Source organism: Euleptes europaea, chromosome 7, assembly GCF_029931775.1.
Source record: "Euleptes europaea isolate rEulEur1 chromosome 7, rEulEur1.hap1, whole genome shotgun sequence".
NCBI lineage: Eukaryota > Metazoa > Chordata > Lepidosauria > Squamata > Sphaerodactylidae > Euleptes > Euleptes europaea.
In genome coordinates, this window is record NC_079318.1 from 88,704,056 (window position 1) to 88,761,840 (window position 57,785).

Sequence of the window (57,785 nt, forward strand, 5' to 3'; positions counted from 1 at the left end):
CGACTTCCAACGCCTGACGCCAGTTTGTGTGTAGTCCAGTGTATTCTGAGCCCAGTGTTTAGGCTTTAAAAGGGGATGCGAGGGGGATAATAAAAAATAAAATCAGTAAGCTTGGAATGCAGACATCAAGCTGACTCGGCATGTTCCTTCATAGGTACAAGTAACAATGGTTATAGCTATGACACAAGGGGTGGGGGGGTGTTTCTTTTTCTCGTTTCATTTTTGTTAACGGCTGGGCCCTAGGGCTCCCTGCGAGGCTATTCAGATTTTTTCTTCACCACTCCGGGAACCTTCTCTTGGATCCTGCAGAAGGGGGGGGGGGAAGCAGAGAGAAAGGAAGACTGCTCAATAGGGTAACAAGTTAGTCCCAAACACTGATGGCTCCTTTTCGTTGAGAGGGAGCGGAAGAGAGCACAACGGTGTGCGATGCACTGACAACTGCATTCGGTGCCCATGTGTTTCCCAGGAACAATTCAAGGCGCTAGTTTTGACCATACAAGCCCTAAATGGTTGTGTGTCCCACTACATCTGAGTGTTTCTACTTCCGTGCAAACCTTCCCACTCTTAAGGCCTTGCGTGGACTCTCGTCCAAGGCAGATGCAATAATAGTATCCACCAGAAGCAGGGCCTTCTCAGTAGCTGCCCCAAACACAGTGCAATCTGCCTCCCCCTTGGACGCTTATCACCTCCCCCTGCTTTTTACTGAAAGGATGTGAAGAATTCTAAAAAAATCCCTCCAGACATCTGGACTGGAGTTTAATCTTACATCTCCTCTCTTCCATAATGTTTATGACTGATGACAAAGTTTTACGATATGGTGTTTTATTGCTTTAATTATTTTGTGAACCACCTAGACAGCCTTTTTGCTAAAAAGCAGCAAGCAGTAGATGCTGAACTCCCTTCCTGCAGTCTGTTTGGCTCAAGTAGCCACGTCACAACTTTCAACGCACTCAAATTCAAAGCAGAAATCCAAAAGTGCAGGTCTCAAAAACAGACAGGAGTCCAACCTTGACCGTGCCTTTTGTTGTGTGCGTGACAATTTTGATTCAATGCTAAATCACTCTATAAATGCTAAGGGCACATTTATAGTGTTCGGTTAAGCAGCAAAGGATCTGACCTGCTGCAGGGCTTGGGGATTAATGGAGTGGAGGGAGGAAACAGGAAGAGCTGGTGACCACCCCGGGGGCCCTCAGAAGCCAGGGGAGGCTATATAAAGCCAGATGTGGCTACAAAAAAAATTGCCCACCCCTGCCCTGCCTTCTTTCTTGAAAGCGCAGAGGTGGACAAAATTTTCGGCCGGGGAGTGGGGGTGGTTTACGTCTCAATCTCTGCCCGTTTTTGAAGGCTCTGAGTTGGATTCTGGCTCTTTCAGTTTTCAGCCAGCATCCAACCAAGTGTCCTCACAAGTGGGCAGAGGCTGAGGGATGCCCCCCTTGCTCATTTGTTAGTGGCTATGAACAGCCAAGTGATTTCCACCTACCATCCCACCGTTTCCCAACTTGTACATCCCGACCCGGAAGTATGTCACCACCTTTTTGCAGCACATTTGGACTTGCGGGTTGCCATTCCAAGAGCCAGTGCTTCTTATCAATGGTTAAGCCAGGAGTGCCAAACATGCAGCCTGGGGTGGGGGAGGATCCAGCCCCTTGAGAGCCCTTATCTGGCCCATGAGCCAACTGCTACCCTCCTCTCCTGATATGGGCTGGCGATCCCTCTGCGGGTTCCCCAGCCAAGTCAGCCACCCCTCTAGTCCTGAGGTGTCAATGATCAAAGACAGTTAAATAAAAAAAAAAATACTATAAGAGTAGTAATTAGATGGTATTATCAACAAACAATGTTATTCGTTGAACTGTCTTCTAACTTATTTTTTAAAGGGCACCTTTTAATATTTCCATTCCTTTTGTATTGTGCCTTTTTATGCCAATAAAGGAATGATTGATTGATTGACTATAAGAGTGTTATTGTTTTAAGCATGTCTGTATTTTAAATAAAAAACAACGTAAAATTTTTTTTTTATGAATTGGCTTTGTCTTCTATAGTTTGTATCTCAGGTGCCTGGCATTAAAACTTTGTAAACATGGCCTGGCCCAACCAAGTGACGTTTATGTCATATCCGGCCCTCGTAACAAATGGGTTCGACACCCCTAGAATCATAGAGTTGAAAGGGACCACCAGGGTCATCTAGTCCAACCCCCTGCACAATGCAGGAAATTCACAACTACCTCCCCCACACACCCCCAGTGACCAGAAGATGGCCAAGATGCCCTCCCTCTCATCATCTGCCTAAGGTCATAGAATCAGCATTGCTGACAGATGGCCATCTAACCTCTTCTTAAAAACCTCCATGGAAGGAGAGCTCACCACCTCCCGAGGAAGCCTGTTCCACTGAGGGACCGCTCTAACTGTTAGAAAATTCTTCCTAATGTCTAGACAGAAATTTTAACCCGTTGGTTCTGATCCGACCTTCTGGGGCAACAGAAAACCACTCGGATTCATCCTCTATATGACAGCCCTTCAAGTACTTGAAGATGGTTATCATGTCCCCTCTCAGTCTTCTCCTCTTCAGGCTAAAAATGCCCAGCTCCTTCAACCTTTCCTCACAGGACTTGGTCTCCAGACCCTCACCATCTTCCTTGCCCTCCTCTGGACACGTTCCAGCTTGTCTACATTTTTCTGAAATTGCAGTGCCCAAAACTGAACACAATACTCTAGGTGAGGTCTAACCAGAGCAAAGTGATACCATCACTTTGCATGATCTGGGATTAAACAGTTTGAGGGGCTAGATGGAAAGCTTCTGGGGGCCGGATGTAGGCCCCCCCCACCAGTAATTTGCCCACCTCTGCAGCAGAGCGGTGAGACTGGAGGCCAAGGCGATAAAACAGGGCTACAGGGCAAAGCACACCCCTGGGAGCGCTCTGAAAAATTGTTAGAAGGGTCCCAGTGAAGTCAGAAGCCCAGGGTTTAAAAGAAGAAGTTAGAAAGATTCTCACGGGGATCTAAGGCCCGGCCACACAACATGAACTCTGTGCAGAGATGGAGCACTCCAATTAATGCCTCCCCCCCACACACGCACAGCCGCTGTCTCCTTATAGCAACCTGCTTACTCACAGCGGCTCATCCCACACACATTGGGAAATTTGTACCCATCCCTATGGCAAGCCTCTCCCTCAGAGCATTAGGCGGATCTAACTGAAGGTTACCGAAGTAACCCTGGAGGTCCCTTCCGACTCTACGATTCAATGACGTTACAGAAGGCACAAAAAGGGCAGCGGTCAAAATACGGTAAACCTTGAATGTGGGCTGTCAGGAGACCGCAGAAGGACACCCGTGCCCTAGCAGGAAGTTCACACTCGGGGCTTACGGAGACTTACTTTGTAACCACCGACTTGATGTGGTCCCGGCCGATTCCGACGTAGTGGTCGATCTGGGTCTGAGGGCAAACGAACAAACAGCCAATGAGGGAGCAAAAAAAAGGGACCCAAGAAAGAAGATTTGAGTCATCTGGGGTTAAACAGTTTGAGGGGCTAGATGGAAAGCTTCCGTGAGCACCCAGCTTGCTGGGGGTAAAGGTAAGATGACTGGGGAAGGTACTGGCAAACCACCCCATAAAAACAAAGTCTGCCTAGGAAACGTCAGGATGTGACGGCACCCCATGGGTCAGGAATGGCCCGGTGCTGGCACGAGGGACTTTTACCCATTTTTTTAAAGGAAGGAGCATGACGTTATCGTAGCAAAAGGGGTGTGCACAAGCTGTCAAGCTCATACCTGGGTACCATCTCCCCTTCCTCCAGGGCACAGGAAGCTGCCTCTTCCACTGAACCAGACCACTGGGCCCCACCCAGGTCAGTATCTGTCTACTCAGGACAGGGCAGTGCAGAGGCTCTCCAGGATTCCCAGTAGAGGGGTCTTTCACATCACCTTTAAACTGGAGATGCCGGGGGATTGAACCTGGGACCTTCTGCATGCCGAGCAGAGGCTCTGCCTCTGAGCTCAGCCTCTGAGGAGATGCTCTGCCTCTGGTTCCCAAGCACAGACCGTCATCTAGATATTCCACCATTTCGAAAAACACCAATATCCAGCTAATAGTCAAATGACCACATTCACGTTAAATTCCACTACATATTTCCATCTAGCAGATGATGTTTGAAGGGGTATCTAGATGACTGTCTGTGCTTAGGACCATTTTTGTGAAGCCAGAATTATGCTCATTTGAATGGCCACCAGGAGCTTGTGGGGCTTGCTGGGAAGAGGACTTAGGAGTCCCCTGTGCAAGAACCGGGTCATTCCTGACCCATGGGGTGATGTCACATCCCGACCAATACTAGGCAGACTTTGTTTACGGGGTGGTTTGCCAGTGCCTTCCCCAGTTGTTTACGCTTTACCTCTAGCAAGCTGGGTACTCATTTTACCGACCTTGGATAGATGGAAGGCTGAGTCAACCTTGAGCCGGCTACCTGAAACCGACTCCCGTCAGGATCGAACTCAGGTCGTGAGCAGAGCTTGGACTGCAGTACTGCAGCTGGCCACTCTGACTTACCAATGCATTAACAGCAAGTGTAATCTTTGGAGCGATTGGGAAGAAGTACTCCTTGGACGTTTGCATTTTGATTTTTGTGTGTGTGTGTACAATATGGACCTATTTGGTATGTTTTTGTGTAATTATGTGTGACAACACTCTACACTGTTATTTATGATAGCAAAATCAAATAAGTATCATTCACCTTGTATTTCTCGTAAACAACCGGTAGGCTGAAAACCAGCAACTCCGCTGGGGGAAAAAAAAAAAGACAGGTCAAGACACTTCACAAGGGTAACCGGGACAGGCACGCTGGGTGGGGTCGATTGGACCAAATGCAAAGCACAAGGACACGTTTGTAACCCGGAGGCGTTCCTGCAGATTGCAGCATCTCCACGGCCCTGGGAGGCTTCTTAGCAACCCCTTAAAATAAGTGAGTGTGAGGGAGAATTTGGGACATGGAATTGCACATAATAAATGCCGGAGCGAATAAGATCTGCTCACCTACCTTTTTTGGCTTCTCTTTTCCAAAAAGAACAATGGCTGAATACTTCTTCAACTTGGCCCATCCCTCCCAGTGCAGAGCCTTTAGGTTAGCCAGATTAAACACATTCCCATCAGCTATAGTTTCTGGCAGATATCGGGGTATTCCCCAGAACAAAATATTTTGCAACTGACAGCTGAGAGAACCAGAATCAGTAGAGCACATTCTTCTATATCGCCCCCTGTATTATAAACAATGTCTAGAACTAATTAACCCTCACATTATGCTCTTAAAAAATCCAACATATGATGGCATCACACTTTTATTAGCGGACACGACAGCTGTTGCTTCCGAACAGGTGGCAGATTTTCTGACAATTGTTATTAAAAATAAAAAACAAGGGGGTAAGGAAATAAATAAATAAAACCAACTCAGTCAAATTTATAGATACTGGGTACCAATAAATAAAAGGGCGCTGGTGTTAGTTGGTGTTGGCTGTGGTTCTTATCTGTTGTCCTGAAGAATGTATTATTACAGTGTTTAAACAAGAGTTTTAATTTGATAGTCATGTTTTTGTTATATCGTTGTATGTGAGACCCTTCTGAGCGAGATGGAGTACATGTGTGCGAGCTTGTTATCATTATTATCATGCCAATGAAGGTGACTGAAACTGAAATAAGTGACTGCCTGACGCCCTTCGAGGCCCGTACTGGATTGCCGTCGCCAAAACAGCCCACCGCAGGTTGGCGCGGGGCTACCTGGCCAAAGAAACGGCGGCCATCTCTTACCGAGGATGAGGAGGGTGATCCCGTTAAAAAGGGCCCCGACATACGTCATCAGCCACATGACGACCGCCAGCTGCAAGCAAAGAAGAAGAGTTGGTTTTTATACCCCACTTTTCTCTACCATAAAGAGTCTCAGTGAAGCTTATAATCGCCTTCCCTTCCCCTCCCTGCAACAGACACCTTGTGAGGTAGGTGGGGCAGAGAGAGCTGTGACTAGCCCAAGGTCACCCAGCAGGCTTCATGTGTAGGAGTGGGGAATCAAACCTGGTTCTCCGGATCAGAGTCCACCGCTCCAAACCACCACACCACGTTAGCTCTCAATGAGAGGAGTCGGACTGTTGGCGGGAATCCCAGGCAGTGCAAGGGGCTGCTTGGTGCCGACATGAAAGCAAGACTGCAGGTCACTCCAGGACTGGAAAGTGCTGTAAACCTCTCGACTTGGTGCCGAGAAAGCTGCAGTGATGCAGAGCTGGATGGCAGCTTCTGGGAATGGCAATCCTCACCTTTCACTCCAGGGGATTAACGGCCACCTTTTATCCCTCACCCACCTTCATCCTTCTCCTGTCTGCTCAGGGCCTTCCATTTCCCCCTTTTCCTTTTGGCCATCCCTTCCTTGCTGCCTTGAACATATGAAGCTGCCTTATACTGAATCAGACCCTTGGTGCATCAAAGTCCGTATTGTCTACTCTGACTGGCAGCAGCTCACCAGGGTCTCAAGTCTTTCACATCACCTACTTGCCTGGTCCCTTTAACTGGAGATGCAGGGGTTTGAACCTGGGACCTTCTGCAGGCCAAAAAACATGCACATGAAGCTGCCTTATACTGAATCAGACCCTTGGTCCATCAAAGTCAGTAGTGTCTACTCTGACTGGCAGCAGCTCACCAGGGTCTCAGGCAGGGGTCTTTCACATCACCTACTTGCCTGGTCCCTTTAACTGGAGATACCGGGGATTGAACCTGGGGCCTCCTGCAAATCAAGCAGATGCTCTACCACTGAGCCACGGCCCCTCCCCCTGGCTCTCCAGGGTCTCAGGCAGAGGTCTTTCCCATCACCGACTTGCCTAGTCCCTTTAACTGGAGATGCTGGGGATTGAACCTGGGCCCTTCTGCATGCCATGAGCAGCTTCCTGGTAAGGCTCGGTCAATTCATTAAAAACATTTCCCATCCTACCTTATCAGTAAAACATACAAGGTGATGTTACTAATGCTATCCAGTTTGTACAAGTCAAGTTAGATTTCAGTCAAGCAGCACAGAGTCCAACAAGATTTCTATGGTATAAGCTTTTAGAGAGTCAAAGTTTTCTTTATTGATACCAAGTTGTGTGTGTGTGTGTGAGAGAACAGAACCAACAGCAAACACAACAAAATATCAGCAACAGAAGACCTGCCTGAATCACATAGTCAAAGCCCGGGTAAACAGAACGGATTTCCCCTGGCACCTAAAAAAGGTAAAGCATGTGGGCAGCTAGTTGAATCTGGAGGGGGAACAAGGCAGTTATTACCAGGGTGCCACCACACAAAAGGCCTTTTCTCCGGTTAACCACCTGCCTAACCTCTGAATGCAAACGAAGAAGGGTCTCAGCGGATGATCTTAACTAGCAGGCTGGTTCAGCGCATGCACTTCCTGTCGAGCAATAAGACAACAGCTTCCACCCTCTGAACAGTGGGGAAACTCTGGAAGGCAAGGGGCCTGCTGTTTTCACTGAGGTGTTCCCTTGCCATGATGCCATTTAGGGCCCTGCTGCGTCGCTTGCTTAGATTAATAAGAGTGCCCCGGCCCAACACTGACCTTCAGCGAATCCACCAAGTCCTCCACCAGGAAGAGGCGCATGACGAGTTTCAGGGCATGGTTGATGTGCACCATGGCGGCGCTCATGTAGTTGTGGAAAGTCTCTGAGGAGAGTGCGACGTCCACATCTAGGTAGGTTCTGGGAAGGGGGGGAACAGTACTGTTTAAAAACTGAGCCATCAGACTGCATGAAGCCAACAGGGCTGTACACATGAAGCTGCCTTATACTGAATCAGACCCTTGGTCCATCCAAGTCAGAATTGTCTACTCAGACTGGCAGCGGCTCTCCAGGGTCTCAGGTAGAGGTCTTTCACATCACCTACTCGCCTAGTCCCTTTAACTGGAGATGCCGGAGACTGAACCTGGGGACCTTCTACATGCCAAGAAGATGCTCTACCACTGAGCCACGGCCCCCCCCTTCTGTGGGCTGGACCACAGTGATGGTCTTTAGTCCTTGATCCACAGACTGCTGTTGACTGGCTTCCAGAAAAGCCAAGGTGAGAAGGATGCTGACAGAATGGGGGTCAAGCAGAAGAGCACTGAAGCGTATTTTAAAAAAACCAGTACTCATCACATGTTTCTTTTGCCCCTCTTCCACAGAGATCAAGGTGGCATATACACGGTCATCTTCCTACTGCGCCCTCAAAACAACCCTGAGAGGTAGGCTCATCTGAGTTAAAGTGATGGCCCTACAGTCACCCAGTGAGCTTCAGGACAATATGGGTAGAGTTTTGCACCCAGGCTTCCCAATAACGAACATGGAGGCTCCATTTAGCTATCATGACTAACGGCTGTTGACACATCCGGCCTCTTAAATCTGTTTAAGAGCCGTCTTAGGTCAAAGATTTGACTGAATTGAACATACAACACAACACAACACAAGCCTTTATTGGCATATAAAAAGGAATATTCAACTCAAATGTATTTATTTGAATTGAATATAAGACATGAATGAGTTTAGGATAGATTTCTATAAATGTTCGACTACTAAGGCTTAGATGAGATGCGTTTATATGACCAAACCTGAATAGAATTAAGGACTGAATCTAATATATGAGATTTATGTTGAGGATGTGAATATACAGACTTATTGCATTGAGCATGGATCTGTGTTGAAATGTTACTTTCCCTCTTCCCCCATTTCCCCCACTTTCCCTTCCCAATTTCTTTTCTGTACCCTCATTATAATTTTTTTTTAAGAGCCGTCTTAGCTAGTGGCCTTCATTCCATCTTGTGGCATTTGGTTCTATGGGTTAACACCATGTTGGGGAATTCACGAGGGCTTTCAGATGAGAAAGCCCAGTTTACAGAAAGGGGAACCAGGGACGAGAGATGCCTCAGCGGCCCGTGAGGCAGGAATGCCGCTCACAGTTCCGGCACAGTTCCCACTGCCGACCGGAGCCCACTCACTTGAATGGATGCCCCTCTTCGGACTTCTGTACGGCCTGGATGACGGACTTGTAGACCCGGAAGCTGATGGTGACGGAGAGGAGCGCCAGGATGAGGTACGAGACGACGCTGATGACGCTGAAGGCGGCCAAGGAGAGCAGCAGGATCAGGGTGGTGCTGAAGACCAGGCCCGTCTTCTTCACGTCCCGCCAGAAGACCAGATCGCGCACTGCCAGAGAGGAAGAACAAATGGGAGGGCCTGTGAGCAGTCGCAGGAAAGTGTATGAAATGCGACACGGTGGAAGATCTGCACGGCTGATAGGATGCCTACCAAACACCGATGAGCGTTCTGCAGACGTCCAAAGCCAAACTGAGCTTTTTCCCTCCCGGCAGAGGAAACCTTTCTGGGTGACTCATTTCCCTCGCAACACAGAAGACCATGCCTTTGCTCCGGAATAAACACAAAATCACTAATGCCAGTGATAGAAAAAGAGCAAGAGTCCAGTAGTACCTTAAAGACTAACAAAATTTCTGGCAGGGTATGAGCTTCCGTGAGCCACAGCTCACTTCTTCAGATATCTGAAGAGGTGAGCTGTGGCTCACGAAAGCTCATACCCTGCCAGAAATTTTATTAAGTCTTTAAGGTGCTACTGGACTCTTGCTCTTTTTTATTGCTAGTGACACGGCTACCCATCGTGATCTAATGCCAGTGAGTCAGCTTTTGTGACAGGCAAAGGGAGGATGAAGAAACCCCGTGCCCTATTCTTTGGAATTTTCTCCTGTGCTTGAAAAGGGATGGTTCCTTGGCGCCAAGACAAGGAGACTATCCTATACATTACACAAAATAAAATGGGAGGTGTCTACATCGTACCACTTCAGACTACCTGGGTGGGGACATCATATTTTACTACCCCCGCCCCCAATAATATAGAAAACATAATATTTTTACTACCACCACAATAAAATACACCCATGAAGATGCCTATTGCTCAGACCACTGGTCAAACAAGGTCAGTATTATCTACCCAGACTGGCAGCAGCTCTCCAGGGTCTCAGGCAGAGTTCACATCCTCTGCTGCCTGTTCCTCAGGCGGAGATGCTGGAGTCTGATCATGGGATCCTCAGCATGTCAAGCAGATGCTCTACAACTGAGCGGCAGCCCCTCCCCTTGAATGTAGAATCACAGAATCACAGAGTTGGAAGGGGCCACCAAGGTCATCTAGTCCAACCCCCTGCACAATGCAGGAAATTCCAAACTATCTCCCCCCCCACACACACACAGTGACCCACTTCTCCATGCCCAGAAGATGGCCAAGATGCCCTCCCTCTCATGATCTGCCTCAGGTAATAGAATCAGCATTGCTGACAGATGGCCATCTAGCCTCTGCTTAAAAACCTCCACGGAAGGAGAGCTCACCACCTCCCGAGGAAGCCTGTTCCACTGAGGAACCGCTCTCACTGTTAGAAAATTCTCCCTAATGTCTACACGGAAACTCTTCTGATTTAATTTCAACCCGTTGGTTCTGGTCCGACCTTCTGGGGAAACAGAAAACAACTCGGCTCCATCCTCTATATGACAGCCCTTCAAGTACTTGAAATCGGGCCTGCTACACCTGTCACCCGCTGCCATGCAAGCGGGGCAACCATTTCTATACAGATTCCAACGAGGCTCAAGAAATCACAGAGAGGCTTTTATTAGCTCCTCCCCACACTGCCACTGCCCCTCTCCTGATAGCCTATTACCCACCTGCCACGCCAAAAGAACGCAAGCAACCTGCACCGGGCTGTGAGGTTTGTGTGCGATACCTAGCCGTCTCGAGAAAGAGGGCGCTGTCGTCCCAAGCCAAGGACAAACGGAGCATTGTTTACTCACCGTGAATGCTCCTTCTCTTCTGAGGCGAAGGCGTCTTGGATTAGCGGGTTATTTCCTTGCATCATCCGGGTAGGCAGGACTAAGATCTTGAACTTCCTGTCTGCCCGTTGGCGGGAAATAGCCTGCAATATCTCAGTTCAAACTTGCAAAGCTACCAACAGACAGGAACGAACGAAGCTCCTTGATAACAACACATGACCAACACACATAACGATGAAAACCAAAAATCAACTGTGCCGGGCGGGCAAGACGCCTTCGCCTCAGAAGAGAAGGAGCATTCACGGTGAGTAAACAATGCTCCGTTCTCCTACTGAGGCTCCAGCGTCTTGGATTAGCGGGACCTCCAGGAGCTCTGAAATGGGAGGGAAGGCACTCTATTCCACTACATGCTGCAAGACCCTACGACCAAAGGCAGCTTGGGCCGAGGACCATGTGTTTATCTTATAGTGCTTTACAAACGTAGAAACTGACGACCAGGTAGCGGCCCTGCAAATCTCCTCAACTGGGGCTTGATGGTCAAAGGCCGCTGAGGTAGCCGCGCTACGTAAAGAGTGCGCTGTAATACCTTCAGGAACAGAGATCCCAGAGGCCTTGTAGGCCTGAACAATGCAAAGTCTAAGGGTTCTGCTGATAGCCGAAGCCGACATCCGCATTCCCTTCCTTGGATTGCTAATTCCAATAAACAAGAAGTCTGATAAACGGAATTGCTGTGTTCTTTCAATATAAATGTGAAGAGCCCTACGCACATCTAACTTATGCCAGGATCTTTCTACAGAATTTGATGGGTTAGGGCAAAAGGAAGGGAGGTTTATTTCCTGTCTCCTATGAAACTGGGAATTAACCTTAGGAGAGAAGGTAGGATCTGGAATTAAGACCACCTTATCCTTATGGAAGGTGCATAGACCCTTGCGAATTGAAAGGGCTCTGATCTCTGATACCCTTCTGGCAGACGTAATAGAAACTAAAAACAGAACCTTCATGCGAAGAAATTTAACGTGGACCGATCTTAGCGGTTCAAACGGGGCCTTGGTAAGGGCATTGAGTACCAAATTGAGACTCCAGGAAGGGAATCTATGAGCAACAGGAGGTTGTGTTTGACTGACTCCTTTTAAAAAGGCGAGAATGTGCTGGTGCCTTGCTGTGGGAACACCCTCTAGCACAGGGATAACAGTGGAAATGGCCGCTATTTGTCTTCTTAGGGTGGAAGCAGAGAGCTTGAGCCTAAGACCTTCCTGTAAAAATTCAAGAATGTGTTGAACCTCTGGTTGCAGAGGATCCACTTTTTTACGCTTGGCCCAACGAACGAAGGCTTTCCAAGAGGTGTTATAAATGCGCCTTGTTGAGGGCTTACGTGCTTCAATTATGGTGTCTACCACGTCCTTAGAGTACCCTTTCTCTAAAAGGTGTCCCCTCTCAAGCGCCAGGCGGTCAAAGAGAACCACTGGGGGTCTGCATGTACCAGTGGACCTTGGCGCAACGTGCCCCATTGAGTCGGAATTGGCCATGGTTTCTGAACAGACATTTGACGCAGGGTGGCAAACCAAGGACGTCGAGGCCAGAAGGGGGCTATTAAGATAACCTGGGCATGCTCCTGCCTGACTTTCCTCAGGACCTTGGGAAGAATGGGAAGGGGGGGAAAGGCATAGAGCAGGCCCTGAGGCCAAGGACTTAGAAGGGCGTCTACGCCTTCGGCTGCTGGATGGTAGAATCTGGTGAAGAACCTGCTTACCTTGCAGTTTTCTGCGGTAGCGAATAAGTCTACCAGAGGTTCTCCGAAGATAGTAGTAACCTGCGAGAAGGCCGCTTGGTCTAAGGACCATTCCCCTTCGTCTGCGAACTGCCTGCTTAGGCTGTCCGCTTGAAGGTTCAGCACACCCCTGATGTGCTCCGCCCGAATGGATTTGACGTTTGTTTGTGCCCAGGAAAAAATTTGAACTGCCTCCCGATGAAGGGAGGAGGATCGAGAGCCTCCCTGTTTGTTTAGATAGGCTTTCGTGGCAATATTGTCGGTCCGAATTAAGACATGTTGACCTCTGATGAGGGGGGCGAAGGTCATGAGAGCTAACTTTACAGCCCTTAGTTCCAGAATATTGATGTGTAAGGAGGCTTCCCCTTTGGACCATTTGCTCTGGGTTGAGTGAGACAACAGGGTGGCTCCCCAACCCTGCATACTGGCATCTGTAACTATCTGAATGGGGTCCTTGTGAATATAAGGGGTGGTTTTGGATAGGTTCCCCTGATCTGACCACCACATGAGACTGCTGCGTGTTTCCAGGGAGAGAGGGATTGTTCTGTCTCTCTTCATGGCTATGTCCTTCTGGTACGGACGAATTTGCCATTGCAAGGGTCTGGAGTGGAAACGCGCCCACGGGACGATCCCTGTACATGAGATCATTAGTCCAAGAAGATGGGCTAGGAACATAAGTTTGGCCTTCTTGGCTCTGGCTGCAGAGAGTGCGGCATGTTTCAATTTTAGAATGCGTTCCTGGGAAAGAGAGATTGCATTGCGGGAAGAATCGATACGAACTCCCAGATGCGTCATTGTTTGTGAGGGGGATAGAGAACTTTTGGGAAAATTTATGAGAAACCCGTGATCCTGAAGGACCTGGATTACTCTGGCTGTGTGCTGTCTGGACTGAGCTTCTGAACGTGCACAGATCAGGATGTCGTCCAGGTACGGATGTACCTGGATACCCTCCTGTCTGAGCCTGGCAATGAGTGTAACTAAAATTTTGGAGAAGACTCTGGGGGCGGGACCTAAACCAAAGGGCAGGGCTCTGAATTGATAATGGTTCTGGGCGAAGGTGAACCGCAGGAAGCGTCTGTGGGAGGAGTGAATGGGCACGTGCAGGTAGGCCTCGGTCAGGTCCACAGCTGTCATGAAGGTACCTGGGAGTAGGGATTCCACAATAGATTTTACCGTTTCCATGCGGAAATGTTTCCGAGCCATCCGTCTGTTCAAGTACTTTAAATCTAGGATGGCTCTCCAGTCCCCGTTCTTTTTTGGGACTGTGAAAAAGAAGGAATATACTCCCAGGCCCTTCTCGGGAGTGGGGACCTGTTCTATAGCCTGGATAGAAAGAAGGTGCTGGATAGCTCTTACAGTTCTGTTGAACTTCTCCGTGTTGATGGGAACTGGAGACCGAATAAAACGATCCTTCGGGAGGGAGGTGAATTCCAGAAGGTATCCCGAGGATATGACCTGAGAGACCCATCGATCCGGCTTCGAGGTTGCCCACCTGGAACTGAAGAACAGAAGCCTCCCCCCCACTGGTATTAGATTGGCGTCACTGGGGATTAGATTTTGGAAATTTATCCCCTCTTTCGGCACGAGACTGTTGATTCTGACTTTTGGAGAATCTACCCCCCCTACGAAAGGGACGGGAGGAACCCCAGGAACCTCTCCTGAAATCGAAGCGAGGCTTGGTTTGTGATCTGGGAGACCGAAAGGACTGAAACCCTGGTACTCTAGGGTCTTTCTTGAACTGTTTTGGCATAACATGTTTCTTATCTTTAGTTTCTATTAAAATTTTTTGTAATCTGTCTCCAAAGAGACGGCCCTCCTGGATAGGATAGGCCATCAAATTTGTCTTAGCCTTAAAGTCTGCAGGCCAGGCCCTGAGCCAAAAGGCCCGCCGAACCTGAGTCATGGATGCCATGGAACGTGCAGTAAAAGACATAGTGTCTAGGGAAGCGTCTGCCATTAGGGTAATTGCAGCTTGTACCCTCTCTAAGCCCCCAATTACTCTCTGCTGATCGGGTGGAATTAGTTGAAGGATCTTTTTAACCCAAAGAAAGGAGGCTCTAGCGAATATGGAGGTAGTTGCGCTGGCCTGGATAGCCAGGGCAGCGTTCTCATGGGCTTTTCTGGTAAGAGCTTCTGCCTTTCTATCTAACTGATCCCTGAGGGATCCCAGACCATCCTCAGGCACGAGACCCGGGGATTGTAAGTCCACTATAGGAGCATCAACCAGTGGAACCTTTAGAAGGCTCATGGCATGAGGAGCAAGGGTGTAAAGTTTTTTAATTGATGGAGGAGTTTGTCTGCTTGCAGATGGATTGCTCCACTCATCATGCACTGCCTTAAGAAAAAATTCAGGGAACGGAACCAAATTGTGTTTAACAGTTTGGCGAGGGAAACATTCAGCAATACCTCGTTTTAGTTTAGGTTGAGAAGACTCAGGCTCAGAAGATTCCTCATAAAGGTCTAGAGCTAAAATGGCTTTTGCCAGGAGGGATTGGTAATCCTCATCCTTAAACAGACGAACCTGAGGTTCCTCAGAGGAGACCTCCTCGTCATCAGTTTCAAATTCTCCCTCCTCTTTCTCCTGATCCGATTCATGAGAGGAGGCTTGGGAATCATCATCCTGAACCAAGACCTGGGTTTTTAAGGCTGCCTTGGTAGGCCACTGAGGGATGGTAGAAGGACTCTTATTTTGAGAGGAATCGATTCCTCTTCCTGTAGAATGAGATCTACTAGAAGAAGAGGTAGGTGAGTCCACTGTACCCTGCCCTGCCAGGACCTGAGAGCGGCTTTGGTGGGCTTGAAAGGCCATCCATTGTCTTTGGAGGGCAACATTAATTAATTCATCCGCCTCCTCCCTAGTAAGCAACTTACCACTAGAGTGAGGTGGGAAAGGGCCCCCCGCATCTGGGTTTACCGGCTGTAAGTTAGCAGCCACGAGGCCAGAAGAAAAATGGCCGCCCATAGAAGGATAGGATCCAAAATGGCCGCCCGGAGGGAAGGAGGGGGGTAAAAAGCCGCCCGCCGCCAAATGGAAGGGGGCACAACCTGCATAGGGAACATTACCCGCTCCCGACGTCCAGGGCGACGTGAGAGGAACAGACGAGGATCCTGAGGCATCCGCGTCCCGAGCAGGATCATCTGCGACCGAGGAGGCGGGGATTTTCTTCCCGGCTCTCGGGGAAGAAGCTACCTTGTGGCCGCGCTTGCGTTTTTTAAACGCTTGAAGAGCCGGAGCGGTCCTTCTTGCCGATGCCGGCTTGCGCGACCTTTTAGGCTTGGCAGCTTCCTCCGGGGCTGGGCCAGGGGGCTCCTGCCCCTCACTTCCTAAGGCACCGCAATCGCGGGCATTGGAAGAAATCGGCTCCTTAGAGACGGATTGCACGAGACCAAGTTGATAATCGGTCACTGAGAGGAGGTCGTCCTCCCTCTCAATCGTTGCGTCCGCCATTTTGAATCTCCGCGGGAAAAACCCCGGGGATCAAAGAGCCAGCCAAAAAACACACTAAAACAACGGACAAAACACAAAGAACAACAAGGAGCAACACTCACAGGACAAAAGACGGGAGAGTACACAAGGAGCTGACGAAGAACACGGCTGGAAGGCAAAAATCCAACCCGGTAAGCACAGAGCTGTGCTTACGACCTGCGAACCCTTAGGAGGCAGGACGGAACTGAGATATTGCAGGCTATTTCCCGCCAACGGGCAGACAGGAAGTTCAAGATCTTAGTCCTGCCTACCCGGATGATGCAAGGAAATAACCCGCTAATCCAAGACGCTGGAGCCTCAGTAGGAGAACCCAGCCCTCTGGATTTCTAAACGCGTGCCGGGCAGCTGGCAGCCAGGTCAGCCCCGTGCTGCTGATGCTCCCAGCCAGTGTGGGAGGCTGAGGCAGGGGGAGGGGCTGCCCACCAGAGCGGCGGCGGGCTCTGAGTCACCCTGCCAAACTCAAGAGGAATAAACCTGGGAGTATAACTTGTCAATCATTTATAACAATCTCTTTAAATGAAATTACCCATATTCAGGTTGCTAATTCACCAGGGACAGTTGTCACAATATCTGTAACACAGAACATTACCCGTTGGATTAGCTTATTTGTTTGGGACTATTACCGTATTAACTGTGATGTGTCATCTGTACGTTTTCTGTATCAATTATAAATGTAAACAGTTGAAGTTGTATGTAATTTGGAACTGACCCTGGTGAATTAGCAACCTGAATATGGGTAATTTCACTTAAAGAGATTTGTTATAAATTATTAACAAGTTATACTCCCTGATAAAGGTACTACTTGACAGAGGTTTGTTTATTGGACATCTTAGTAGCTTCCTTCCCCTTTATGATTATTGGTTTGAACGCAAGAGGAAAGCTGGTTTCAGGTCTGCCCCACAGAACACAACAGGAGGTGGAATGGTTGGGGCCCGCCCAACAAACCACCTCGCTCGGTGGCTCTTGACGCACTTCTGAGGTGACCCCCCCAAACCCACACATGCTTCCATGCTGTTAAGGCGGTGCATGGGTGAAAGATTGACTGGAGAGCCAGTTCCACAGCTGAAAAAGGTTTTGTGCCGCAGGTGTTTGTTCCGCCATGGAACAGATAACCAGATCAGAACAGAAGCATATATATATTTCAGGGGGTGGGGGCTTAGGGAAAAGAGGGGGAGGCTGGCTGCTTGCTTCCTGCACAAAAGCCCCATTGGCAGCAACGGCCGGGCAAGGTTGCCCCCCTTCTCTGCCACCCCACAACAGCTGTCAAGGCGGCCAGGAGTGGGACGTTGCAGCAGGGAAAGGATGACGGATGGGATCGCAGGCGTTTAGCCAGAGCAAGAGCAAAATGAAAATAAAAACGCCCGGCAAAGGAGGCTGCTAGAGAATCGGCCAGGGAATTTTTTGTTTTAACCTTGGCAAGTCTTTCTGCAAATGCAGCAGATGAAAACGCATTGACAGCGATCGATGCCGAATAAGCAGGAGCGGTCAAGCCAGAATGGGGGGGAAAAAGCCCCTCGGCTTCTCTTTACGAGGCGTCGATGCCGTTTTCATTGCTCTCTGGCTCAAGTTTACTGGTTCGCTGCGACTGGCTGCTGGGAAATCTTCTGCTGGCTCCTCGCCCTCCGGCCCATCGAGCCTGCATTTTTCATGAAGCTCCGCTCGTGAACAGACAGGGCTGTTTTGTTGCTACTGCATCATCCTCAGACCCTCAGTGTTCTGTTTTTATATTAAATGCAAGTTTCCAGCCCTTGGGGCTGGGAAGCGCAACTTGAAGATACGGGGCAAAGCCTTGAGAAATCCCAAGAGCTGAGAGGAGGGAAATTTTATTTTATTTAAGCTGTTTTTCCACTCAGTTTAGGTGCTTCAAGGAGAACTTCTTTCCCTCAAATTCACTTGCGTAGACACAGCTGTTGATTCTTCTCGGTCCCCTCCCCCCACTTTCCTGGAACCCTTTTGTAACCTCATTCCTTGCAGTTGCTTTACATGATATGACACAGGCTGGTGTTCTAGCAGGAGGACGGGAAGGTCTGGGAAGAGGCCGCCCCATCTCTGCGCCTCTATAGAGCGAAATTCTGAAGGTGTGGCGAGCACTCCCTTCCTGCCCCTCCCCTCTCCGAACTTCTCTTTGATCGAAACAGGATCGATCAGAGACAGACTCAAAAGTTCCTAAAAGGAGGAAAAGAAACGGATTGTTGCATTTCAGGGAGAAACTGGGAAAAGAGGAACGAAGAGAATTTCTCTCCGCAACGCTATTCCCAGGCCTGCTACAGAAAAGCTGTTTAGCGGGGGTGGGGGAAGAAATCTGCATGCAAATCATTTGGTTCCCACTGCAACACCAGATCCCAGACGGACCCTGGGACTTTGCACATGCAAAGCATGCGCTCTGTCATTCAGTAACGGCCCCTCCCTCCATCCTGCAGCCTCAAAGCAACACAGAAGATGCATTTAAAACCCAGCACAACACACTGCCTGTTCATATACTGGGAGGATCTCTTTGCGGGAAATGGGCAGCGGGCAGCTTTCCAAAGATAAGTTCATAAGAAAACATTTTCTAGACTGCTTGATCCTTGGCCACAAAGGGGGTGGGGGAAGAACAACAATACCCCCCCATTAATCCTCCCCCTCACTCACAGGCTTGGGGGAGGGGGAGAAATAGGCCCAAAGGGAAAGCCCCACTGCTCAAACCACGTCTGCTCCCAAGCGGACAGAGTAAAAGCCAAGATTTCCCGGTGCTTGTTAAGCAGCAACCCATAAATACGACACAGACAAAAAGGAACCTTCCCAGGGTGCACGCACAAACACAAACACTCCCCAGGGTTGTGAAGTCCTGGACCGTGTGTCTGCTAATGTTTAGTTCCCTTTTCTCCTGTCTCTCCAGCATCGCCTGATTCCCGAGAGCACAAAATGCATCTTTGCAGCAACCTTTGGACCATGCAGAGAAGGGATGGCAGCCCAGAATATCGCGGTAGGATCGGTGAGGGCTTCATGCTTGAGTTGGGAATGATGGCCTAAATCTCACTGGAGAACATAAGAGAGGCCCTGCTGGATCAGACCAAGGCCCATCAAGTCCAACAGTCTGTTCACACAGTGGCCAACCAGGTGCCTCTAGGAAGCCCACAAGCAAGACGACTGCAGCAGCATTTATCCTGCCTGTGCTCCACAGCACCTCATATATTAGAAATGCCCCTCTGATACTGGAGAGAATAGGTATGCAGCATGACTAGTATCCATTCTGACTAGTTGCCATGAACAGCCCTCTCTTCCATGAACATGTCCACTTCCCTCTTAAAGCCTTCCAAGTTGGCAGCCATCACCACATCTTGGGGCAGGGAGTTCCACAATTTAACTATGCATTGTGTAAAGAAATACTTCCTTTTATCTGTTTTGAATCTCTCACAGGGCCCAGCCTACAGGCTCAGGATAACATTTGTTTCATTTCCAACTAACGCCCACATCTGTTGAATTTATAAGCACCTTCATCCTCAATTAAGGAAGAGCTTCATTGTCTGCTACGCTTCTCCCGGGCACGCAGCTAACACAATGCTGCCCTATTGATTACCACTTTCATTCTGCCTTTCCTCCAAGGTGTTCAGAGTGGCCCTTCCTTCCCCTCAAGGTCACCCAGTGAGCTTTCACGGTGGAAGCGGCATTTGAACCCAGGTCAAACACTAGTCCTGCACTCTAACTGTCCTATGGGGAGCGGTTAAGACGCTTAGGGCTGTTTAGCTTGGAAAGAAGGCAGATAAGGGAGATATGATTGAGGTCTATAAAATTATGCACTGTTCTTGTAATACTAGAACACGAGGTCATCTGTTGAAGCTGGAGGGTGACAGATTCAAAACAGATAAAAGGAAGTATTTCTTCACACAACGCATAGTTCAATTGTGGAACTCCCTGCCCCAGGATGTGTGATGGCTGCCAACTTGGAGGGCTTTAAGAGGGGAGTGGACATATTCATGGAGGTATTCATGGCTATTAGTTAAAATGGATACTAGTCATGCTGCTTACCTATTCTCTCTAGTATCAGAGGAGCATGCCTATTATATTAGGTGCTGTGGAACACAGGCAGGATGGTGCTGCTGCAGTTTTCTTGTTTGTGGGCTTCCCAGAGGCACCTGGTTGGCCACTGTGTGAACCTGCTGGACTTGATGGGCCTTGGCATGATCCAGCATGGCCTTTCTTATGTTCTATGTTCTAACCACTATGCCACACTGGCTCTCCGTAGGAGGTAAAGCTGAAATGCAGAAGCTAGATGCCACCAAAAACCTGAGCAGTTGGAGGGCAGCCTTCACACAATGCTTTTCCTTACAGACAGAATTTCCATGTGGGGGGGAGGGGCTGTGCACACAGTTGTACACTGAAGTCCTCACACATGTTTGCACAGACGAAAGCTGCTGCCTGCATCCATTCAAATCTGTGTACTTGTTGCAAAATATGACACCACACTGGCTTCAGCGGGTCTTTCCTCTAAAGGGGAGAACAGTGAAATAGTTAAGACATCGACATACTTCACACGCACTCTCTTGATAAATTTATAAATATTGAAAAAAGATAAGGTCCCCTGCGCCAGCACCAGGTCGTTCCTGACCCATGGGGTGACGTCACATCCCGATGTTTACTAGGCAGACTTTGTTTACGGGGTGGTTTGCCATCGCCTTCTTCCCCAGTCATCTACACTTCACCCCCAGCAAGCTGGGTACTCATTTGACCGACCTCGGAAGGATGGAAGGCCGAGTCAACCTTGAGCCAGCTATCTGAAACCGACTTCCCTCGGGATTGAAGTCAGGTCGTGAGCAGAGCTTGGACTGCAGTACTGCAGCTTACCACTCTGCACCACGGGGCTCCTTCTATAAACATAAGAAGTTGCCATAGTCGAGTCGGACAACCGACCCACCCAGCGCAGCATGACCTTTGATTGGTTGTAGCCCTCCAAGATCTCAAAGGGAAGAAAGCAGGTATTGAGGAAAAGCCCCACTAGAGATTGCCGGGGATTGAATCTGGAACCTCCTGGATGTAAGTCATCCAGTCTACCACCAAGCCACAATCTTCTCAGCCTCTGAATATACAAAGTTGACTTACACAGAGTCAGACCACCGGTCTCGCTAAACACTAGCTGCCAGATGCTCTCCAGGGTGTTAAGCAGAGATAGTCTTTCCTAATGTCTGGAACCCAGGATCCCTTAACTGGAGATGCCAAAGCTGGAACCTGGGGCCGTGTACATGCAAAACAAGCGCTCTGCCACTGAGCTATGGCACTTCCTCAGTGCTTATCAATATAAAAACAGGACAGGTCAGTAGCCTATCTAATTTCAAAACAGGGTTTAGAGTATGGATTAACAGATCTGCAAAATAGGTCTAGGGGCAGATAGGGAATTTCTCTATAAACCTAAAGAATGTCCCAGGCCTGCAGAACAGTCTGAGATCTAAAAAAACAAATAAAACAAAAAATACAATGCACAGTGGGACTAAAACTCCCCAGAATAGCAGAAACAATGCCTCTAGCAGTAAGAAAAGAATGCCCACTGAGCTCTCAGTGGCCATTTGGGCTGTTGCTAGGTAACCACAATAATTTTGCTGAGCCTTGCTTTACAGGTTGGCGGAAGCAGGGGTGGACTTGGAGACCAAAACAACCCTTGAAAGGCTCCCAACCCCTTGTCATGTGTCCTGACGGAGGTCTTGCTGAGGACAGGCCTGATGGCGACCACTGGAGACTTGCTACTCATACCACTGAGCCCCGTGGCATGACTACTGTGCAACCAGGCTAGCTTTTTCCTAGGGAGAAGCCACTGGGGGAGGGAAAGCCAAAGACAGGGCAGACAAAGGTAGGCTGGCAGGTAGATGGGAAGGAGAGAAGGAAGCAGGAAGGAGAGGCTGTGGGGCCTGCCAAGGAAGGAAAAGAGGAAATAGTGGGGGAAGGGATGCAGTGGAAAATGAGATGCCCCCTGCAGACCCTTAAAGGTCCTCCCCCACTTGTTATTGCTCTGTTATAAGTGGGTGAGAGTGGGGATGAGGCTGAAAGACCTGGCAAAAGCCAGCTTACTGAGTTCATGGGACAGGCAAGCTTAAAAATGGGCTTTCCTTGGTTCGTAGTTTGGCCTCTTTGCCACTTTCACTCCTCCCTTCCTCCAAGGAGCTCGGAAGCCTCTTTCCTCGCTTGTTTTGCACCCACAACAATCCCAAGGGGTGGATTAGTCTGAGAGAAAGCAACTGGCCCCAGGTCGCCCAGTAAGGGTCACAGCGGTGTGGGGATTTGAACCTGGATCTCTCAGGCTCTAATCAGACACTCTGACCACTGCGTCACACCATCGTTCCCTGCTCTTCATCGGTATGCTCAGAGAAGAAGAGTTGGTTTTTATATGCCAACTTTCTCTACCACTTAAAGGAGACTCAAACCGGCTAACAATCGCCATCCCTCTCCCTCCCCACAACAGACACCCTATGAGGTAGGTGGGGCTGAGAGAGCTCTAACAGAGTTGTGACTTGCCCAAGGTCACCCAGCTGGCTTCGCGTGCAGGAGTGGGGAAACAAATCCAGTTCACCAGATTAGCCTCCACCGCTTGTGTGGAGGAGTGGGGGAATCAAACCCGGTTCTCCAGATCAGAGTCCACCGCTCCAAACCACCGCTCTTACGCACTACACCACGCTGTCTCTCTGTGCATCCCAAGGGTCTGTGCAGATTCCCTGAGGTTTCCTCCCAACAGCAAGAGAGGCTTTGCAAGAACTGAGCTGCGTTAGAACTCAAGCTCTCTCCGAAACAGACAACTGCGACTCGGCTCATATTGCAAGAGTTAGAAACGGCGTCTACACCCGCTACTATGGAATTTTAAAAACGTGACAGGTGTGGCATGACAGACTTCTACCTAATCTCTTGAACGCCTCCGAATGGTTGAAAAGGCTGAAATGCACTCTAAGCATATATTGCGGAGACCAAAACAAAGGCTCTATTCAGGACTCTAATGGGACGGGGTGTGTGAAAATCCTTAAATTCTGAGTTGCATACCACCACCCCCCATTCAAACGGTTTCACCAGTAGTTCCCTCAGCCCAAACTCCTCCCTAGAACTAATCTTGGATCATGATATGTAACCCAAGTTTTACAATAACCTCTTACAAAATCCAAGCCTGCCTTGGCCAAAGTCGATCTCCGACACCCCCCTCCCTGCCCCAGCACAATCTCAGCCATGTGACTCGAAACCGTCAACGGAAACATTTGCGGCATCTACTGCTTGCGGGACCCAGAGGGCCAGTTAGAATCAACTGGATTAGCGGAGAACTGGAATTCTTGACCGAAATACAATCTTGGCCAGCTGTTTGAGGACTTCAACACAGAAGCACTGCGTGCGGGGGAGAGGAGACAGCCAGCATCTTGGGAGCCTCTGGAGAAAGTGCATGGTTATGCGTGGGGCGAAGAGAGCACTACGAGTATCCCAAACATAGTCTTGCACTCCAACTAAGTTTTGTGCCCTTAACAAAAAAAGACCTCCAAACTCTTGCTCAAATGAACACAGATTAAACTACGCATCACACAATCAGACCATTAATCTACCTAGTCTACACCAGTGCTGTCTACTCTGATTGGAAATGGCATTTAAGGGTCCTTTCCAGGTACTTTTTATTGGAGATGCCGACTGAAGATGGAGCTGCCTCGTACTGAAATCAGAAGCAATGACAAGAACCTGCGCTGAAAAGCTGAGCGCAAACCTAATGACCTGTTTAGCCATTGTACTGTTTATTAGGTTCGTACTGAAATCAGTCCATCAAGGGCAATATTGTCTGCTCAGACCTGCAGCGGCTCTCCAGGGTGTCTCACATCACCTATTTTACCTGACCCTTTCAACTTGGAGATGCCTGGGATGGAACCAGGGACCTTCTGTGCGCCAAGCAGATGCTCTACCACTCAGCCATGGCCCCCTCCTCAAACCTGGGAATTATGAGCTTTATGGGGGGGATGGAGTGGGGGAGAGGGAGTTCAAGTTGGGTTTTGGCAGTGGCTCTCACAAATGTGGTCTGGGGCTTCTCCAAGCATGCACGCTCCTGAGATACTCCTAGATGCTTCACGCTTAGAGGAACACCGACTACTTCAAATCACTGGTTCCAAAACTGACGAGAAACAACTGAAATGTCCCATCACCCCCCCCCAATGAGGAAAAAACAGCTGCTGTTATTCTGAAGTGGGGTACAAGCGGTAAGGTGAACTCAGCAAGTTTACCTGAAACTCCAGCCAGCAATTTCGCTATAGCATGAGGTATGGGAAGCTCAGGAGGAGGGGCCTGAGATGACGCCCGGGGAACATCATGCATGCCAAAGCTAGCAGAGGCAGAAGACAATTTCACATCTACGGCCTGCTCGAGGCAGAGGGGTCTCTTCTCCAAGGCGGACTTCTGAGCAGGCGCGGAGGGCTCGTGCAATTTCTCCCCGTACTGCCCCAGCTGCCTTCCCCCAGGCGGGGAGAACCTGCTCGGCTTTTCTGCCTCTGCCTTTCTCCCTGCTTCTTTGAGGGCCTTGATGGTGAGGTGCTCCTGCTCAAAATCTTGAGTCGCCTTGAGCGGCTGTTGAAAGGGCGGAACAAACACTTCGGACCTTGCTGCTTTTAGCTCCGCTTCAGAGAACGTTTCCACGGGGTCTTCGGGGGATTCGCTCCCCTTGGATTTCAAGCATTCCTTCATGAAGTCCATAAAACTCTCGCCATTTGGAGCATTTGGATGGGCAGCCTCTCTGACTCTGTCTGAAGCAGGGGTCCCTCTGGGGGAAGCATTTTCGATCCTGGGCTGTTTCCCAAAAAAGCCCTGCTCACATCCACTCGCATCCTGTCCCTCATTGCCAGGTAAGCTGGGATTGGACCGTTTAGGGAACTGTGGTGCACCAACAGGGCTTCCTCCAAGAACGTCGGCCTTGGTCTGGATGGTCTCAAAGTCATCAATGAATCCCCAATTGCCCTCCGGAGTCTTACAAGGGACTCGGGCTTCTTGGGCAGGTTTACGCAGCTCGCCTGATCTGTCTTTGCTACCTATGGTCATGTTCTCCTTGTTGACAGACGCCGTCAGCGCAGAGGTTGGCTTCTGAGGTTGGCTTCTGAATGTGCCGCTCTCTGTGCCTTTCTCACCTCGGAAGGTTGGATCTGCCCCGGTGTCCTCAATGACAGTGTCATCTGACTCACCGGAGCTGTCGCCGTCGATAGTTTCGGGCAAGCCTGGATTTGGCCAACAGACATCAGCCTTCGGTTCCGCTGCAGGGGCTGTTTTTGCAGCAGCTGCCCCTCTGTTCACTTGTTTCTGAGATGGCTGCTTTGCTGCGTCTGGAAGTGTCCTTTCTTTTTGGTGGGCATTGATCTTGAGAGGCTGATAAGGGGCGGAAGTTCTACCCGCTTCCGCCTTGCTGCCTGCCGAACCTGCGACGACACCGCCTGCCTCGTTGGTAGGCGACGTGGGGTGGCCTGAACTCACGGAATCGGCGGTGTTCTCCCCGAGATCTGTGGGAATCAAGTCCCAGTTCATCATCTCGCTCGTGAAGTTGTGCATCTCGCGGACACATTTGGACACTTCCTCCAGGGCTGCCGTCGTGCCCGAAGACTGGCGAGAGAGCCCGGGTCCTGATGGAATTCTGCCCCCCCCACGAGGTTTGGCTCGAAACTCACAGACGCTGTCTTCTGGGATGTCCGTAAGCAGCTCCCGTTCACTGTGCATGACCCAGTTGCTACTGATGTCATTGGAGTTGTTTGAAACGGCATCTTTGAATTCTTTATCAAACTCCAATTTGTCGGCAATGACTTCAAAAGGCGATTCAGGGGAATCTTTGTCCGCAACAGCATCACCGGGGACTGCAGGGCAGGAGGAGGAGGAAGAACACGGGACTCTTGCCGGCAATTGCTCAGGCCCTTCTTGAGGGTTGGTTGGTAGAGGAAATTTGGACTCTCCACCCACAGGTTGTTGTTTGGGTTGGCATTGGCTTTTTAGATCACCTGTGCTGCCTATGTTGACTTCCCCCATAGAGTAATCATGCCCAAGGGAGCCAGCCTGACTCCCTGGCTCATAATTATGAGCTTTGGATCCAACCGAGAATGAGGGTTCCTCTGGGCCAGGGGATCCAACAGAAGCTGCCTCTATTCCTGAATCTTCACTGGTCCCACTAAAATGGCTCCATCTCTTGCCATCGCTGAATTCTTCTACATGGAAGGGTGTCGGTTTACCACTCGTTTCCCTCTGGTTTTCTGAATGTGTTAAGTGAAACGCTTGGGCATCAGCCGACGAAAAGCATCCGGGGGAAGGAGGAGCCACGGCTTTGGAAGGTGCTTTTCCGGTCAAAGGTGCTGTCCCTTCTTTAGGGTCCAGAGTAGAGAAAAGGAGAGATGCACACAGTAGCTGTTACAGATTTCACACAGTGAAGCAGGCAGCATGCTCTTAGAACTAGAGGGACGACAAGACTCCAGGACACCAGCCGTGGCACACATGCATGGGACCGTCACCCAAAGGACAGGGAAGCCACTTCACAGGGGAGCTGCCATCCACATGAACATAAAAGCCACCAACGGTCAAGTTTCATAGCACATGGAGCGCTGAAGCCAGCAAAAACAATTAAGTGTGCAAAAGACCTTGGCATGCTGGGCGGGTGGAACAGAAGCATCAGTGCATTTAAACGTCTGCAAGTATCCTTGAGTGACTGTGTACATTTACGGAAGGTGGCAAGGGTGTAGAACGAGGCAAACCTAATCCTACTGAAATGACCTCAGTTCAAATTAGACACGGGCTCTGAGCAAACACAAAAGCCTTGGCAAACTGTAAAGGTAAGCAAAACACGGCACATTCGATAGCACAACACCACACTGGCCAGTTCTAGCCGGCAGACCTTCTACAGTTCAGAGCAATCCTGCACCCTTTGCTGCAACCCCATAAGAAGGCCAACCAGGTAACTGGGTGCTGGGTGATTCTGCTCTACCGAGTGACCCTGTCCTTGATGTCTGGGCAACAGGGGAGGTACAACAAAGCGCTGGAAAGGCAGGTGGTTTCCGCCAAAACAATTCTTTAAAGTTACCAGGGTTGCACTTACACATGGAACAATTCTAAGAGCCTCTTCTCAAAAAACGGGGCTGTGGTTGTGAAAAGTACTGAAGGTGAATTGCCCAAAGCAATCTCCCCATACGTTTGGCTAAGTGGAGTTACTCGACAGAATTCGCTTCTAAATTACTTGATGCTGCAACACCATGGGAAAGTTAAGGCTGTCTTTTGGCCAGGAGTGCTGCTAAAGCCAGAGGGAACAATCCACAAAAGAATTTCTCAAGGACAACTGAGACTCGGGACTGAAAGTTGAGGCTCGCAGCGAACTGCCAAAACGCTCACTTGAGCACTACTTGAGGTAACCAGACTTGATGTGTGGGAGGAAAATGTCTTGTTATCGAGGGGCTCAATTGCACCATCACCCAATGCTGTGTGTGTGTACAAAGTGCCGTCAAGTCGCAGCCGACTTAAGACGACCCACTAGGGTTTTCAAGGCAAGAGATGAACAGAGGTGGTTTGCCATTGCCTGCCTCTGTGTAGCGCCCATGGTATTCCTTGGTGGCAACCCCATCCAAATACTAACCAGGGCCGACCCTGCTTAATTTCTGAGATCTGACTAGCCTGGATCACCCAGGTCAGGCAATGCTTTTTAGCAACTGATCTTCCATTGTGCGCGCCCATTCCTCTAAACCACGGAAATTCTGTTCTGACCTGGAAGTAGATCTCACAGTTTTCAGTGAGTCATGTTTCCTGGTCGAAACATTTGTGGTCACCACTACGACAGAGCAAGAAACCCCAAAAGTCCAATACAGCAGTAATACAGGTGAAAAAAATGTACCACTAGCTCTCTTGGATTGGAAATCAACATGGCACAACCCATTAACAGCAGGCTGGCTTTGAATGTGCTACTCTTAACAGAAGGGTAATAAGGTTCCTGAGATGTCCTATATTAAGCAGAGCCTTGGGAACACAGCTACACACAGCACTTCCAAACATTTTACAAGTGTTCCCAGCCAAATCTGGAAATGGACTGCTCCTGTAAAATGGGTACAGGCAGAGATTGGGGAGAGATTCATGTTGAAATGCCACCATGGGAGCTCGCTGCCTCTGACTCCCAAGTCAGCTCAGCCACAGGTGAGTTCTAAAGCTCAACTGGAGAAAGACCGATGCTCAGGTGAAACCCGCTGATCTGTCATAGAATAATACAGGTGGAAGGGACCTCCAGGGTCATCTAGTCTAACCCCCTGCACAATGAGGGAATTCACAACTACCTCTCCCCCCACACCCCCAGTGACCCCCTACTCCATGCCCAAAAGATGGCCAAGATGCCCGCCCTCTCATGATCTGCCTAAGGTCATAGAATGAGCATTGCTGACAGATGGCCATCTAGCCTCTGCTTAAAAACCTCCAGGGAAAGAGCGCTCACCACCTCCAGAGGAAGCCTGTTCCACTGAGGTACCACTCTAACAGTTAGAAAATTCTTCCTAATGTCTAGACAGAAACTCTTTTGATGCCTGGCCAATCTGGCCTGGAGGAAAATCGCTTCCTGGCTCCAAAGTGGTGATTGGCATTTCCCTGGCCATGCAAGAAAGGGCCACGAGTGCCGAGCACGGGAGCAACCCTTCCTGCCCTCCCTCTCACGATCTGCCCAAGGTCACAGAATCAGCCTGGCTGACAGATGGTATCTAGCCTCTGCTTAAAAACCTCCAGGGAAGGAGAACACCATGACGCCCGCCAACACCTTTAGGGGCACCAGCCAAATGTTTTTAGGAAGTGGGCGGGGCCAGGTAGGGCTTTTTGCCCAGCAAGACTTTTGATTGACTACTGGAGATTTGATCGGCTGTGCAGATTTGTTAAAATGCTGCATTTGCAACAACTGCCTCCACAGCACAAAAATCTACACTGTAACTGAAGCTGCAATTAATTATTTCGTGGCTGACTCCACCTCTTGCGGCACCCATTTTACTGCTGCACCCACCATGCCGAAATTCCGACCGTGCCCCCAGGCTCAAAAAGGTTGGGGACCCCTGGTCTAGTATGACACAGAATCAATGCTGATTAAAGTCTGCAAACGGTTTCGATCCCACTCCTGCACCTATCCCCCCTTCTACAGGTAAGGTGTTTTTTCCTGATAAATACACCATATGCATAGTCTCTTCTTCTTCAAAAGCTAAAAAAGGATCCTGGAAGGGGCTTTCTCTAGCTAACTCTCGTCACGACAACATTTCCCATCCCTTGGCCATGATCTGTGGTACCCCGTCCCCCCGTCCCTTACTCTATCAACATAGGCCCTGGATAAAAAATTTTTAGAAGGCAGCAGCAACTTTCATGGTCAGACTCGACCATCTACCATTTTTCAACATGCTGTCCAAACGAGCACAATGTAGACTCGACACTGAGCTTGGGATTTTGGAATCCGGGCGTTCCTTATACCCTACTTTTCCCATCCTCGCTGAAGCCCCAAGATATGTGGGGTGGGAGGGTGAAACTTTCACAATCGGGGGGGGGGGGAGAACGACACACGAAGAGTGCACTAAACATCTTTTTCGGACCCCCTCAGCTGTCTGCTGGCCTTCCCACTTCTTGCCAGCGTCACCCCCACCCAGACCTCTCGCGGAAAACTATTCGGAACTGGTTTGTGCTCTCGTTGCTTCGATAAAGCCAGTGGACAACAGACAAAGGTGAGACTAAAGGGAGGAGGACAGGACGTGCAGAAGCAGCCATAACAGCACGTGATATAGCCACAGCACCAAAGAGAAGTTAGCCAGCAGTCTGCAGCCAAGCTGGGTCTGGAGGGAACTTCGAAGTAGTGAGAGGGGAGGAAAATATAAGAAAAATGTCTTTTTTTGTTGGTTTTACAAAAGGCTGTAACTGGTTTCCTGCTATTTGCCCTGAACATTCTCCCCCCCGCCCCAGTTTTAAAAGCTTTCCTATTGCAGATAACTTGGCACATTTCCAAAGGGCAAAAACACAGCTATGGCTCTTAGCCGTGATAGGTAAATTGAAACTCCATGTTCAGAGGCAGCATACCTCCGAACATTAGACAGTAGGGAGAAAACAGCAAGGGAGGGTTGTTGCCTCCGTTTCCTGCTTGTGGGTTCCCACTCCTGGGTACTCCACGCTGGAGTAGATGGACCTCTGATCTGATCCGAAAGGGCAGTTCAAAGTCAAAGGTATCTATTATGGCCCACAACGGGCAAATTGAAAGGGCAGTTCTTGCATCCTTACCCAAGTGAGGTGGTTAAGGTGCATTGGAAGATCACGCCATTACATCGCTCCACATTTCCAAAGGATGGATTAAACGAGGCAAAGGAATGCTAATTAACCTGGAACAAGCATCCTTATACCTTTGACATTGCAAAGGCTTCTGCAACCGTTTGTGCAGGGCCGCCACTGGATCATCCCATTTGGGGGGGGGGGGAATGATAGAACTGTATCCTCTGGGTTGGATCCTACAGGTGCGCAACTGGAAGGAGCTTGTGGCGGCAGAACTTTGCCCGCCTTCCCCTTCTCACAACGCAGGCAGGGGTGTGTGTAAGAAAGAGACAGAGGTAAAGAATGCAGCAAAGAGGAAAAACAGGCTGAAACCTCCTTTTCTTGTGTGCCAGGAGGAAGCACAGTCGGTGCGGGCCCCTGGCTGCTGTGGAAACTGGACGATGGAGAAACATTCTGCCAGGCTTTCTGCTTGTGCGGTCTGCCAATTACGTATCTATCTTGCTTGGTCTGCAACGTGCGGGTCTCTCCCTTCCATTTTAAGGTTGCAATGATCCTGCGGGGCAGATTAGGCTGAGCGGGCTCTAACCTCTTCCCCACCCTCGGAGATGTTAAAATCCCAATTTGAGCCATTTTGTCTAACCCAGGGGTGTCAAACTCAATTGTTACAAGGGCCGGATATGACATAAATGCCACTTGGCTGGGCCATGCCTCAGCAGCCCAGATCAAGAGTGGGGGGGTGGCGGCGGCTGCCTTGCAGGCCAGGTAAGAGTTCTCAAAGGGCCGGATCCGGCCCGCGGGCCTTATGTTTGACACCCCTGGTCTAACCTCTGTGTTTTCTCATAAGGCCTGGCGCACACAACTGAGCTTAAAAGAAGATACAACACTACCCTATCTCTGGCAGCTGTAGCCCCCCTCAGGAACCTCTATATGGCCCAGTATCAGACTGGCTTATTAACATTACTAACTAGTCTGCCTTGACTTGGATAGCCCAGGCTAGCCTGATCTCATCAGATCTTGGAAGCTAAGCAGGTTTGGCCCTGTCAGTGTTTGGAAGGGAGACCACCAATGAATACCAGGGACGTGACCTGGAGGCAGGCCATGGCAAACCACCTCTGAACATCTCTTGCCTGGAAAACCCCGGCGCCGTAAGTCAGCTGTGACTTGACGTAAAAAACCAAACAACTAACTAGACCACAGCCTGCAGGATACCGACACAACACTAACGTTTGTCTACTGGTGGTATTAACACACACAGGAGAGTGTGCAGGATCCATATACTACACAGAGACAACAGACTCTCTGTACCGCTGCTTTACTCTAGAGGAGAAACCCCCCCTTCCAAACTTGATACTTTTTGTGTCCCCCATGGCAGTCTTCGCAGCTTTGCAAGACAACTGGAGCAGGGATGTGAGGTTTTACTATATTCAGTGAGCTCTTCTGTTACTTCTCATATCAACGGCATTCAGTTCTTCCCCTTTAGAGAACCCTTTCTACACTGACGTGTCAAGAAGATCCCTGTTACGTTGCGGGGGAACTCTCGAAGAGACACATTTCATACAGGCCAGGCTTGCTAAGCTTCGCACCTGTCCCCACTCCACATGTACAGAATGCGACCCTGTGAAGCCTTCATGGAAGAACCCAAATGGTCTCCTTGGATTGCGTCCTGTGGTTTCCAAACACGGAACTCTTCTCATGTCTTCCAATGAACATCCGCATGTTGGAAAAGATCCCGGGAGTAGCTCACATGCCAGTCCAGGTGCTGTTCTGATTAAGACCTCCTCAATCTTACTGGTGAGTCCACATGAACAGAGAATGGGGATTTCGACACACCCAACGCTTCTGTGCCAACACACAGCAGCAGCAGTCAGACGTTATTCCTAGAAGCCTCTTCACAATTACTAATCATCTCACCCACTAAGTTCCCCAGAATATAGCTTGAAAACTGATATGGTCACTCAGCTAAGAGCAGGAAGAGGTGGTTTTTCTGTACCTGCTGTAGATCAGATCACGGGTCCATCTAGTCTAGGTCCTGTTCCCAAGAGCCAGCTTGGTGTAGTGGTTAAGAGCGGTGGAGTCTGATCTGAAGAACCGGGTTTGATTTCCCACTCCTCCACATGAGCAGCGGAGGCTAATCTGGTGAACTGGATTGGTTTCCTTGCTACTACACACGAAGCCAGCTGGGTGACCTTGGGCAAGCCACATTCTCTCAGCCTCCCCTACCTCACTGGGTGTCTGTTGTGGGGACGGGAAGGGCAGGTGATTGTAAGCCGGTTTGAGTCTCCCTTAAGTGGTAGAGAAAGTTGGCATATAAAAACCAACTCTTCTTCAGCCATGTGCCCCTAGAAAGTCTACAAACAAGGCATGGGGGTTAAAGGCTCTCCATGCTGTTGCGCCACCCCATCAATGGCATTCAGAGAATTACTGCCTCCGAACACAGAGGTTCCCTTGAGCAGTTAGAGGCAAGACCTGTCCTGTGCGAATTTAACCAACCCCCTTTTAAAAAGTAGCCACATTAAAGGGTACTTTTATCACCAATCCTTCCTGTGGCAGCGTGCTCCGGAAGTTAAATGACACACTGTGTGAAGTACTTTCTTCCAGAATTAGACTCACAATGGGGTGATAAGATGCAAGGGGCTGATTGACCGAGCTGCTAGGGCTCTCACTGTTAAAAAGCAGACCAATCTCCAAAGTGTGATTCTTTGGTAAGCTTCCACTTTCAATCCTTGGGGGGGGGAATGTGGTTGTAAGCTGCTCCCCACTAGTCACAACTGCGAGAACCTTTGATGAAGTGAAAAGCTAAAAGGATTTTGAGCTTGGCACCTCTCTTGTGAGCAGCTGTTTAGTTCTGAGGCGCATCTGATGCTATGGAGCAGTGTAAGAGAGGATCCCCAGGTAATTCAGGGACTCCTTTTCACTGGGATGTGCTGGCAAAATGTGGAGTGGTACCTGTGGCGCTGCAGAGCTTGCGTGGTGTAGTGGTGAAGAGCGGCGGACTCTAACCTGGAGGACCAGGTTCGATTCCCCACTCCTCCACATGACACCAGCTGGGTGACCTTGGGCCAGTCCCAGTTCTCTCAGATCTCTCGGCCCAAGTGGAGGCAGGCAATGGCAAACCACCTCCAAACATCTCTTGCCTTGAAAACCCTACTGGGTCACCATAAGTCAGCTGTGACTTGACAGCACACGCACACACACGTGACATCATGGTTCTCTGGTGCTGCCCAAAGCTGTCTCAGCAGATGCCAAGCTCACTCCTTATGAACACATGAAGCTGCCCTTATACTGAACCAGGCCCACAGTCCATCAAAAGTCAGTATTGTTTACTCAGACTGACAGCAGCTCTCCAGGGTCTCAGGCAGAGGGTTTAGAGCCAGCGTGGTGTAGTGGTTAGCAGCGGTGGTTAGGAGCAGTGGACTCTAATCTGGAGAACCGGGTTTGATTCTCCACTCCTCCACATGAGCAGCGGATGCTAATCTGGTGAACCAGGTTGGTTTCCCCACTCCTACACATGAAGCCAGCTGGGTGACCTTGGGGTATTCACAGCTCTCTTAGAGGTCTCTCAGCCCCACCTACCTCACAGGGTGTCTGTTGTGGGGAGGGGAAGGTGATTGTAAACCGGTTTGAGTCTTCCTTAAGTGGTAGAGAAAGTCAGCATATAAAAACCAACTCTTCTTCTTTTCACATCCCCTACTGCCAGATCTTTTCAGTGGAGAGGCCAGGGACTGAACCAGAGACCTCCGGCATGCCAAGCAGATGTTCTACCACTGAGCTGCAGCCCCCTATCCATTAATAAGCAGCTTTCAAACCATGTTCTGGGGAACCCAGGAGTTCCTCAAGACAACTGGCAAGAGCAGGCTCCCCAAAAAAGGCAGCTTGCCCCCTGAACATACCCTTGCAGTGCACAGATGCAAGGGAGTGTTGGCTGCGTTCTAGGGCATACACAGTCCATGTGGGCCAATGCTGAGGCCCATGAGGCCTGGACAGCAACCTGCCTGACCTTGGAGTGCCTTCCAAGACACCTCTCACAGGAAGCTGCTTTATACAGACTGAGATACGTCTGACTAATAATGGCAGAGAGACCGAATCTGGGACCTTCTGCAAGCAAAGATTTCCCATCATTAGGCTACGGGCCCTCCTTGGAGTGGTGGATTCTGATCTGGAGAACTGGGTTTGATTCCCCACTCCTCCACATAGTGGGGGACGCTAATCTGGTGAACTGGATTTGTTTCTCCAGTCCTCCACATGAAGCCAGCTGGGTGACCTGGGGCTAGTCACAGCTCTTAGAGCTTTCTCAGCCCCTCCTACCTCACAGGGTGTCTGTTGTGGGGAGTGGAAAGGAAGGTGGTTGTAAGCCGGTTTGATTCTTCCTTAAGTGGTAGAGAAAGCTGGCATATAAAAACTAACTCTTCTTCCTTCAAATACGAGAACATCAATATGAACATATGAGGCTCACTGGGAGTAGCTCTCCAAGGCCTTGGGCAGAGGAGAGTCTTCCCCAGTATTTCCTGAGCTGCTTTTAACTAGAGGAGCTTAGGGTTGAACTTGGGATCTTCTGCATGCAAAGTGTACTCTACCATTGAGCCATGGCTCCCATCCCACAGGCAAGACTAACTCTGCTGAAAGATGGATAAGGAAAGAGGTTCTACGGGTAGAACGTTTAAAACCCAAGTCATTTTAACTGAAGGCAACGCACAAGAGCTTTCCTCCTGTCTGAGAGGCTCACTCGATGGCAGTTCATGTGACCCCACATGAGAAATTTAATGGGGAAGGCACATAACTTTACTTCGGATAAATTCTTGCGATTAATTGACCCTTCTGCAGAAGCAGCTTACGTTCTAGTAAGGTTTCTTCATTCATTCAAGTCCTTTTGAATGGCGTTCTTGTCCAGCGTTATGCCTACATATAGCCCACTGACTGGGTACAGTGCCCAATGGTCTTAATGCTGTAAGCACCTTTCTCCAATGGGTAGGTCACACTGCTGCCTTTCTCTCCAGCACTGGCAAAGCATGCCATTTCCTTTAACTTCCTCTGTGTCGCTTTGTAGGGCTATTCTTAGTCAAGCGATGTGGAGATGGAGACCGGCCAGAAGAGGTTTGTTAACACAGAAGGCACTGCCCTCCTAGTCACATCGGCAAACACTTCTCCCAAGAGAGCCTGGGGCTCTGGTTTCAAGCAACCTATCTCCAAAAAACCAGGACGCATCTGTCACAGAGCTCCAGTTCACTGTACAAATAAGAATATAAGGAAGGCCGTGCTGGATCAGACCAAGGCCCATCAAGTCCAGCAGTCTGTTTACACAGTGGCCAACAACGTGCCTCTAGGAAGCCCATAAACAAGACAACTGCAGCAGCATTATCCTGCCTGTGTTCCACAGCACCCAATATAACAGGCATGCTCCTCTGATCCTGGAGAGGATAGGTATGCATCATGACTAGCACCCATTTTTACTAACAGCCATGAATAGCCCTCTCCTCCATGAACATGTCTACTCCCCTCTTAAAGCCTTCCAAGTTAGCAGCCATCACCACATCCAGGGAGTTCTACAATTTCACTATGCATTGTGTGAAGAAATACTTCCTTTTATCGGTTTTGAATCTCTCACACTCCAGCTTCAGCAGATGACCCTGCGTTCTAGTATTATGAGGGAGGGAGAAAAACCTCTCCGTGTCCACTCTCTCTATACCATACATAATTTTATAGACCTCTACCCTTTCTCCCCTTAACTGCCTTTTTTCCAAGCTAAACAGCCCTAAGCATTTAACTGTTCCCCATACGGCAGTTGCTCTACATTGTGGGGCATGTGTTGCTTTGCTTGGAAATAATCCTCAGAAAGCTTGTTTAAACTGATAAACAAGGTTTTACTTTGCAATCGTGTGTAGCGTTTCCTTTTTAAAGAACACACCACTGTCAATCTGGGCCCACAAAAATATAGAATGGATCCGTTCAGCTAACGGCGGTGCTTTCCTTGAGTGCAATGCTCTTCCTCTGACGCAAGAAGCCTCTAGTGTAAGTATCCTTGCAATGCAGGAAAGTGCTGCCATTAGCGGAACAGATCCACGGGATCCGGTCAGTATTTTGGGGGACCATGTCAGGTTTCAAGACTAATTTGTGTGTGTGTGCGTGTGTGTATTTAATGATGTACACCTTACTAACAGTGGCAGTGATGTACGTGGAAACCAGCTCCAGCTGGTTATGAATTAATATCTGTTGAATGTAACCCGACAAGAAGTTCAGGAGCTAATTAGAGGTTTCAAGGAAGAATTTGAGAAGACGGACCTCATTCTGTCCCCAGTTACAGCCTCTTTCTCAACATTTTTCTTTTATTAGGGTACAAGAAAAATGACAGACTTGCCTTGCGAGGTCGAAAAGAGAGAGACAGGCTGAGAGGAAGAAACAAAGGAATCTGAAAGGAAAATACAGAGGATGAGACTCAACAACCTCGGAGAGGAGGGAAATAACATTCAATTCACACTGCTTCAGTAAATCAGGTTCCAGTTCTCGAGCCGCCCGAGGGCCATGGGAGAGGGGTGGAGAAGAGATCGGCGGTGGCTTCTCACTCACCTTGCGGCCAAGCCCCGCTTAGAAGTTTTAGGAAACACCTATGGAGCGAGGCCCGTTGAAGGATATGACCTGACCGCTTGAGAAGAAAAAAAGAAACCCGAGTTGCACAAGAATATCCATAAGACAGTTTTCCTTGCCAGAAACAATTAAGAGTGGTTCCTCAGTGAAACAGGCTTCCTCGGGAGGTGGTGATCTCTCCTTCCCTGGAGGTTTTTACGCAGAGGCCTAGATGGCTATCTGTCAGCGATGCTGATTCTTTGACCTTGGGCGGATCATGAGAAGGAGGGCATCTTGGCCATCTTCTGGGCATGGAGTAGGGGTCACTGGGTGTGTGTGTGTGGGGGAGATAGTTGTGAATTTCCTGCATTGTGCAGGGGGTTGGACTAGATGAACCTGGTGGTCCCTTCCAACTCTATGATTCTAAATGCCAAGGGAAGATTAAAAGCAATCTCACTTTAATGACCGGAACTCTTTTAGTACCAGAGAGCAACTGATTGCTTCATTTTACGGAGGCCGTGTCCTTGGCATGCCACACAAAGGGATTTCCAACAGGACTGGTTAAGGGGAGAGTTACTAGTGCTGCTTTCACATACACCGAATAACGCTCTTTCGATCCACTTTCAACGCACTTTGCAACCTGATTTTACTGTGAGAAACAGGAAAACCCACTCGCAAATGATCCTACAAAGTGCACCGAAAGCAAATTGCATTATTCAGCCTAGGGCTCATCCCACACCTCCACCACCAGCTATGTAAATCTGAACTACAACAGTAGTCAGGTGACCCTCTATACCAGGGACCCCCTACCCTTTTGAGCCTGTGGATACCTTTAGAATTCTGACATAGCGTGGTGGACGCAGCTACAAAATGGCTACCGCAGGAGGTGGAGCCAACCACAAAATGGCTGTCGCATCTTACCTTCAACCACACAGTAAAGATTTTTGTGCAAAGATCCTTGTGCAGTGGTGGCAGCTGCTGCCAAAGCAGTCTTTAAAAAAAAACCCTGCAAGCCAATCAAATCTACAATGGCCAATCAGACACCTTGCTGGGTAAAAACCCCACCTGGCTCCACTACTTTCTAAAAGCACTTGGCAGGCACCTCGACAGATACTGATGGGTGCCATGGCAACCGCAGGCACCACACTGGGGACCCCTGCTCTATACTTATCATTCCAGAGGGGTAGCAGTGTTACTTGTTGATGCAAAACAAGCCAGGGTCTTACAGCATCCTAAAGGCTAACAACATTTTCATTCTAACACAGACTTTCACACACCAGAGTTTGCTTCGACACATGCAGAGACTGTTATGCCCCTAACAAAGAGGGCTCCAGCTCACCAAAGCTTATGTGAGAATAAAAACTTGTTAGTCTTTAAGATCCCACATGATTCCTTTTAATTACCTCTAAGCAGACAATCTTCCTGCTGCATTTCCTACACTAGGTTCCAAGGCAACTCTGGAAGTATTGTGTATGGGCAGAGCAGCGTGGGTGGGTGGCTTAAAATCCATGGCTCTAAAGCCAGAGCCAGTGTTGTGTAGTGGTTAAGAGCGATGGACTCCAATCTGGAGAACTGGGTTCAAGAAGAGTTGGTTTTTATATGCCAACTTTCTCTACCACTTAAGGGAGACTCAAACCAGCTTACAATCACCTTCCCTTCCCCACAACAGACACCCAGTGAGGTAGGTGGGGCTGAGAGAGCTCTAAGAAAGCTGTGACTAGCCCAAGGTCACCCAGCTGGCTTCGTGTGTAGGAGTCGGGAAACAAATCCAGTCCACCAGATTAGCCTCTGCCGCTCATGTGGAGGGGGGGGGGAATCAAACCCGGTTCTCCAGATCAGACTCCACTGCTCCAAACCACCGCTCTTAACCACTACACACCACACTGGCTCTTCAATTCCCCACTCCTCCACATGAAGCCTGCTGGGTGTCCTTGGGCCAGTCACAGTTCCCTCAGAACTCTCTCGAGAGGCACGCCTATCTCACAAGGTGCCTGTTGTGTGTGTGTGGGGGGTTTATTTCTAGCTTTTCTCTACCGAAAGGAGTCTCAAAGCACCTTACAATCACCTTCCCTCCCTACAACAGGCACCTTGTGAGGTAAGTGGGGCTGAGAGCGTTCAGAGAGAACTGTGACTGGCCCAAGGTCACCCAGCAAAGCTTCATGTGGAGGAGTGGGGAATCAAACCCAGATTAGAGTCTGCCGCTCTTAACCGCTACCCCACGCTGGCTCTGCTTGATTAAAGCAGTCCTAAACTGTGATTTTAAATTCTGGTTTATGTTTTTTTTTAATGTGACCTATTTTATGTATCTTATTAATATTTTAAACTGCCTTGAGCGCCGTAAGGAAAGAAGGTGACTAATAAATATTTTAAATAAATAAAACCCCATTCGACTGGAGGCGGCAGGGATGGGGAACCTGGGACTGCCTGCATGCAAAGAAAGGCGCACCACTGCTGAGCCTCGGATGCTCCGAAAGTAACCGGAGGGCCAACCTAACTATCGACTGTCCCCGCAGGGAGGACGACCTGTGCTTCAGTGAAGGGTTGTCACGAAAGATTGCGCCCCGTGCAAAACCGAACCAATGCAGAACCCGTTTGTCCAACTCTTTGCAGACCTCGGCAGGTGACTCATATTTTCCACTGGAAAGATAGCAAGGCTCCAGAACTCGGCATACCAAGCTGGGAAAGGTTCCTGGCAAGGATTCCACTGGGTCAGCAGAACGGGCGGAGATTCTTGCCAGGCCCTTCGCATGCCACTCTCTGCCCATGGAGTCCCTTCGCGGGTGGAAAATTTCAACAGGAGAGCTCGTCAACAGTGGTGAACAGCAGCTCTGTCTGGGCAAACCAACGATAGAAAGTGTACAATGCGCACCAGGGGTCTCCAAAGGGGGTCCCCCCCTCTTTTACAAAAAGCCCATTGTTAAGCTTTTCGCAATGCATTCCCCCTAGCTCCAGCAGGACTTGGGCATTAGAAAGAGGGTGGGTTTTATTTTTGGTTAGAAAGGAGCACAACTGAGGAATAAATGAATAATGAAAAGACTTTTCAGCCTCAGCCTCTGAACCCCCTTATCAATCATCCCTCCAATCCCAGCTGTTCAGCCAATGGGGCTATTTAGTGTCATTAGCCCACAGGATTTGCTTTCAACAGAACCTTTATTTTGATTTATCAGACCTTGTAAGAGGCTTGCGCAGGCTTGCCCTGTCTGCATGCAAAGCACTAGTTGCTTCTTTGTGTAGGCCTTGCGAGGCAAGACACCCCCACCCCCTTACCGAGGGTCCTAAACTAGGTTTTGCATTTGGATCAAGTTGCTCTGCTGAAACTTTTAAAAGGTGGGAATATACAAAAAAAGTCAAACATTTCTCTGCCTCGCCTGTGACAGCTCTCAACAGAAGGGAAAAAATACTCTCATTGCAAAAATCATTGTTAATAATAATCTTATGTATTTACACCACGTGTCTGTGCCCAGTACAACCAAAAAGCGGCTTACAGCAAGGAGCTAAAAACTGAAACATGCACAACAATCCAATCAGATAACCCATTAATCGCACAACCCAACAAAGGATGTTAAAAAGCCAAATTACAATTAATGACATTTTTTAATGAATCATTATTCCTGAAGATCCTCTAGTTTAAAACTGGCATAATAGGCAATCAAGATTTTGGAATGGTCATTAAGCGCCAAATCCATCTCTCTCTCACACACACAGAGAACCACAATCCTTTAAAACGACAAATAAGTAACTTATCATCAATAGAACTATAGCGAGTAGAGCGATGTGATTATAATTACCAGAACCAATAGGTTGAAATTAAATCAAAAGAGTTTCCGTCTAGACATTAGGAAGAATTTTCTGACCGTTAGAGCGGTTCCTCAGTGGAACAGGCTTCCTCGGGAGGTGGTGAGCTCTCCTTCCCTGGAGGTTTTTAAGCAGAGGTTAGATGGCCATCTGCCAGCAATGCTGATTCTATGACCTTAGGCAGATCATGAGAGGGAGGGCATCTTGGCTATCTTCTGGGCGTGGAGTAGGGGGCCACTGGGGGTGTGGGGGGTAGTTGTGAATTCCCTGCCTTGTGCAGGGGGTTCGACTAGATGACCCTGGTGGTCCCTTCCAACTCTATGATTCTATAATAATTAGAATGCTAAAATGGTTCTTGTACATTTTTTCAATAAGGATTGCTCACCTAAAGCCACCCAGCGAGCCAAGGGTGAGACCTGAACCACAGGACTTTACAGCTTACACGTTTCAGCTACTCTGCTAAGCCACTTTCTGTTTGCTTAGCTACTGAAGGTGGCTTCTGTTCAATTTTTGCTGATTTTTTTGTTCATCTGGAATCACTGCCAGGCTATTTTTTTAAAAAAAACAACAGATTAGACACAACTAGAATTCAGCAAGCAGCGCTAGTTGAAGGGAATCACAGGACATGCTGAGAGCCACGATCAGTCCCCTCATAATCAGAATGCTTTTTTAGCAAGTGTCAACCAAGCAGTCTACCACATGGGACCCAAAATACAACATCATGAGGTGAAAAAATAATAATTTAAAATTAACTTTTAAAAAAAGTATTAATGAGACTATGGAAACAGCATTGCTGCAGTAAAGGGTTTTGCTCCCAAAGGCAGGGCAAAGGAGGAGTGGCATGGCCCACCCCAGGAAAGTCAAGAAGCAAGGACCCCGGAACGTGCTCCAGCTGTGCACAATCTCCCCCGTCTTCCGGTATGTGCTCCTATAGTAAAGCACTACCCCTATCTGTGCCTTTTGGGAAGGCCTCGTTGCAGTTCTGTGAGTTGCTAGCATGGTCATTGTTCAGGACTCCGCCACAGGTTCTCGATGAGCTGCTTGCTCATCTCTAGGGCACATGCGCATGGGCAAGAAGGCACCATGCAATGCGCAGCCTGTCCTTTCACGTATACTGCAGCTGCTGGGATACCCTTTGAACTGCGACAACCCAGGATTCATGTTTTCTACTACATTTAATCAAAAGAGCCGTTGCCTTCTAGGTTATGGAGTCTGTGGAAGAGAGGCTATTTTAGAGAAACCACAGAAAAGAAAGCAGAGCATCTTCAGAAACAGGTGGAAAGAAAGGGATAAGGAATTTCACTATCCCTAGGGAGAGAAGTGGGCTCTGACAAGCACATCAAATATTGCCTTTTTTCCCTCTGGGAAATACTGGGGAGTTTTATATACATATTTAACAGCCTAATGGGCATCCGTTGGCGGTACTTTCTTGGCAGAGGGCGTTCTAGAGAGTTCTACTACAGAGAAGGCCACATTTCTTGTGGGAATAGATTGAGCATTCAGATGAGATGAGGGTTTCAGCGACAATCTTGGGTAGGTTTGAGGTGGGAGAAGATGCTTGCATCAGCCAGCGTGGTGTAGTGGTTTAAGAGTGGTAGTTTGGAGTGGTGGACTCTATAATCTGGAGAACCAGGTTCAATTCCCCACTCCTCCACATGAGTGGCGGACTCTAATCTGGTGAACCGGGTTGGTTTCCTCACTCCTACACATGACCCCAGCTGGGTAACCTTGGGCTTGTCAACAGTTATCTCTGTAAGCCGCTTTGATTCTCCTTAAAAGGTAGAGAAAATTGGCATATAAAAACCAACTCTTCTTCACCAGTAATCAGGAGCTGGACCAACCTGAACCTCACCGTAAAGGGTATAGAGGTGGATGCCATGCAAATAAGTGGTTTATACACCAAGTAAATCATGGCTTCCTTGTGCACCTGGGGCTATTGAGATTCACTTTCTGCTGTACCAGTTCCCTTCTCCGTCAATCAAGGACGGCGAAGCCTCTCCTGTCCACGGGTATCGCTGCTGACCGCCCCCCCTTGGCTGAGATTCCACACGATACCGAGAGGAACAGTCCTTTAAGCAGCATAAAAAACACCCTGGCTGAAGAAACAGCAGACTGCGCTTTAGCTGTCGGTCAGAACAGAGCGCTGCGTGTTATGATGGCAGCCAAGACAAAGCTGGAACAGCGCCTAGTATTTGCCTTTGTGGAAGAGTACAGTGTATTCCCAATGCGCTCTCTTCCCCCCCCCCGCCCCCCAAAAAAGAGGAAAGGCAAGCAGGGTTGTCAACTTTGCCACTGTATTCTGTGGAAGCACAAATAGGACATCTTACATAAGAGGGGGGGGGGAAATTAAAATGAACAACATTGTCTCAGGGGCAGCCGTAAGCCTCGGAGCAGTGTTGCTGGAGAACATAAAGTTGCTTGGAGAACATAAGACCAGAATTCCGTCCAGACCAGTGTTCTGTTTCACGCAGAGGCACGCCAGATGCTTTGAAGGGGCTCACGAGAAATCATGCCCACCCCCTCCCACTGCTCCCTAGCAACTGCATCTCAGAACATGGGGTCCCCATCTCCCTGTCATCACCAAAAGCCATCGACAGACCCGTCCCGCCATGAATCTGCTCAGCTGCCTTTTCACACCACCCAAGCCTGTGGCTATCTGCACATCAAGTGGCATTACGTAAAGTTACATGTCATGTGGAGGAGGGCTTCCTTGCATTTGTCTTCAGTCTCACATGAACACATGAAGCTGCCTTATACCGAATCAGACCGTCAAGGTCCATCAAAGTCAGTACTGTCTACTCAGACCAGCAGAGGCTCTCCAGGGTCTCAGGCAGAGGTCTTTCACATCACCTACTTGCCTAGTCCCTTTATCTGGAGATGCTGGGGATTGAACCTGGGACCTTCTGCATGCCAAGCAGATGCTCTACCACTGAGCCACAGCCCCTCCTAGACCCCCTCCCCCAATTTCACTGGGCGATCCCAAGTTCCAGTGTTCGAGGCGAGGGAGAAAATATTTTCTCCACCCCAATTTCTGCCTAACTTTATAAGCCTCCTCCATCAGGCATCTTTTTGTTTTACAAAACTAGAATGCCTCCAGTGCTTCAGCTATTCTTCCTGGGAAAGGGGCCTCAGTCCCCTATCATGCTGGTGTTCCAGCTCAATGCATCCTGAATTTGTCTACTTGTCCCACTGCGCACTGTGAGACTGGAAGGATTTAAGCAAGCCCAAAAATCACACCTGAAGGGTAGCTCCAAGACCAGCCCTCAGACTACATTTTCTCAGGGTTATGCAAGCAGAAAATCAACCCGACGTTTTATATAATGCCAGGTTACTTCTACTCTACTTCAAGCTCATACCCTGCCAGAAATTTTGTTAGTCTTTAAGGTGTTACTGGACTCCTGCTCTTTTCTACCGCTGCAGACAGACTAACATGGCTACCCATCATATTCTAATCTACTGACTGCCTATATTTAATAATAATGTGCCAAAGTCGAAAATGTGTCACACATTTTAAGAGTTTCCCGACTCAGCATCACTGTCAAACTGAATCACCCCCCACCCCCATTAAAGTATGACTATGATGGTATCTGATAGTATTACACACCTGCTTTTCCAGCAACAACGTGGGAAGACTGAGGTAGTCAGCTCAGCAAAAAAAAATTAAAAGGTAGTACAAACAGATGCGCAAAAGCAAATAAGCTGGATTTTTCCAGTCGAAGATCATTCAGTCCCCGTGACCTCAACAGGACGAGAACCTTAATTCATGAAGCACTAGACCAGAACCAACAGGTTGAAAATAAATTAAAAGAGTTTCCATCTAGACATTAGGAAGAACTTCCTGACAGTTAGAGCGGTTCCTCAGTGGAACAGGCTTCCTTGGGAGGTGGTTGGGCTCTCCTTCCCTGGAGGTTTTTAAGCAGAGGCTAGTTTTTAAGCAGAGGCTAGATGGCCATCGCCCTGACCTGGATGGCCCAGGCTAGCCTGATCTCGTCAGATCTCAGAAGCTAAGCAGGGTCAGCCCTGGTTAGTATTTGGATGGGAGACCACCAAAGAAGTCCAGGGTTCCTATGCAGAGGAAGGCACTGGCAAACCACCTCTGTTAGTCTCTTGCCATGAAAACCCCAAAAGGGGTCGCCATAAGTCGGCTGCGACTTGACGGCACTTTACACACACACACACACACACAGATGGCCATCTGTCAGCAATGCTGATTCTGTGACCTTAGGCAGATGATGAGAGGGAGAGCATCTTGGCCATCTTCTGGGCATGGAGTAGGGGTCACTGGGGGTGTGAGGGGGGAGGTGGTTGTGAATTTCCAGCACTGTGTAGGGGGTTGGACTAGATGACCCTGCTGGTACCTTCCAGCTCTATGATTCTAAGTATCTCATGCTCACTAAATAATCTGGTTTTAGACAAGCGGCAGTCTTTCTGTTTTTAACAGAAAGCAGAATGCGATTGTGAGATCACAGCAACACCCCCAAATTTCCCCCCTTCCAAGTCTCCTTATATGGCCTGTTAACAATTTCAAATGATGCACCCCCTCCAAACTGGATTCAAAATCAGCTTTAAAACTTAGTTTGAAATAGTGATCTGGAAGCAGAGCTAAGCCTTTGCCTTACCCACTCAGATGTTAACGGCAAATGACTACTTGTGCTACAGCAGAAGCCGTTGATTCTGGGTACGCGAGGGGAGGAAGGTGCATGCAAGCGTACAGATCATAGAATCTTGGAAGGGACCAGATCATAGAGTTGGAAGGGACCTCCAGGGCCATCTAGTCCAACCCCCTGCACAATGCAGGAAATTCACAACTACCTCCCCCCACGCCCCCAGTGACCCCTACTCCATTCCCAGAAGATGGCCAAGATGCCCTCCCTCTCATGAACTGCCTACGGTCATAGAATCAGCATTGCTGACAGATGGCCATCTAGCCTCTTAAAAACTTCCATGGAAGGAGCACTTACCACCTCCAGAGGAAGCCTGTTCCACTGAGGAACCGCTCTGTTAGAAAATTCTTCCTAATGTCTAGATGGAAACTCTTTTGATTTAATTTCAACCCGTTGGTTCTGGTCTGACCTTCTAGGGCAACAGAAAACAACTCAGCACCATCCTCTATATGACAGCCCTTCATGTGGTTATCATATCCCCTCTCAGTCTTCTCCTCTTCAGGCTAAACATACCTGGCTCCTCCTTCAACCTTTCCTCATAAAACTTGGTCTCCAGATCCCTCACCATCTTCCTTGCCCTCCTCTGGACACATTCCAGCTTGTCTACAACTTTCTTAAATTGTGGTGCCCAAAACTGAACATAGTACTCTAGGTGAGGTCTAACCAGAGCAGAGTATCATTTAGGAAGCGCCAAACCACAGTCCCAATGTGATGTCTGAACCCTGTGCCACTGTCCCCACAGCCAAAGTGACGCTTAGCGGATTTACATTCAAGTCCTTTAATTGATTTCACTTTTAACCACAGCCTTTGAGGGGGTTCGTCGCTTCAGCAGTATCCAACTGTAATATAAGGCTGCTGCATAATTTAAATTTGGCTTGCCGTGAAGGAGAACAGAGCTGAAGCTTTGGAATCTCAGATCAGCCAAATGTCCTCCAGAGAGCAGACAAATGCATCCTATCCCCCCCCCCACCTTTAAATGACAGGGCTTCAAGAGCAATTCAAATCCACCGAGCCCTTAAGAGGACCAAACACAGACTATGCCACCGACAGCAAAATGGTTCTATGCCGTTCTGGTGACGTTCCGCAATACAGCGCACTTGCAAGACTGTGGTTTTAATTCATTTGTGCAGTCATGCTGCTGTAAAGCACAGAAAACGATGCGGCGGGGGAAGAAACGCCGACGTCTGTAGCAGGATTTTTACTCAAGCTGCCTAAAATTCTGAGTGATTTTGCCTGGTAGATTCGGCTGGCCGTGCTGATAAGGGGTGGTCGCAAACCTAAGAGGAAAACTCCCATAAACCAAAGGCAAAGCAGGACCAAAGACTGCCAAGAAGGGGAAGGAAAAGCTAACATCCAAGTTTTGCAGAACAGGTTATCCAATTCCACACACCACCCTAACGATTTTGAGGCAAAGAGAATGAACAATGACATAAATGAGGACATTTCTCACGTTCCTGTCACGAGGAACCAAGTCTGGTAATTGGATGAGGCGCTTGACCCCTCTGTAAGGTTATTTTTTTTTGTTAGCAAGTCACAGCCAGCTTCCAGTGATGCTGCAGGATTTTCAAGACAAGAGACAGTCAGGGACAGTCTGCCATTGCCTGCCTCTGCAAAGCAACCCTGGACTTCCTTGGTGGTCTCCCCTCCAGGTACTAACCAGGGCCGACCCTGCTTCGCTTCCCAGGTCTGACGAGATCAGGCTTAGCCTGGGCCATCCAGGTCAAGGCAAGAGACGAACCGAGGTACCATTGCCTGCCTCCATGTAGCAACCCTGGACTTCATGGGGCGGGGGGGGGGTCTCCCATCCAAGTACTAACACAAGGGCTGAGCCTGCTTAACTTCCGAGGTGTGACGAGATCAGGCTAGCCTGGGCCATCCAGGTCAAAGCAAGAGATGAACGGAGGTGGCTTGTCATAGCCTGCCTCTTTGTAGTGACCCTAGCTTTCCTTCATGGTCTCCCATCCAAATACTGTCCTGGGTCGACCCTACTTAGCTTCTGAGATGGGGCTCGCCTGGGACACCTGCGTCAGAGGTAGCCTCTGTGCTATTGCCTTCTCAAGGAGTGGGATGCCGGGCCTTGCCAGAATGACTCAGCAGCTCAACCTCTAGCTGCCAGATTCCTGTTCCGGTTCCTTTATGTTTCCAAGCCTCTTCCAGAGGAAAAATACACCACTTGCTTCTTAATGGGTTTATTATGAAGCAGTACAGGAACACGAAAGCATTTTCCTCTCCTGTATTGTTAAGACAAATGTAATGTCCGTGTCTTGTACTCATCGTTTAAAGAGATGCTGTGTGTGTCGAAGACGATGCAGGGATATCAGCCTTCAGGAGGGGGAAGAGCCCACACCTGGCTCCATATTAAGCAACCTTGAAGATTTGCATCCCAAGTGGGAAACTCCAGAGCTATGCAAGCCATTTGAGGCGGTTCAACATTCACAGCAAGACTGAAGCGCCAACTCAGGATGGGAGGGGCTGACTCCCGGGGTCACCTGGGGTCAAAACTCCCTGTGAAGAGGGAGCCACCCCCCCCATCACTCTGAAAGAGTTGCACCAGAGAGGGCGAATGATCAGACCACAGGCAAAGTTCGGTACAAAGGCAGCAGTGTCCCTTCTTCACCCATCTTAATGAAGCTGAGCACCAGCCATGCGCACCCCACTGGTCAGCCAGTCAGCACTGTTTGACCTTGACTCCAAAGCAGGTTACAGGCGAAAATCTCCCCTTGCAAAAGGGGCAATTATCCCCACGGGGCTAAGGACTTTGAGAGAGCCCAGAGAGGAGGGAGATATAAAAATGTCAGGCCCCAACTACACAATACACAGGAAAGGGACGTCTCAGACCAAAAAAAAAAAGACCAGCACTTCTGACCGCTGCCATACCAGAGGCTGACAATATGCCCATGCAAGGGAAGGAGGGTGGCTAGGAATTTCCAAACAAAACCCACGGACTAGAAATGTCAGGTCTGAGCCAGCTCGACAGGACAAGATTCACGTCATATGGAAGTCGCTGGACCCAGTCGGTCCCTCTAAGCATTGTCACCTGGCTGTGTGTTTTTCACCCTCCAAGAGAAGCATCTGCAGTGCAGATTTTTTTTGTGTGTTTTTTTTAAACCACAGAGTCGGTCTTTCCCCAGCTTCCAAGACTGAGCCGGCGAAAGAAACCATCACTGTGGTTTCCAAGCCACCCCAGGCGACTGAGGGGGTGAGGGGGGGAAAGGGACGCATATTTTAAATAGCGCCTTGCTTTGTCTGGGGCTCCTCCCTGCCTCCCTCTCCAGTTGCCAAAAGCCATCACAAAAGGGAATCGCCGCCTCGTCAAAGAAGAATCACCGAAGTGGCAACTTCCACACGCCCCCAAATAAATATGTATAGCGGGATTACAGGGAATTTTTTAAGACCCCAGAGAAATTCGCTCCCTTGCTTCAAGTGGGAGCTAACAATACAAGATCAGGGTGGAATGTGGGCTGTGTTTCTGCCTTGGCAAAGCCAATGCCCGCCCCCTTCAGCTGGTTCACCTGCTTTTCTAAGGTGGGGAGAGAGATTTCAGAAGCAATTAGCTCACACCAGAAAGATCTGAGTCACCCCCCCTCGCAAAGCTCTAGCTGGTACCAACGAAACTGAAGTGGGGGGGAATGGTTTCTTGTTTTGCTGGGCTAGGAGGCATCTTATGTCAGAAATGGAGGCAGCTCAACCAGCAGGGGGGAAAACTCCCTAGATCCCCCACCTTCCAATCCAGGCACCACTCCCTTCCCAACCTCCAGCCCATCTGGTGTTTTTCAAGTACTCAGCTACCAAGCCATCATGCTCGGAGTCATGGAGAAAAGGTACAAAAAGCAGCGTTCAGCACCTGCTGGCATTGGGTTCTGTGCTCTGGTCAGATTATTACCCCCCACCACCACAAAAAGAAAGAAAAAGGGCTCTTAACCGCCCGCCCCACAGCCTCAGGTGCTCCATCATATCATGAATAATCTCCCCCGCCCTACTCAACACCAGGGAGAATCTGCCCTATTCGAGCCTTCCTATCAGGCATCATGCCCGAGAGATTTCAAGGCATCTGAAATGGTGGATTAGAAAACAGCAGAATGACTGGCGGAGAATCAAGCCACCGTGTGGCAAGAACGATTAGATATAGTGTGCTTTGGGCCTCCCCCAGAGAAGACAGCAAAAACCTGGTGCCCATGTGATTTAGACAACCTCCCCCACCCACTCTTTTTTTTTGCATTTACCAGCAATGTTGTCATACACACACACACACGCTAACTTGCTCAGTTCCCTACCCGCCCGCCTCCCCAAATTATCTAAGACCATCACACAATATGGTTGCATTTTGAACCAGGGCAAGACAGGATGGCCAAAAAGGCAAACTAGTCCCCCCATTACATCAAGGTGATCTTGCTTGTAAACCAACCCTCTTGATCTGCACGTATTGCAGCATAAATCTCGAACCTGCACATTTCCAACCTGCCTTAAACCCCCATTTCCTTCCAGAACAGTTTCACCCAAACACATCTACCACACCCCTATCTCTCCGTTTCCCTTGCCCCTCCCCAATTTTCTCCTTCATTTAAATTTTAATCCCTCCTCCACCAAACTGCCTCAGGGCTTACAAATTCATATTTGAACTAGAATTCCCAACAATAACAAAGCAGTACGCAAGACTGTGAATTATACAGAACCCTCCCTCAGGTTTGAAACAGAAAAGAAAAAAAAACCACAACGGGGAGAAAAAGTGATTCTCAGGGAGGGCAGAGTATATTCCCCCCCCCAGAAAGAATATCCTGCTAAGCAAGGGTTCTGCATAGATCAAAAGACTGCATGTTTCACTTCTGAACATGGGTGTAACAAATATTATACAGTTATAATAGGTATTATTTTAACCTGCCTTTCGAATATTATTGCAACAAAGGCTGCTTGCTTTGTAGTCACTTCCTAACCACCTCGCCATTCCTATTCTCAATCCCTCCCTCCCTGTCCCATTCCATAGCTACACTCTTTATTTTAACCTCCAGCCTTAGGAAGGATTTTTGCATATAATCTCACATATTGTGAACTTGGACCGTGCCACAAAAACTGATCTTCCTAAAGGCACCATTAGAATTGTTCCTATTAATTGTGCCATAGTAACAGCAAGTTCCACGCCCAGCCTGCGGATCTGCCGCAAGCAAACCTAAAGCTCACAGATCTGACCACAAACCCAAGCTGCTCCCGACAAAGGAGTTATTTAGACGCTATCGTAATATTCTGAGTAGCCTTACTCCAGCAAAAGCTACTACTTATTTTTCTTACATCTAACTGGAAGGAGAATCCGGTGTTAGCACAAAAGCTTGCTTACGTGGGATGGTCCTAATGACATGCGCTATTTGGTTTCAACAGATGCATTATTTTAAGTGCTCTTTGGCAGCTTTGCTACAAAACCAAAGCTACTTTTTCAATTGCACCCCCCTTCTCTCCCAGTCTTAAGAAACAGTTCTGTGGAAACCAAAAGCTTACACACCTAAATTGTTTTTATAAGGGAGGTAGAGTAATAAAATGACTTTTTTTAACCCAGTGCATTTGTGGGGGGTAGAGTAATGCTTTTTTTTTTTTAACCCAGGGCATTGGTGGGGTATCTGCTCTGGGCTTGACCTTTCACCTCCTTCCTTGCCTCGTGCCCACCCCCTTCAGGCTCTTCCCCTCGCGAGCCACCTCCCCCCCCCCATCCACCCAGCCCGCACGTTCTATCGGCTGTTCCTTCTCCTGGTCACCACCCCTTACCAGCGCAAGGCTGGGGGGACCCTGCCCCCTTGGCGTCTCGTCCTCCCGGCTCCGAGGAGCCACCTCCGGCGGAGGAAGAAACATGCGGGAACTGGGTGGCGGGCTCAGCCATGGCGGCGAAGGGCGAAACCAGCAGCGGCGAGACCCCCTCCTCGACGCGACCGCCCCTCTCAACGGACAGGCGCCGACTGACAAGAACGCAAACGACCGGATCGTGCCGCGCACGCGCGGCGACGGGGCGGAGAGACCCGATGGGGGGGGAGAGAAGGCGGGCAGGGCGCGCAGGCGTACAAAGGAGGGGCGAGGTTGCAGTCAGCGGGCGCGCGCGTTGAGAAGACTCTTGCAGGGAAAGGAATGGAGGCGAGAAGGATCTCTGTCGCGCGCTCCGCTCGCGCGTTTCCCTCTCCCGCCCCTCAGCGTACGTGACGGCAGAAGCGGGGTTTCTCGTGCGATTTTCGAACAATGGTATTGCGCATGCGTATAGACCGTCTCTCGCTGCCTGTTTAGAAGGGAGAGGGCTGGCGCATGCGCAGTTAATATGTGTGTGGTAATATGTGCCGTCAAGTCTCTTCCGACTAATGGCGACCCTATGAATTAATGTCCTCCAAAACATTCCTAGCATTATTGTCTTTTCCAGTGACTCTTGTCTTCTCATCGTGTAGCCAAAAGGGACGAGAGCCTCAGTTTAGTCATTTTGGCATAGTTAGTCCAAAAACCAGACTTTGGGTTGAAGTGCTGCTGTATTATTATATTAGTCGTCAATTATAATAACACAGTAGGCGGTTGATAGTTTAAAGCGGTTGTTTATTGGATCCGGTATACATACCGGGTGAAACTGCCTAGATGCGCAGGACCGCTTGCACACCAAACAAAGGATTGTAACAACGTTTATAACCTCTGGTCAGGGGTGTTACAATATAAGTAATACACAACGACCCAATAATGGACACCTTTGGATTAGCATAGGCCTATCAGTGTGGTTTTGAGGCTGGGATTTAGGTGGCTACATGAAGAACCGAAACTTAACTCTCCTGGTGCCCTAAATCACTTGGTCTTAGGCCTTGTTAAGGAGCCTGGTTGTACCAGGCCTGCAGGATGAGAGCACTGACACCTGATAGCAATGGCTGCCAGCTTATGCTAACTCATATTCACACACTAGTGAATATGAACCAAAGATTAGTTCTCTTGCCCCTTATACATGGGGCATTGCCTTTACATATGTGTGCAGAATATATGTGTGCCTGATGCTATGCCCTTATACTTGAGCATAGCACCTCATAAAGCTTTGAAGGTACATACATGTGAAAGAATATATGTTTTCCCATAAATGAAGTTTATAGGCACTTCAGGATTGGAGAGCAGCATAGGTCCCCTTGTCTGGCTACGGTTGCCAACCTCCAGGTGGGGGCTGGAGATCTCCCAGTAGTACCACTGAGCCACAGATGACATAGATCCATTCCCCTGGGGGGGTAGGTAGGTTTGGAGGGTAGACTGTATGACATTATGCCCTGCTGAGGTCCTTCCTTAAATCCAGCCGTCTCCAGGCTGCAGCCCCAAATCTCCAGGAATTTCCCAACCTGGAGCTGCAAACCCTGGCGAGATTTATGACTTGTGATAGTCCAGTGCTGATTTTGGAATGCAGGACTTTTCAAGTATCAATATTTGTGGTTCAGTTTGCAAAACAAGGAATCACAAGCAACTGACATCATCCTCTTGTTTGAGGACTATACGGCGAATTTCACACTGGGATTTCACATTCTTATGTTGAAGAATGCTGATTCTTTAGATGGCAACAGAATGTCCCGGGAGACTGAACTATGGGCCGCAGGCCTCTGAATATTGCCATTCTATAAGTCAGATTTGTGTATGTTTATTGGGTTAGATCCTGCTAAAAATATCTGCGGAAGTATTGATAGTTCCTTGCCTCGCCGCCCCACTCCCACTGCACAGGTCCCCACGGCTGTTTTGGCACTTGAAAAGGCGTGGAAGGGGGAAACAAGATTGCTTGTTGCTGCCTTGCTGCAGGATTGGGCCCTCGCAGCAATTTTGAAATGGCTAGATTTTCCTCTGCAACGGCATTGGTGACCATGGGCTGGACCCGTGTCTGCCGTAACGTGTAGCTTGACTGTGATATTCTAATAACACAGTGGGACTTGCTTCTGCCTAATGTGGTTGAGCTGCATGGCTAAAAGGCTTTAGCCTAACAGGGGAGGCTAAAGGGGATTGGAACTGGTGTGATCCAGCGCTGGTGTTATTGCTATTTGTGCTGGTTTTGGGGAGCCACGCGGCAGCGTGAGCCACAGGCACCGGCGCAGCCTCATTGGCAGCATTTTCCTGGTGCAAGGGCTTGCGCCAGCATTAAAAGGGGCATTCTTGGGGCCCTAAGTCCTTCCGGCCTGGGAGTCCCCCTTTTTGCTGGTGCCAAATTGTGTGTGTGTGTGTGCCCTCAAGTCGCAGCCGACTTATGGCGACCCCTTTTGGGGTTTTCATGGCAAGAGACTAACAGAGGTGGTTTGCCAGTGCCTTCCTCTGCATAGGAACCCTGGACTTCCTTGGTGGTCTCCCATCCAAATACTAACCAGGGCTGACCCAGCTTAGCTTCTGAGGTCTGACGAGATCAGACTAGCCTGGGCCATCCAGGTCAGGGCACACCTCCAACAAGGCAGGCATAGCCCGTGGAACTCAATGGAGAGTTTAACAGTGTTTTCTTGACAAATGCATTTTCAACTTACTGCGCTTGGCAGCTGTGCTGTCCCTGGGTGCTTCTCAACTACCCCCACCCCTTAGGATTGTGCCGTTGATGCCTTTAACTATTGCTTTAAATTTATGACATAGCTAGGGTTGCCAGGTCCCTCTTCGCCACAGGTGGGAGATTTTGGGGGCGGAGCCTGAGGAAGGCGGGGTTTGGGGAGGGGAGGGACTTCAATGCCATAGAGTCCAATTGCCAAAGCAGCCATTTTCTCCAGGTGAGCCGATCTCTATCGGCTGGAGATCAGTTGAATTAGCAGGAGATCTCCTGCTACTACCTGGCAGTTGGCAACCCTAGACATAGCCAAAGACTGATGTTTAAGCTGCCAGGTTGATTGATGAAGAGGGGACCATCTCTCTTGACAGGCTCCGCCTCCCATGACAGCCATTTTGTGGTTGGCTCCACCTCTCATGGCAGCCATTTTGTTGTGCCCACCACCCTCTGCCAGAATGCCAAAGGTGCCTTTCGGACCTCTGCTTCAGAGTATAAAAATTGATTAAGCTGGTATATTTATCCAAAAGTTTATAATGTGTGTGATATGTGGTTTTGTTTTTTTTGCTGTCGAGTCACAAGTGACTTATGGCGACCCTGTAGGGTTTTCAAGGCAAGAGACATTCGGAGGTGGTTTGCCCACTGCCTACCTCCCCGTCACAACCCTGGTATTCCTTGGAGGTCTCCCATCCAAATACTTGCCAGGGTCGAGGCTGAGAGTGTGTGACTGGCCCAAGGTCACCCAGCAGGTTTCCATGGCAGAGTGGGGATTCGAACCTGGGCTTCCCAGATCCTAGTCCGACACCTTAACCACTATACCACGCTAGCTCTCAGTGCGTAATTTGGGGATCTTCAAAGCCAGTGGGATGTTGTGGCTAGGCAAACTTCCCCAGCCCTGTAAAGCCACCAAAATTCAAATTTTAAATTTAAATCCCCTCCTCATAAATCCCTCCGTTTGCGTTTTTCTTCCACCTTACATCACTTGTAGGCTTCTGTATGGATGTGGTCGGTATGTCATACCAACCCTTTGATCCAAAATATTTCTGCAAGTATAACTGGCTGTATAACTGGCAAGTATATTAATTGATGCTTGCTTATTTTATTTTATTCACTTTGTCACATGCTTTGAGTCTCAATGAGAAATGCTGATTGCAGTGTTATAAAAACACTGCAAGAAGATGGGATAGTGGAAACTATGAACAATGCAACAAAACCGGATTACGCAAATTGAAGTACAATGAAATAGAAACTGTTTAGTGCATTGCATAAACTGTATTTCACAACCAGACAACAAAGATCCAATAACCTTAGGGTTGCAAACTCTACATTGGGAAATACCTGGAGGTTTTTAGGGTGGAACCTGAGGAGGGAGGGGTTTGGGAGGGGAGGGACATCAGTGAGTAGGGTTGCCAACCTCCAGGTGGTGATTGGAGATCTCCCACTATTACAACTGATCTCCAGCTGACAAGAGATCAGCTCCCCTGGAGAAAATGGCCGCTGTGGCAATTGGACTCTATGGCATTGAAGTCCCTCCCCTCCCCAAACCCCGCCCCAGCCAGCCTCTGACCTTTAGTATCTTCACAGTGACAGTTATAGCAGTTCCTCTGTGGAACAGGCTTCCTCGGGAGGTGGTGGGCTCTCCTTCCCTGGAGGTTTTTAAGCAGAGGCTAGATGGCCATCTGTCAGCAATGCTGATTCTATGACCTTAGGCAGATGATGAGAGGGACGGCATCTTGGCCATCTTATGGGCTTGGAGTAGGGGTCACTGGAGGGGTCACTGGAGGTGTGTGGAGGATGCATTGTGCAGGGGGTTGGACTAGATGACCCTGGTGATCCTTTCCAACTCTATGGGGGTTACCACACTTTGTATTCCCAGCGATGTATTAAGAGTTTGAAAATGTTGTAAAAAACATCGCTTTAAAAGGGTTTTTGGATACCACGGCTTATAAATGGTTGGAAGACGTCTTCACAGCTAAAGGGGCCAAACAAAGTGCGAACAGTATTTTTTATAACGTTTTCAAACTCTTAATGCATCGGTGGGAATACATAGAAAGTGCGAACAGTATTTTTTATAACTTTTTCAAACTCTTAATACATCGCTGGGAATACAAGTGCGGTAACAGCCTATGATTCTATGACAGTTTCTTCTAGTCTCTGTGGTGCACCATAGGAGAAATAGAAGTCCTAGAGCATCCATCCTCTGAAGCTGGCTCTGGAGGAAATGATCTCTATACTCTGGAGACCTGTTGTAATTCTGTGACAACTTCATGCCCCGCCTTCAAGCTTGAAACCTTACTAGAAATTAATGGAAATAGTATTTTAAAGAAGCTCCCCAAAAGGCACAAAGAAAGAACATAGCGCCATGCTGGATCAAACCAAAGGCTCATCCAATCAGATTGTGAGAGGGAGGGCAGGAAGGGATGAGGCAGTGCTTGGCTCTCATGGCCCTTTCTTAAATGCCTAGGGCAGGGGTGGGGAACCTTTTTTCCGCCAAGGGCCATTTGGATATTTATAACATCATTTGCGGGCCATACAAAATTATCAACTTAAAGATTAGCTGACCAATACGTTTCTCCATGGCCCAGGTGGGAAAGGGTTAGCACAGTTTCTTGGGCAGTCCTAGCAGCTCCATAGCTAACGACTCTTCTGCAAGGGGGAAAAAAGGTTCCTTTTCTTGGCAAAACAAACTCACATCCGCCTAGAATAGAGGCTATTCCAGTCCGTGGGAGGGGGCGGATCGCCAGATCCTTCTGAGCTAGAGATCTGCCAGGACCCATGAAGGGCCAGACCAAATGATTTCGCGGGCCTTAAACGGCCCCCGGGCCTGACATTCCCCACCCCTGGCCTAGGGTCATGTTGATCGCCATTTTGGTGCCAGGAAGAAATTTTCCTCTAGGCCAGATTGACCCAGGGATCTTGGAGGTTTTTTGCCTTCCTCAGGGCATAGAGCAGGGGTCACTGGGTGTGTGTGCGTGTGGGAGTTAGCTGTGAATTTCCTGCATTGTGCAGGGGGTTGGATTAGATGACCTTGGGGTCCTTTCCAGCTCAATGTTTCGAAGTCCAGCATTCATTTCACACAGTGGCCAACCAGCTGCCTCCAGGAAAAGGGTTGCCAGGTTGGTTGGATTGGCGGGCAATTGCTTCCGGGGGTAAACTCGGAAGTGACGTAATCACCCTCCCCGCCAATCCATCGGCCGGCTCAGAGCGGGGATAGCGATTATGTCACTTCCGGGTTTTCCCCTGAAACACCGCATCGCAACAAGACGCTTCCGCATTCACCGTTTGGGGGGGTTTGAGCGCTAAAGTGTCCCGTCGTGATGCGGGCTTCCAGGGTTAACCCAGTGACATAATCGCGTCACACGTGGTTGTTGCCCCACCCCGACCCAAAAAACCTCCCGCCGGAGGAGAGGGGGGCCCTGGCAAGCCTATCCAGGAAGCCCACAACAGCATCCTCCCCACTGTGCACCCCAGCAACTGATACAAAGAGGCTTGAACAATGACTGAGCAGGGCCAGATTCCAGAAAACAAGGACTTCTCCTTTCATCTGTGGGAAACAGACCACAAAAAATTATGCTGGAATAAAACCGTGTTAGACTTTAAGTTGCCACTAGACCCCCATTTATTTTCCCTAGTGAACAGGGATGGTTGGAAGGAAGAGAACAAGGGATCAATCCAGTCTGAATAATCAACAATTTAAAAGGCCTGCATGTCTATTTGATTTGCTAAAGGAAGGCTGGGGTAATTTAAAGCTAAAATTGGATAGTAAAATGTTAAAGCTGCCACTTATTGGTTCTCGTAGGTTATCCGGGCTGTGTAACCGTGGTCTTGGTATTTTCTTTCCTGACGTTTCGCCAGCAGCTGTGGCCGGCATCTTCAGAGGAGTAACACTGAAGGACAGTGTCTCTCAGTGTCAAGTGTGTAGGAAGAGTAATACATAGTCAGAAAGGGGTTGGGTTTGAGCTGAATCATTGTCCTGCAAAAAAGTAACAAAGGTAATGTGCT

The 57,785-nt window shown here is 49.1% G+C and overlaps 1 protein-coding gene across 2 annotated transcripts; it reads right to left on the reverse strand.

Annotated features, from left to right (window-relative positions):
* Window positions 1–251: 251 nt before the first annotated feature.
* RTN3 (reticulon 3) lies at window positions 252–51,160 on the reverse strand. Of its 2 annotated transcripts, none has more exons than XM_056852549.1 (9): window positions 51,044–51,160; window positions 36,630–36,678; window positions 24,278–26,310; window positions 8,985–9,192; window positions 7,575–7,713; window positions 5,789–5,858; window positions 4,722–4,768; window positions 3,372–3,430; window positions 252–303 (listed from the first exon to the last, which is right to left on the reverse strand). In XM_056852549.1, exons 1-9 carry the CDS (start codon window positions 51,153–51,155, stop codon window positions 258–260), a joined length of 2,763 nt encoding a protein of 920 aa, XP_056708527.1. In that variant the 5' UTR covers window positions 51,156–51,160; the 3' UTR covers window positions 252–257. The 2 variants fall into 2 exon arrangements, with proteins under 2 accessions (XP_056708527.1, XP_056708526.1); XM_056852548.1 differs by having other exon boundaries at window positions 24,278–26,383; window positions 36,628–36,678.
* Window positions 51,161–57,785: the final 6,625 nt, after the last annotated feature.

Excerpts from the sequence above, each read along its gene's own strand:
- RTN3 (XM_056852548.1), bottom strand. The coding sequence starts at position 51,155 with ATGGCTGAGCCCGCCACCCAGTTCCCGCATGTTTCTTCCTCCGCCGGA. Across the intron at positions 7,714-8,984 it reads GAAGAGGGGCATCCATTCAA|AACCTACCTAGATGTGGACG; the intron begins GTGAGTGGGCTC and ends CCCCCTTCCCAG. Across the intron at positions 5,859-7,574 it reads ACTTGGTGGATTCGCTGAAG|CTGGCGGTCGTCATGTGGCT; the intron begins GTCAGTGTTGGG and ends CTTTGCTTGCAG.